Source organism: Rhinichthys klamathensis, unplaced genomic scaffold, assembly GCF_029890125.1.
Source record: "Rhinichthys klamathensis goyatoka isolate OS25496 unplaced genomic scaffold, OSU_Roscu_1.1 h1tg000036l_1, whole genome shotgun sequence".
Taxonomy (NCBI): Eukaryota; Metazoa; Chordata; class Actinopteri; order Cypriniformes; family Leuciscidae; genus Rhinichthys; species Rhinichthys klamathensis.
The window spans coordinates 4,762,414-4,823,361 of record NW_026606584.1 but is presented as its reverse complement, the minus strand read 5'-3'; the positions used below and the strand labels follow the sequence as shown (position 1 = coordinate 4,823,361).

The following is a 60,948-nucleotide window of genomic DNA, read 5'->3' as shown; positions in this document are numbered from 1 at the left end:
AAAAATACTCATCTTAAATGTATTTAAATACAAATTACATTTGATTTTCCCCAAAGGCTTCAAAATACAAAATACAAAATAGTATTTTGTATTTCAAATACGTATTTTAAATACATGTATCTGAAATACTGCCCATCCCTGGTCTGACATCAGTACTACGATACCACTTCTTTGAATTCAGTCACATTTAACCAGGAACCGCCTCTTTCAGCCTTATGTCTGACATGCATAATGAGCCGAGAACCAATATTGAACTGACAAGAATCTAAATTTTACCGATGGGTCGAAAAGTAAATTTAGTAACGTTACTTCAATTGTTTACTTTGTTTTTCCAAGCTGAATTCTGCAAACTCAAATTGGACACAGTTATAAACGCAAATACTCATAAACGCAAAAATAACATACATACACAAATTAAAACGGAACATTTGTTTTATTGGAACGATGTATACTACCACGCTGGGATGTCTGGAAGAAGGCGATGGCGTCGCCTCATGAACCCGTAAAAGAATCACTAAATTTAATGGTCCGATTCTCAAGTGTTTCAAATAATCAGTTCGCGGAAATAAATTGCCATCAGTAACAGCACATTCGCGATGCGTTCAGCAGAGCATATCCGCGTTCAACCAACCAGCTTCCCCTCTCTGGACGTCATGGGTTGAGCTTGACCTAGTCCAGCTCCACCTCTGTGGATCTAATGGGTGGAGGAATAGCGTTATGTTAGGGACGGGTGAGGTCCATGCATGGTGTGGTCGGACCTTCTAGCTCCACCCCTTAAGCCCAAATTACATCTAGAGCCGGAGCTGGAGTTCACGCTCCACCCATGGCTCTGCAGAGCAGCCTCTCTTCAGTTACGTGTGTGTGTGCCTTTTAGAATACAAATGAGGTAATTTCAGAAACATTAGACGTTAAAATTTAGGTATAGAAAATGTCATTTAAGAACAATGGCATAAATACAAGTGTCTGATATCACATTGAAAAGGTGGTAAAACCGTTTATTTTGGGGCGGGGTTGCGTAATAGCCTACATTTTCCAGTCAAAAGCCCATTAATTATTATTGTATTTATATTGTGTAAGGAGTCTAACTTTCCCTGTTGTGTCGTTTATCTGAGTGAAACGGTTTCTTCTTCTTCTTCTTAAAAAAAAAAAAAAAAGTAGGGCGGGGCTTGATTTTGTCCATCAAGAATTTATTGGATCGATGGATCACGTGAGTGACAGGTTGTCCCGCCCTCGCGCCAGTAAATATTCCATCAGAGAAGAGAAGATATTTTGATTAAATATTACGAGGGCACATGAATTGAAATAATAATAATGATGTGTGCACAGATAAATCATTTAGCTATATAGGCTAATACTGCAATGTTCTATTAAAAAGTATGAATTGCCACATTTGATTTCATGGTGACTTCAAATAACAGACACATTTATATATATATATGGGTGTTTCTGCAACTACGGGCACTTTTGACTATCCCAATTTAAAAAAAATCAACCTCTATGAATTTCAATTTTAACCATTACAGTCTGTAATACATATAAAAATGTACACAAAATAGAATGTAGTCGTTAAGATTTTAATCTGGAACATGTTTATTTTTTATGTTTTTCGGGTCATCTTCTTAAAAAGTGTCCTTACCGCAACTTTACAATAACGTTCATTTTATACATTTTTCTTTAGTAATTTCTATAAAAAAATTATATATTTAAATAGCTTTTTCAAATTTGATACAGTTTTGCAAATACTGATATAATAAAATAATATACAAAATAGGGAATTTCATGTTTTTTTCTATGCCATGTAAAAAATGTACAGTAACCTTAGATGTCAATTGTTTCCATACACACAAAAGATGACATATTTAACTTTTTATGACAGATGTTGCAATTTCAATGTGTTAATCATCTCAGCTTAAGTGTAAAAATATTTTTTGCAAATGAAAATGTGAGAAAAAAATGAAAATAGAGCAGTGCTGCGGTAATGACATCTTGTGTCGGTAAGGACACAATGTTAAACTGCCACGAAATCAAAAACAGGCTACTGTAAAAAAAAAAGAAAAAAAAAAAAGAAACATGCTACAGAAAACAAAAGGTATTGCATGTGTAAAAGATAGTAGCAGTTTTGCAGTAAATAACTATTTTAATTAACTCTTACTCTTTTAACTGCTTCAAAAATATTGTCTCCTAAAGTTGATGATTCATGTTTATATATATACTAATATATATACTAATATATGTTTCAGTACTAATAATATACTGAATATTAGTAATTTAATATACAGTAAACCTTAAATTTGTCTCTACCACAACACAAGGTCTTTACCGCAACACCTAAATTTGCTGCGGTAAAGACATGTTGCAGAAATGACATTTTTGCTAATATTTTAGCTAATTGGCAGCTAGCAAGGCCTACCACATTAGTTTTGACTCTTAGCATCTTAATATACATGAATTCAACAGTAATATACATTTATTTTTAAAATGTAGTTCAAAATACACAATTATTAAGCTGAATGGTAAGGACGCACAATAAATACTAGAGCAGAAAAGATGATGTTTACCTTATTTTTTTGGTATCTTGTGAGTGAGGTAGTGTGGTGGCCCCGTCTGTCAGCAATGTGCTCAAGTGATAATTTCTGTTTCCATAGAAACTAGACTTGTTTGGGTTCGATAAAACTTCATAATAAAAGCTTTTTTTCATTGTTGCGGTAAGGACTCAAAAGTGTGGGACAGGCACATTTAGTTAAAAAAATCATAAAAATTATTAGTAAATAATACAAAGAATTTTAAGGTGCTGTAAATGAATCTGTATATTAAACAACTCCATTTGAAATAATGTCAAATTGTAATTAAATTAGCTTATTTTATTTATCTCAACATTGAGACCACAGGTGTGGGACATTAACAAAAATGGTGTTTTGAGCTATAAATGCTTCATAATATTATATTTAATCACATTAATCAGTAATTATATTTTTTTTGTCAAGGTGTGTAATGGCACTGTGGATATATTTATGAAACATCAAATGACAAATTTGAACATAAATAAAAAATTTCACTGCTGGGACTTAAAAAGTGCCCGTAGTTGCAGAAACACTATATGTATAAAACTTTTAAACAGGTATGTATAAAATTAAGACTTTCTGCAGTGGCAGGTTTTACATGTAAATGGATAAAAAAAATTACACAATAACAAGGTGATTTATCAAACTCTCACAACAGTGCATTGATTTGCTACTAAAAAAATCATGTTTCACAATAGAAGGCATTAACTATAACAAACTGACATAAAATCTGTTGTGATTCACATTAGCTTAGAGCAAGAACACTGCATCGTCTCACTGGAAGAGTTCGTTCCTGCGGAGGCAAGTGCAACTCACATCCTAATCGCTGTCATTGGTCCAAATGGACCAGACAATTATAACGAGACACACTGTCAGGGTGTCTCATCTACAGCACCACTGTATACACAGTGGCTGTTCCACTCCATGGAACTCATACTCTTGATGTGGCAACTGCCACAAAAGAGGAGAGCAATCAGAAGATCATCAGTTTCAGGTAGGGGATGCAAGTTCAGTCACCACCGACACCAAAGAGTTCAAGCAGCTCTTTGCAGTCTGGGTCAATAAGATCAGCAGGCTTCTCCCCACAGTCATTTTCAGCCTCGGTGTCTGCACCCAAGGAAAGTAAGAACCTGAAAACAAAAACAATTTCTTTAAATCTTCCCCCAGTTTCACTTTCTTGACTGATCTGGTTTTACTAATCTCACACATTTTAGAGGTCAAAGAATATAGCAGTGTTCTGTTTGGCTTTTTTGCAGCCTTTCAAGTTCTTAACTTGAACTAAATGGTCTTTATTTTCTAAATAGTAATTATCTATGAAATGCCCCAAAAAAACCCATAAAAAATTGAGCAGTTCACTTACTTAGCTATCTCTGGAAAGCCATCACTGCAGGCCATGTGGAGGGGAGTCCATCCGTCCTCGTCTCTCTGGGTGATGTCAGCCCCAAATTTTACCAGAAGCTTCACACAATCCAGGTTTCCAGATAGGACTGCCTCATGAATGGCTGCCATGCCTGGACAATCAGCAAGAAGTTAATTTTAAAGGACAGGCTCAGACAGCACAATTATCAGTGGATTAAAGCTTGAGACACTGACGATTATGTTATCAAGCATATATATGCTGCCTAGACAAAAATGGCATTGCTAATGCAATAGGATAAGCCTTTATTGGAGATCAGGGAATGCTTTTGTGATCAGTATTGCATTTTAATTACTTTCATGCAGAGTATCTAGTTGATTCTGAACAAAGATTTACTTTCCCTTGCAGACTTAACTCAGTATACAAGTAGTTGGCGTTCCTACCTGAATGGTAAATGGTGTCCAGGCGCACTCTTCTGGTTGTAAGGAAGCGTGCAATTCTTTCCAGCTCTCCTTGACGGACATAATCCTGAAACACTATGTCATTGGGAAAGTGAACATTGCGAACAGGTTTGATGGAAGTCTGAGAATGAGAGCATGACACTGGACCAGTGGCATTTGGCTTGCAGCCCTCAAAGCGCATGGTGTGGGTGACTGGACACTGGTAGAACTTCATTCTTTAATGTTCTTGTTTCCAAGATAGGATGAGAATTCTGTACCAATTCTCAACGTGGCTAAAAGGTTCAGCAGAATAGGGTCTTAAGAAGTTTCTTCTTTAAAAGTTTTTTCCAAGGTGCTGTTCTAGATGATAGCAGCTGGTCAGTCTCCCTGTTCGTCTCTTAATGTAGTGATCCTTCCTAGACAGTCGTTAAGAAATTGGTCTGAAGTCAGGGCTCTGTGTGTACCCTATATATACCCTGCTCTAGACTATATTAAGAGGCTGTCGTCTCATAGCTCAGATGACTGAATTGGAAGACGAGTGGGTGTGATCTGAAGTCACACCCCAACAATACTCAGCCAACTTAGCAATGAGATCCGTAACCTTAGCTTGTTTTCATGCACCACATTTGAACCCAGTCTTGCCTCCTCCTCCTCCTCCTCCTCCTCCTGCCTGTTGTCACACAGCAGGGAACCCAACAGTAATTTCCAGTACACGTTGAATAGGGCATAAAGGTGGTTTATAGGTAATGCCTGCCAAATGTGAAGGTAAGGAGATTTTGATCACAATTAAATATTTAAAAATAACACTTAAAAATAAACAGCCAGCAAAAAAGATGCTCTTGCCCGGAAGACTATTTTCAGATGACTGTTTAATCACATTAATGTGTCATGATTTCTGACAGCGGTATATATACTTTGTCTACTACATGACTTTCTTTTTTGGAAGATGAGTTACTACTCGGCACCAGTTCAGAAGTTTCTGCATGTTTTGCATGAAATGCAGAAAGCAACCCAAAATGGTTAAAAACCCTGGATCTCAATCAAAATAGGAAAAATTCAATCATTTACTCAACCTCATGATATTCCAAACTGTATTTGTTTAATGGAGTTTTGAAGATTGTTAATGCAGCTTTTTTTTTTCTCAAGGACAGTTCACTATGCCCATGATTGTCAAGCTCCAAAAAAACATGAACAAAGTACTTCCAAGGATTGAATACCTTTGTGGGAGGACCAGCAGGAATTTCAATCATTTTGTGAATTTATATTTCATTCTGCCAAAGCTCTTATATTTAATATACCAAAATTGCAACTGAATGAAATTAAAGCTGCAGTAAAGGGAAAAGAATTCAGTTAATAAAATAAATAATACCTCACACAAACCATATTGTATATGGACACAACTTTTGTTGCCATTCTTTATTAAGCTTGAAAGCCATGGCCACTGAACTGTGTTGTACATGTGAACTGTAAGGTATAAAAAGGTATGAAAACTTAAGATTCTCACGTCCCATGGAAAAAACACCATACAGGTTTGGAACAGCAGGGGCTGAATAAATAGCTTTTATTTTTTAGGAAAATCTTAGACAAAGTGCAGAGCACAACCTTTAATATTCATTTAGAAGATGCCAACTGACTGAATCAGTCATGTTAAAACATAAAATACAAGAAATAAAACACAACCCAACAGGTTTATCACCATTTTGTTGTTTATTTGGCCACCAGTTTACTTTATCAGTCAATTTAAATGCAATGGAATGCTTGATCTCAAACATGTTTCAAAACCCAAATTCCTCCCAATATAATTACCAAACCACCCCTTTCTTCAAATGTCACCCCATGAAATTCACCCCTCCTAGAAAAATAAAGACAGACAACATGAGGGTTAACCAAATCACACACTCATAACCCTGACATAAGGGGAAAAGACTGATTAAGCTGGTTACAAGCACACTTTCTCCTCCCCGTCAAGCTGACCACTCAGACGTTGTCAACCGGCAATGAATGAATCTTCCACTAAAGATGGAAAGCAGGAAGGGTATGGGAGATGAGTTGTCCTTACAAGATGACAAATCTTTGCCATTTCATTAACTGATATGGAATCTCTGATGGCACTCAATGAAGTGCAAAAAAGGTTTCAAATCATCCTCCCAGATGACCAGAAAGCTGAGAGGGCCAACTCTGCCCCAGGTTTAAAAAAAAGAAAAAAGAAAAAAAAGTGCTGTTTCTGGGCCCTTCAGTATGCAAGGTTATAAAAATGAAAATCATTGAAATATAAAATTAAATAAAACAAGTTCTCCACTTTTACATTTTTTAAAATAATTCAGTAGCAGGTGTTAAAGATTTTGAAAAATATAGAAAATGACAATGTGGTTTGACAGTAAAGGAACAGGGAAGGTACCTTAGTTTGTTCTCAGCTAAGTTCTGCATGCACTGTAATGGCAGCCCATTATAATAATTGTATTTCCACCCCATGAACATCAACATACAGCCCCTCTGCCCTGAAATGTCCTTTCATTCAAATAACAGAATCAAGGCAGAATAACTAGCCTCCCCCCTCCTTCATGGGTAGAGTATTACTAGTATTAAGCTGCAAAATCATAGTCCCAGGATCATAAATGGAGTTGGGGGACAGAAAAAGTTAAACAGATTACCATTACAATTGAACCTAAAAACTAGATAGTTTAATGCCAGAAATCCCTGTAAAATAAAACACTTCAAAGAGATCATTGTTGTGGGTAGAGAGACACTTCTCTGGGCTGCAGATGGTTGGCCAGGGTGGTAATGACAGTACTGGCTGACAAAGGACCCTGTAACGCCCAGTGGCTGTACGATTAGTTAGGAAAAGCTTTAGTGTTCACAGACAGGGAGGTTTAAAGTGGAGGTGGTGGTGGTGAAGGGTTTTGTCTCGCCTTTTCCTCCTGACTCTTATAACTCATCGTGTCCCTCTTCCACATCAGAATCATCCTCCTCTGCATCATCCAGATCAAGATCCTGTGCAAAGCGCAAGATATTCATTTTAGAATCCATGTAAAAACAAGGCTGTTTTAGTACAATGGAAACTACTTTTATTATTGCCCACCAAAACAGTTTTCACAGCCAATTATGACCATCTCAAATGACCAGAAGGCCATTTGTACTAGCATGAATTCAATTTATCAAAACTAATATGCCCTGCCACAAACATGCTAGTAATCCCTGCAGGAAAAAAACAAGTGCACGATACGTTTACAGGGGCTGAGATCTGTTGTCACGAGTGTTCGGTTGCAAAGCCCTTTCCTCATAGCTGGAACGTGTGGACTAGCTATCGTTGACTGACTTAGTCCTGTCAGTTGTGGTAATAAGTGGTGGGGGGAGATCATGGGATCATGGGGTGGGGCTGGAAGGTAAACAGCTATAACAGTTGAGTTGGGAATTAGTGGCAATGATAATGTTCTACAATTAGACTTGCCCAAAGAGGAAGCAGGCAGTCTGGAATGGATTTCTATGATCCTAGATTGTGCCTAAACTGATAACATTAGTCTCAAAGACTCTGGACTGGGGACTGATCTGGACATCAGTGAAGCCAGAGTGAAAGGAAATAAGGTGGAAGTTTATAATTGAATGACGCCCAAACTTTAAAGGTTGATGAAGGGCCACTTTAATGAACTCTGAATAACCCAGGGCCTGTTTACACCTGGTATCAAGATGAGTTTTGGTCGATCGGATCACAAGTAGACTAGGGAGAAACACCCGTTTATAGCAGCGATTGTTTCAGCTCTGATAGCCGCAAGACCACTCCAAATGCTGTGAATGCATGTTAGAAATAAGGAATGGTGAGACAACAGTGCTTGGTACGTTTTTAGTCTTCAAACCAAACTGAGATCTTCAGCCGACAAGGTTTCAGTTCCATCTGGTTAGCGCACTTCCACTTTGGGGCTGTTGTTGCCTAATGGTTAGCGAGTCCGACTGGTAACCCAAAGGTTGCTGGTTCAATTCCAGTACCGGCAGGAAATTACTTTTGTGGCTGTTTAAAAATTGGTATGTCACGGTGAAGAAATTCACAAAACTTGCGATAACACCACTGGTATTACCGATCACACTCGGTCTATAGGCCTATAATTGCTATCTATATGCGGGGTATTGAAATTGCACTCAATCGAATCAGTCAAATTTGCGACCACGAGTACACCATGTATAGGGAGCAGCGGTACTGAGCGCACATTTTACAAGATGAGATATTTGTCAATGACACTGATGCTGCATGGAGCAGAGCAGACCCTTTCAGTTAATAATTTTAGCAGCCGTTGTCCAACTGAACTAAATGGTTTTTATTTCCACACAAACACAAAAAAAGCGAAGACAGAGGGGGCTGTGCCATGGTGGGCAAGTAAAGTAATCGTGTACGAGCGAACACAGACTACCACAGCAAGCCTAGTTCAAATGCATTCGACCACATAAGAGTCTACACCACGAATGCATCCGGTCAAATGAGTTTGACTACCTCTGGAAGTAGTAGAATGTGGACGAGCTCAAAAGAATTTAGACCAGGTTTACAGCTGTATTTAGCGTCGTACACTTGTGATCGGATTGACGAAAATGCTTCTTAATCATTTTAATCACTTAATCAGGTCTTTTACCCCCTGCAGAGGAGGACCAGAGCCACGAATGCCCATGAGACCGACAGCAAACAACTGCAGCTCCACAAGCAAACTCTTAAAGCTTACAACCAATATTATGCCAACTATCGGTGAAGCATTGACTATTTATATTGACAACACTGACAAATTTAGCAAATGAACAAATTCAACAAAAGTTAAACCAAATGACAGAAAACAAATTTAATTGCAGTAAAGTTAAACATACATCTGATTCTTCATCCTCATCTCCAGCTGGTGCTCCACCTTCTTTTCCTCCACTCTCCAAAAACTTTGTGAATCCATCTAGTGTTCTCTCACCATTGTAATCAATTACCTACAGAAAGAAAAAGAGACATAAGTGACAAACGTTTCAAACGAAACATGAACAGCCTATTATTTTTTATCACCCCCCACCCTTCAAAAGTAAAACAAAACCCACATATTTAAAGAGTGCTGGACATTAGCTTCCTGGCTCAAGTGTGCCACATGCAAAAAATATACTACCCACTAAGCTAAGACGATGAACTGACAAAACATGCCACACTTCTGCAGCGGCATACAGATCGAATGAACTGAGAAGTGCATTGATATACATGAACAAGTATTAGGAAAACTCCTCTGCCAGGAAAAGTGCATCTATGATATTGGCTAAAACATTAATATTGCTTGAAAGAATTAGGAGAAGTGCCCTCGGTTGCTTTCTTCCAGTTGAGGCGAATCATATCAGTCAAGATTAAATATTTATATACACATACATGTTTATGTATATGTATATATATACACATTTTTATATTTTACATGTATACATACACATGTATATACTAGGGGTTGAAAGATTTTAAGTCTACATTTATGTGATGAAAGTAGAGTCGACTAGTCGCTGATGAACAAATAAGTCTAAACCTCGAGCTGAGACTCGAACACGAGTTGCTATGTGCACAGCTATAGCATATGATAGCGCTCATATATACCAAGATTTTTAATGTTTTTAAAATATATATACACAAGATTTTTTTTAAAACATTACAAATCTTAGTGATCTTTAAAAAAAAAATCTTAGTATATATATTTTTTTAACATTAAAAATCTTAGTGTGTGCATATATATACACACATATATTTTTTTAAAACATTAAAAATCTTAGTATATATACTAAGATTTTTTAAAGATCACAAAAGATTTGAAAATTATAATATTTTGTTTTTAAAAAACATTAAAAATCTTAGTGTAATATTAAAAATCTTAGTGTTATATATATATATATATATATAATAGTGCTGGGCAACGATTAAAAAATTTAATCGCGATTAATCGCATTGTTACGCGCAAAATTGAATAATGAATTCTAGTAGTGTATTGCGCACTTTTGATTTAAATGTACTGCTACAAAAGTGCAATAACATGTGGTTTGCAAAAACTTTAAACAAATAAGGTGCTTTTATACCAGCAGTATTCCCTTTACACAGTATCAATAAAATATTTCTTGTAAATCTCAACTTAAACATTAATGTAATCAAATCAAATATTTAAACAAAGCTATTTGCCACTGCCAGGGCATTACCTTTTATCTAGCTTGTTAAAACGAGTCCAGTTTTCTTTTTTCTTTTTTTCTGAACAGGTATCTTGTATCAGGGAGCAGCAGAAACAGTCTATGTAGTCAAAGGGTCATGATCACTACTACAGATATAAGTCGACCAACGTTACTTCTCTGATAGCAGCTTAGGTTTGGTCATGGCATGCCATTTCCCACGTAAGATTACATTAAACAGAGGAGTGAGGTGAAGTGGTCGAGCACAGGTGCAGCGACAAGCGGGTGCGTTCCTGTGAAACTGTTGCAGTCATGCTCGCCTCACGCACGCGCCCGCGCGTTGCCGAAGTTGAATTGTCTAACTTTTTTGTACACGACGCGCAGCACAAATCATTGGAAGAGAGACTGATCCTCGGCTCGCTGTTTGTGAGTTTCCAGAATCTAAATAGTTATCAGGACATCAACAGGAGGGAATTCACATGGCAGAGCATCCCCGCTAAACTAAACGCAGGCCTATCAGGTAAAGTTATGTATAATTTTAATTTAAGTTAAAAAGGCTACCGCTGCGTAGCGCACAGAAGCCGGTGCCATGGTTACTATCCATAGAGCGCCTGTCATTCACTCGCGGGGCGCTGTCTCCCTTTCTGTTCACCTGAGAGAACCTGCCAAAGCCCATCCACTGCTTGTTTGGGTGGGTTATTTGCTGGCTGACCAACATCCCACCCCTCCTGTGATCATGGTTTGACTGTAGGCCTATGTGTATTCAGAGGCAGTGAGCAACGGACTTTCAAAATAATAATAATAAAAACCTCTGCGTTAACGCGCGATAAAAAAAATTGTCGGCATTAATTAATAAATGCGTTAACGCGATAACGCGTTAACTTGCCCAGCACTAATATATATATGTTTAAAAAAAAATTATATATATACACTAAGATTTGTAATGTTTTTTAAAAAATATATATACTAAGATTTTTAATGTTTTTAAAAATATATATACATACTAAAATTTGTAATGTTTATATAATTTTGTAATAAATTTGTAATATAATTTTCAAAGATCTTTTGTGATCTTTAAAAAAAATCTTAGTGTGTGTAATGTGTATATATATAATATATATATTATACACATGTATATATATATAAAAATAATGACATGACAATATTTAAATACATTTTAAAGTGCAATTTATTTCAGCATTACTCCAGTCTTCAGTCACATGATCCTTCAGAAATCATTCTAATATGCCAATTTGATGCTCAAAAGATTCTGAGCTGTTCAAAGATTCCTGAAATAAAAATTGTCCACAACCATTTCATTCATTTGAAATAGAATCTTTTGTAGCATTATAAATGTCTTTACTGTAACTTTTGATCAATTTAATGAAACCTTTGCTGAATAAAAGCATTAAAAAAAAATCTTACTGACCCCAAACAAATAAATGCTGTTCTTCTGATCTATTAAAATAAAATTGCGGCTAATAATAATAATAATAATAATGTTTATTATTAGTTATATACAAATCAATGTTATTAGCAGCAAATTAACACAGAATGATTTCTGAAAGTTCATGCGACACTGAAGACTGGAGTAATGATGCTAAATTCAGCTTTGCATCACAGGAATAAATTACATTTTAAAAACTTAAAATGGAAAACTATTATTTTAAATTGTAATATTTCACAATATTACTGTATTTTTGTTGTATTTTTAAATCAAATAAATGCAGACTTTTAAAAACATTAAAAATCGTACCGATCCCAAACCTTTGAACGGCAGTGTATATACCGGTACACACGCATACAGTATCTCACAAAAGTGAGTACACCCCTCACATTTCAGTATATCTTCTCAAGGGACAATAAAATCTATCCAAGTTTAATTTCTATAGTAGAGTATATACTGCTATACAAGCAGCACATTGACTATTTACTGTCCTCTGAAAATAACTCAACATACAGCCATAATTTGTCAAAATAAATGGCAATAAAAGTGAGTACACCCTAAGTGTACATGTCGCAGTACATGTTGGAATCCATGCTTCCCTCAATGAAGTGCAGCTCCCCAGTACCAGCAGCACTCATGCAGCCCCAGACCATGATGCTACCACCACCATGCTTGACTGTAGGCAAGAAAATTCTTGGTACTCCTTACCAGGGCGTCGCCACATGGACACCATCTGATCCAAACAGGTTTATCTTAGTCTCAACAGATCACAGAACATGGTTCCAGTAGAGATGCACCGATTACAATTTTCTAGGCAGATTCCGATTTCCGAGAGTTTGACCTGCCAATCCTGATTTCATTTTTTCTAACCACTTTACAGCACACACAAATATTTATTTTCTCTCTTTTCTTTAGTAGAACATTTTACATCGAACATTTTTGAAAAGTAGTCGCTATAAAATAGGACTATATAAATTACTCATGGTGTGGGAAGTTCACACACATCTAAAGTGCAGGGTTATGGAATAACCATTTCCTTCTTTTCACATCCAATATCCAACTAAAAAAATTTGTTCATTTAAAAAAAGAAAATTCATTTTCTTTTCTGACATATACAGTTAAAACACACCAGACATGCAAATTCTGTGCATTTTGGGCACTTTTTTGTGAAATCATTTATTTTGTCCATCAAAAGTGTGCTTTCACTTTAACTGAGCGTGAGCAGTGCAGCAAAAATAGACACTGCGCCGAAACCCGTGCTTCACCGCTGCTCCTGCTCGACGCTCACGCGCTGCTCCTGCTCCCGGTGTGAATGCACTCATTGATTAACATGCACGCCGGAAATACGCGCTGCTCAAGTTTTCGGTGTGAAACGGTCGTAATTCACGAGGTTTCCTACAGGTGTGTTCCGTGCATTTGTGATGCTAATGTTGCGCGATGTTAATCATGCGGCGCCCGAGTGCATTTGACCGGCATAAAATCGGCATATGTCAGACTGACCGGCCGGTCGCCGATCATGGCCGATCACGTGAAAATCGGCCAATTCCGGTCACCAGCCGATCAATCGGTGCATCTCTAGGTTCCAGTAATTCATGCTCTTGGAGAGATTGGTTTCAGCAAACTGTTTGCAGGCTTTCTTGTGAGCCAGCTTCAGAAGAGGCTTCCTTCTGGGACAACGGCCAAGCAAACCGACTTGTTGCAGTGTGCGGCGTATAGTCTGAGCACTGACAAGCTGACCTTCCGCTTCTGCAACCTCTAAAGCAATGCTAGCATGACTCATACGTCTTTTAAGCCAGCTTCTGCACCTGACGCACAGCACGAGGACTTGACTTCTTTGACCCTTGCGAGGCCTGTTCCAAGTGGAATCAGTCTTGGAAAACCTCTGTATGAGCCTGGCCTGTACTGTAACTCAGTTTCAGTGTGTTACCAATCTTCTTATAGCCTAGGTCAACTTTGTGAAGAGCAACAATTCTAATATCATAAGAGTTCTTTGCCATGAGGTGCCATGTTGAACATCCAGTAGTCAGTATGAGAGAATTGTACTCAAAGCACAAATTTTAACTGCTCTAATACAAGATACACAAATTTGTATGGTCCTGTCAAGCAGACAAAAACATGAAAATGATGAATAGGACATGTGGCTTTGCATGGTTAAATGACGTACAGCTATTATCACTTAGGGTGTACTCACAGCCATTGTCAAAATAGCGGTCAACAAAAGCTGGGGCGGCAGTGGCTCAGTGGTTCATGTAGGTTGTTTACAAACCGGAAGGTTGGTGGTTCAATCCCCGGTTCCACCTGACCAAGTGTCGAGGTGTCCATGAGCAAGACACCTAACCCCAGCTGCTCCCGACGAGCTGGATGGCGCCTTGCCGTCAGTGTATGAATGAGTGAATGTGAGGCAAAATGGCCACCAATCGCTTTGGTGGCCAATGCCATTGGGTCTGTGAAAGCGCTATATAAATGGAGTCCATTTACCAAAAGTCGGTTGAGTTATTTTCAGAGGATAGTAAATATATACACAGCTATACAAGCAGCACATTGACTACTCTAAAATATATCCAAGTTTCATTTCTATAGTATTGTCCCTTAAGATATACTAAAATGTTTGCTGAAATGTGAGGTGTACTCACTTTCGTGAGATACTGTAAATACACGTGCATACATATACCAAAAAATATATATGTGTATATACACTGCCGTTCAAAGGTTTGGGATCGGTAAGATTTGTAATGTTTTTAAAATAATTCTATAAGTGTTTATAAAAAAAAAAAAAAAAAAAAAAAAAAAAAAAAACTCGCATGGCCTTACCTTACGGTCATCGCCAGCAGGGAAGAACTTTAGCGTGGGGAAGCTATGCACTTTGACAGATTCAATCTCATTGGCTGTGGAGTCCATCTTGGCCACAACGGTGTTTGCGTTGTCTTTGAATTTCTCACCCAATTGATCCCAGATGGGGGCCAGCTGCTTACAGTGACCACACCATGGGGCATCTGGATAGAAAAAAAGGGAATAAAGAAAAAAAAAATCAAACCTGTTTGAATTAAGGCATAAAAGGTGAGTAAATGACAGAACTTAATATTGGGTAAACTATCATTTTAATTGGACTACAATTGCAGAGCAAGTGCAACAAATCCAAGAGCAAGACAGAAGCAATTTGTGACACTGACAATTCTCCAAAAATGTGATTACACATTGTGTCATGTATGCTTGGACATACATGGCTCGACTATACAAAACCCCACTGGCAGCAATGACTAACTATACAGATAAAAGTACTTGATGTTTGTGATAATGATATGACCCATCATGAAATAATGTTGGATAATGGCTAAAAATTGGCAGACTTGCAAAGAGTACAAGGTAAAGGGTATAGAAACATGAATGTACAGGACCTACAACAGTTTCAGGGTGCAGAGGAATAAGAGAATAGGAGTAAAGTTGTGGAAAAAAGCAGTTGTGCATCAGGCACTAGGGGTTACTGACAGCTAGATGCATGCTGAAATCCTATCCACCGTTTAAACACTGGGCATAGACGGAAATCCAAACTTTTCACATGCTCAATTTACCGCCACTCCTAATACCTGCCCTCAAATGACACAAAGAACACCATTTGTTAGAAAGTCAGTCACAGAAAAAAAGTGCCAAGTTTGGGAAGCAAGTTGCTTTAAATAACTCTGGAGCCAAAATGATCTCAGCATTTCCCATTATTGCATGTTTAAGAGATTATGTGAGCATCCTGTGAGTACCCATGCCAGGATTAGCAGTATGCTGGACAGGAATCTTGCGTTTATGATGCCAGGCTTTGAGAGCGGCAATCGAGAGATGCCGCCTTAAAATAAAACAGGCAATTTGCCATGAAAGGTGATCTCAAAACAACTGGGCAGACATGAAACTCAAGGACCAGCAACATTCAAGGCTAGAGAACTTGCATCCAAGCAAATATTTTTATATCGAGAAAAAATACTTACAAAACTCTATAAAGACATTATTGGCAGGGTTGAAGGCAACCTCTTCAAAGTTTTTGCCAACCAAGACCTTGACAGGGTTCTTATCCCAGTCTTCAGGAATGTCCTGACTCATCAGATGAGGCTACAGAAAAAACGACACTAAAATCATTCCAGAGGGACATAACACATTTTCTTAACATCATTAAACGCCAACATTAAGTCAATATTAGTGCCCAAAATTCCCATCCAATTATCAAAATCTGCAGGTTTGATATCACAATTTTCATATCAGTTCATAATATTGTATATTTTAAAATTCAATACAGAAGCCTATTTATTAAAAGTTACTACTTAATGTAGCCATTAAAACCTTAAACCCAAGCAATGGTATCCACCACCTTTAGTTTCCCCTCTGTGAAGGCTGTACAGAAGGTGATAATGTTCTCTGCTGTGATTTCTGAGGTTTCTGGTCTGTATTTGGTCATCTCTTCCTCAAGGGTGATGAGGCGGATGGCTGGGCACTCTTCCTTCTTAAGACCAAAGAACTCAAGAATTCGCTGGTTATCATCCACATCACTGTCAATAAAGATGAAGAGAATCTGCAGGGAAAGCAAATCAGGTTAAATCCAAATGTAAAAAACAAACAAACAAAAAAGAAAAAACTTAAAAAAAAGGGGCACCCACTTTGCCTTTGAAGCCCTCTGCTGCTTTCTTAAATTGGTCCATCTTGTCCTGGAAGTCTTTGGCTGTTTTAGGTACAAACATTAGGATGTGGGATTTGATTTCACCTCCAAAGATTTTTGGGGCAGTCTGCAATGGAAGAATAAGAATCTCAGAATTAGTTTCCCCCACCCACAACCTCCAATCTTTAAACACATTGGGCCTCATTTATCAATCTAACATTGAAACAAAAGCACATCCGAGCGCAGAAATAATCCTACGACAGGGTTCACATGTGATTTATGAAACATTCGTATGCTGCAAATCCCATCGTACGAATAATCATACGTTGATAAATGTGGCCGCTGAAAACAAGTGTCATTTGAATATCACACCCCTAAAAATTCACGATTTAGAAGGCTCGCCCCAAGAGTTTATGACATGGAGAAACGTTACCCGGCCAAGAAGAGGAAGTATCTCATGAAAGAGAAATTGACCTTACTCCAAAAAACACCCATTAACCTCGTAATTGCAAACAATTATATGCATATTAAATACCATTAAATAAAACATTTACAAACATTATAAACCCTAAACTAGGCTATTTTTCCCTTCACTCCACAACAAATCCTTAATTTAACAGTATTCAGAACAGAACAAGAATGAAAAATAAGCTATAAATTATATATTAAACTAAAATAAAACAAATTAGGCTATAGTGGCATTCATTATAAACAATTTAGGCTAATGGGCTCACCTCTCATTCAGCAAGAACCCAAATATGTTTCCAAATTTGCCATATAACTTTTGGTTGCTAAACTATTATTCATTATGTAAATAAGGCTTTTCATGTGTGCAAAAATATGAATGGCTGGGTGCAGGCATTTTACAGCGGACCATTTAAATTGAGCAGTGTAACTTATGTTTGGTTGACTGCAACACTAGAACTGATATTTTGTGTGTGCGGAACTGTGCACGCTTGAGGCGCCTGCATGATCAGTTGGCTTTAATAAAATAAAGATAAAGAAAACAAATACAATGCATTAGTAAGTCACAAAAACGAGCCTGCTTATACTAGTCGCAGTTTTTTTTTTTCCTTTGTTAATCTGTTAAGTGAAATATATTTCGTGTAGTCCTATTTATTTTATCCCTTTTATCCCTTCAATTTATTATGTTTTTATTCTGCAGGTACGTAATGTGACCATGTGTGAATCCTCATGTTCTGTTTACGCTGCTATTTGTGCATGTAAAACTAAACCCCTGAGGGGAAATAACATTTGCGGGATTTTTAATGGGTCACACACAGACACCTATCTATAATTTTAATTTGACAATCTAGTCGTTTAACGGTTAATGACCGTTATGATGAGCTTCAGGAAAATAATATAAAATGAAAACGCTCATTACAATTCTCCACCAGATTTATTATGCTTAATGCTGCACACAAATTCACACCAATTCAAAAACTTGCATACACGAGCTGAGATCTGCGTGATTTGAACGTAGCCACCACTCATGTCCATATTGATAAATGTCAAGCTTTCCGTGGAAATGGCCGTACGCCCAGTTTTCTGTTGTACGTTTGTTTCATAAATGAGGCCCATTCAATTTCAGTGAAAATACAAATGGCAACCTGGGTCAAACTCTAAATGTCAATATGGAGCAACAGACAGAAATGTGGATTAAAAGTCAAAAGTGTACCTGCTCCGTGAACTCAATGACCAGGGGAAGCTGGTTGGCCTTGATGAAGGGCAGCAGATTTTCTTTGCTGATCTCTCCATCAAAAGTATTCCGACCCTCATCAAACTTGGGGGGGGGGGGGGGGGGGGAGGGAGGAGAAAGAGAGAGATTGTTAAATCAAGTCTTATTTACACTGCATTTCTCTGTGTACACAGCAACACAAACCTGGTGAGCATTACTCACTGTAACTGAGTGTTGAGAAGGGAACTATGAATCAATCAGCATGGAAACGTGACTAACAGTTGTTGGTCACAGGGGAGCGGATATTCTAGTAGACACATGCAGTGGGCATTAATAGCATGCATAAAGCGAGCAGCTGCATTTGGGAACGAGGCAGTAAGGACAATAAATTTCAGAGTGTATTTGGGTGCTAAGAGACCAGAATCTCAAAGCCGCTTTAGGGACAGGGGTCAAGGAGAAGTATAGCCCATTTCTGATTTTAGATTAAGAGCACATCCATCCATCCTACTGAGAATGAATCATTGTAAGCTAGTTTCTGTAAAGTAGAGTGATTTAGCCTAGTCTTTGTGAATTCAGTTTATTTGGATTCAGGATTCTCACATTTTAAACCAATGGATTTCCATGATCGGATAAGGACTTTTAAAATCTTTCAAATTCACTAATGGATCATGCAGACCAATTTTAAAACTGCTTTAAACAAATTAATTGAAGACTCAATTTGCTAACCACTCAGAGATCATTAAGGCTTGCCTTGACTAAACTGTTTAGAGCAGCAGGGGTGCAAAATTCAGTTCCTGGAGGGCCACAGCCTTGCAGAGTTTAGCTTCAGCCTTCAACCCTAATTAAATGCAGATGATCCAGCTAATATAGTCCTTCAGGTATGCATGTTGGAGCAGGGTTGCAACTAAACCATGCAAGACTGTGGCCCTCTGAGGTAAAGTGTTCAGACTGCTCTAAACCAGAACTCTATACCTAGAGCGTCCGTTAACTGAATGAATTGAGAATATCACCTGAAAATCGAATAACATCAGCAATTTTCATTCAAGCAGCTGATTTCTGTAAATGAATGTAAAACTAAATGTATATTGCAGCACAGGGTGAAGTCAGTATACCCATTAACGACGATTTGAGACAAATAAATGTAAATTTAATATAAAACTATGTAAATGGCGCGGCAGGATTTTGAACAAGGTCCTGAGCCGTTGCTGGGCGCCGCCGGTGTGTGTACACTCAGAGAATAATGTGCTCGAATTTTAAAGCTGTGGCGCTGCACGACGCAGCGCTGCACTTCTCGTCCGGTGTCGACCCGTTCAACAACATGCATCAAGTAGTATTGGTTGTGATCTGATCGGAGAGAAATGTGCTTGAATTGCCACAAGATCTCATCTCTGTGTGGAGCTGATCTACCTCAGAAGCAGGGTGTCCCATTCAGAGTTAATGCACAATCATTTTCTGAATGAAAAAAACACTGAATACTTCAAACTAAATCATGTACGTAACTGCACATTTCCCATTTGATCATCTTGGACCTCCACACCAAACAGCATCAAGAAAAATCTTATGTCCATTTGATTCTGTTTTTCAGGTGACATCAACAGGTCACCTATGCCACGATTCAAATACAAAATCAGACAAACTACTGTGGTTTTGTCCATCCATCATGTTACGCTAGAGTTTTTGTTTGACGCAAGAAGAAATAACAGGTGGCAAAATGGGTACATTTGTAAGTGAATTCACTCATGTGGTGCTCAACTGTTGTAAGCAATGGGTGAAGTGTCTAAACGCCTAGATTTCTACCAAACTCAGTTTTTCTTTTCTAGGAAGCTGTGCAATAAAATGTATTAATGGGCTGACATAATGACTCACTGACCCTGATAAACGAGAGCATCATTACATAATGAATTTAAAGGTCAAGGGGAGATCTGCTGTCAGCTTGAACCAGAAAACCAAATTTATTGTGCGACTGAGCAAAGACCAATAATAGTAATGATAGCATTGCCAGATATGACTAGATGCAGCAGGATCAACTTTCCATGGCTGCACGGAGTACTTGAAAAATTATAGACCTTTATTTCATAATCAAAATAGCTTCACTTAAGAGCTTGATGTTTAGCTGATAATATTCATCACCCCCTTGTGAGTTTTTTCTAAAGGTTTGAAAGCATGTGATTGTTCTGATCCCTTGTATTAATTTATTTATTGTACTATTTAAAACACTACTACCCAGGGCCACAATAAACAGTTCTTGGGTCAGTTAAGGAACCTTCATCACGGGCCCCTCAGTGGAAATCATGATAATTTTTCCGGGACTCCTTTCATGATCCAGGCCTAAACTTCCAGTTATGGGAGGCACTGCTACTACCCATTCAAGAGTCTGCAAAGTTACAAAGCACAGTACACTCCAAAGAGAGTTATTCTCTATATCAGCAAGCAGTTTCTGAACTTCTTGAAAGGCCTCAAATGTAGTTGTGTCCTTTCCCAGAAAAAAACTCATCACAATATTACTCATTTAAATAACTCCCACGGAAGGCCTCCACAAAAAAAGGGGACAAGGCCTGGATGAGTAGCGTTATGGTAAGGTGAGTGACACTTTCGGTTCACCATTACAACACTGATATAGTGGACCAATCAGAGCACATTGAGATTTTCAGAAGGAGGGGCTTCATAGAGACCAATGGCCTGTTGCACAAAGCTAGCTTAACAAACTGAGTTTTAGAGAAGGTTTAGAGTTGACAAATCTAGATAAATCCAACCTGGTTTACATCAGGTTCAGCGGTCTCACAAAGCTTGGTATTTAGATGCCACCTACGTCACTCCAAATAGAACGCCGCCATATTTACGACCGATCTCGCCCGGTATGGCCGCCCAAACTGCCCATTTGAATGAGAGAGGAGACAGAGATACCTGGAGAAGACTTAAATTTTAGGCTCCGATCCTTATTTGTTACCCCCAGTTTTCCTTTATCCATTATTATCTGTCCCAGACTTGCCCCAATTGGCCTTCCATGATTATATATATATATATATATATCTTGTGCATAACCCCTCCCCATACAGTGGGGATCTCTTGAAGGCTTTTAAGAGTACCGATGCATATGCTGTGGCTGGATGGGTAAAAGACGTAGAAGTGCGGCACCTGGCCACCAAGGATTTATATTTAAATCATGGGAAATGTAATGGGTATTAAAAAAAAAATTCAAATGTATGAATTTGGTGGTTGTTTGCTCTGACTAGGTAGCGTTGTTAGCTTGTCACGGCTAGCTGTCATTAATCTGGATTAGGCCTGTCGCGATAGTCAATAAATCATTTAATCACATGATTAAAAAAAAGTGAGCTCGATCATTTTTCCGGCCGCGATAATTTCCATATGCATGCTTGTTTGTTTCCCTCGTCTCTCTATCTCTACCAAAGAGACTGGATGACAACTCTGTTAAAGACATAACCGAATTATTTTACGTGAATACTCCAAAACGGACATTTAAACAATGTTGTGTATTTGTCCATTCAGACACGAAACAGAGCTCAATTCATTACTCGCGCGCTGTAAAGGGGTCTATGGCTGCACGCGTCGGGTGTGTGTGCACAGAAAGATGAGACACGATACAATATGATCTCTTCGAATGAACTGCCTGGATAAATCACACAACGTGTAGCCTGGGTTTGCCCATATTGCCTTTGCGCAGCGCGATTATTCACGCTGCTAGGCAAGTCTGGATACCATGGACCAAATTTTCGCCTCAGCGAGGGGACCAATCACAGAACGGGGAGGGAGCAGCAAGACGATGACGACGTCTATGCGACACACCAAAGCAGTTTGTTTATACCTATGGATCAAACATGGCAGCAGACGAGAAGTTACCTTTCGATGCAGCCTTGGATATTGTTCCAAGTAGTTTAGAACACAAATAAATCTGACCCATCGTCTTCTTCCTCGTCTAATTTCTTTCGCTCTACATACGTCATCTGGTATAATTGAAACAATTGGCTATGAGCTACGTACATGCACATTTGATAGACATTCGTAGCACCCAATAAACGGCTCTGGGCATTTGTAAACCACGCCTCAAATACGAGAAAATGAACATGTGGTTCCCAGACCACGTCTCAAAGTCAATGAGACGTGGTCTGACGTTAGCCAGGCTACACAATGGCCCTCATTTATCATTCTTGCGTAGAAACGGCCGTATATGTTGGCGTAAGATTATGCTTACACTCCTCTCACCGCCTGATTTATGAACCTGTGCGTACCTTTGAAATCCAGGTTTACGCAATGCCTGCCCTTGATAAATCCCGCGGCTGAAAACGATCGTCATTAGAATAACACGCCCCTATATATTCAAGTATCCGCTTCCCCCACGCCCTCATTTTACGCCATGGACACACGGAAGACGTCAAAGAAGAGAAACTTCTCTGACGTGGAGCCGAAATGACCTATCACAATGCAATATTTTACAGCACGTCTTTTGAATTAGCATTCAATTTCGAATCACGTTACATGTATTGGGGTGTACAATAGTGATGAGATGTGGAGTACCATTCATTCACAATAATTGCATGACAATTTGTAATATTCTTCTTATTATTAGTATGATTTGTATTATTAATGACGCTTATTGTTATTTAGAAGAAGAATGTCATTATTATTATTTGTATTATTATTTAAAAGAATGCATTTTTTATTATTTTGTCAGTCTGAATTATTTTTTGGTCATTGAAAGCCTTTCGTTACCGAACCCAGTCCGTGCGCACCTGCCGGGCCTAACCCTGAAACGTCAGGGTAAAGCGCACAGGCTCGCAACAGAAGGAATACATATGCTTACAAATCAAATGCTTTGGTAAAGTCACACAAATTAAACATTGAAGTCCATTTTGCACAAAAATAAACACTGAAGTTTATAATTACTATGTTGTTGTTTTTTTTGTTTTACAGTGGGTCATAATATATCATATCTTTTAGTTTGTCAGTGCATTTTGGTGTTAGGAATTGTTTTTCTGCGCATTTCCGCACTAAACTAACGTGCGTACACCACCTCCTGAGCTGGCCTAGGATTTGAGCGTGCCGTACGCCAACGTCCATGTTGATAAATCTCAAAGTCACCGTGGTTTTGGGTGTACGCTGGAAATTTGGTGTACACACTTTTGATAAATGAGGGCCATTGTGTGCCGTGGTCCGTTAATGACACATCCGATTCGCGAACTAATGACTCCTTTGAACCGTTTCACTTTAATGAATGGTTAAAACAACTGATCTGTCCAACACTGAACTCAAAGAGACATAAATCGGAAACACTTTACAATAAGGTTCCATTTATTAAAGTCTAGTTAACATTCTATTAAAGGTGACCTATAATTCAAAATTGAATTTACCTTGGTATAGTCAAATAACAAGAGTTCAGTGCATGGACATGACAGAGTGAATCTCAAACTGGACTGTTTTCGCGTTCTCATTTAATTCACGTTTATGAAAAACACCCCTGAAAAACGGTCGGTTCTCCACACAATACCGACTGTGATGCAATAGTCGGGATCATTAATATGTACGCCTCCAAATATTTGCATAATGCCAGCCCTCAATGCCAGGCGGAACTGCGCAGTCGAAGCATGGCAGTTGCTCAGTGTGGATGTACACATGAACACAAAAGTATTTTTTAGTTCCTTCATCTGAGCCTCTGAAGAAACAATGGGTTAATTTTATTTTCTCTGGAAATTTTCAAACATTTCACCGACTGTTTCCTCAACTTGGGCCAATACAGAGCTGGCCTCGGATCGAGCTACCAAGCAACACTTTCTGATGTGTAATTGTTCAAGTTCAGACAGGTAATCTTTCTCTCAAAATCGTTCAATACTGTTTATGCATCAGTAAGTCAAGCCAGTGACTAAAATATCAGCTTCACATCGTTTCTTTTAGTAGGATGAAAATAATCGTATTTAAATTGTGAACAAATTATATACAGAAAGCGATCAAAGAACAATCTTTCCACACAGCGCGAGTTTATCTGGACACTTGCCAAACTCGTTATGAAATCAATGACGCACGTTACTGCACAACGAAGCTCTTACTGTATTTACATAATCGTGTTTGCATTGGTGAAAGCAGAGAGAGTGCAGAAACCGCTTTGCAATGATAAGATCTTCATTCTCGCGATCAACACACTGTCATCTGCTCAATGCTCATCACGGCAACATTTTATGTGATGGGAATGGGAATAGATCTAAATACTTTAAAAACATCTCACGATTCGTTAATCTCGATAGCTGTTATAGTAAAAACGTATAATAGCAGTAGTAAAAGTATTCGGGAGAGAGTTTCACATGTAATGCGTAGCTATTTCATATGCAAGCATGTCAGCCAATCACAGCAGTGGCCGCGGTTACACTGAATCCCACAGCAGACACGCCCCTTCAAACAGAGTGTTCAAATCAGAGGCTAAAAGCAGGCTAGGAAAAAATGCCATTTATTTCTAAATTATGATTATTTTTTATCTAAAAAACATACTAACATTGTAAGGGTAACCCAGGAAACATTATAAAATAATAAAAAAAAACATTCTAGGGCACCTTTAATAGTTTCTATGCAGATTTACTCCATGACAAAACCACCCCAGTCATTCTAGAATGATTCATTCTTTCCAAATAGAGCTATTCAAGTCATCTGGTGAAATTAGGGCTGCAACTAACGATTATTTTGATAATCGATTAATCGGACGATTATTTTTTCGATTAATCGGATAAATTCAATTAGATTTTGTTTATTATGACTAAATAAAACCCAGTTACACTTTATTTTAAGGTGTCCTTGTTACAGTGTAATTATATATTTAAGTACAGAGTAATTATATATTTAAGTACAGAGTAATATTAAGTAACTACATGTACTTACTATAGGAATAGGGTAGGATTAGGTTGAGGGTTAGTTGCATGTAATTATGCATGATAATTTACTGTTATTACTACAGTAAGTACATGTAACATATGTAACAAGGACACCGTAAAATAAAGTGTTACCTAAAACCCTAAATTAGGATATTTATGTGTAAAAGTGTACTTTAAAAAGTGCAAAAGCCACACATTGAGTTTTACAAATATCAATATTTGCATTGTTTTTAATGATAATTGCTGATGGCAAGTTGACAACCATGATTAATGTAAAAAAAAAAAAAACATTTATATCCAACATATTGTTTTAACACAATTTTTGTTAAAACAAATTTCCAGACATGTTGTTCAGATGTGAAGATATAAACTAAAAACATCTCAAATATATAATTCATTTAATTTTTATTTAAAATTAATTGAATTATAAGGATAATTTGTAAAAATAAATATAGAAAGACTGAAAACAAGCGTGTGAACATAGAGCCGCAGTAGATCGCGTTTGAAAAACAATTAACTTAGTAGACAAATGCTATATAAAGAGAGCGGAGTGGAGGTACGCAGCAAGCTAACAGGCTTGATTAAAAAGACAGGAAAAATGATGCATTAGTGCACAAACATTCACTGAAAACCACTGAGTACAGTGACTAAAAAACAATAATTTACTGCTGCTGTTATTAACTGCCTTTATATTTAGTGCTTCGCTTTGTAAAGACGTTTGTAGTAAGTTTTAATTTAATATTTCTGCGGTAGCACTTTTTTAATCCATCACTTATGTTGCGAGCGAACTGATTGCGCAACCTGATGCTCGAGACGCAAAATACAGACATCCCAAGTCTCCCGGAAGTTCTGGAAGTCACCCGCATATTGATAGCGGCTCGCAAATTAGTTCAAACTCCCGGGATTTGAGCACGCAAGCAAGAGCGCGCATGCGAGACAGAAGAGACTGTGCTCCAAACCGTGTAGCGCGAGCGCGCGGCAGAGCAACGGAGGGAGAGAGACCTTGCGTGTGTGCCTCATGAAGCGCGTGTAAGACAGAGAGCATCCTGATTGGCCTGTTTCAACCAATCACCAGTAAACGCTCCCCGTGACGTAAGCAGACCAACTAATCGATAATGACATTCGTTGACAACGATTTTCATAATCGATTATTATCGATTTTATCGATTAGTTGTTGCAGCCCTAGGTGAAATTGTTTTTATATTGCAATGTCATTTTTTACCAATATCATGCATCCCTAATCCTCGCTATGCGCTTTCTATACAGAGATATCGACATCGGTAAATCTCAGTATCGGCCATAACAGCAATATTAATATTGGTTATTAGCCTGGGTTTCCCCATACTGCCTTTGCGCACCGCGATTTTATTCACGCTGCTATGTAGTCTGGATACCATGGACCAGATTTTCGCCTCATCTAGGGGACCAATCACACAACGGGGAGGGAGCAGCAAGACGATGACGACGTCTATGCGACACACCGAAGCAGTTTGTTTATACCTATGGATCAAATATGGCAGCACACGCGAAGTTACCTTTCGATGCAGCCTTACGGCCGTTTCACGCCGCAAGCGTGAGCGGCACTTGAGCGGCACTTGAGCAGCGCGAGAGTATTCACACTGGAAGCGTTTGTATAGTGTCACAGCAGCGGCTCCAAAGCTACATATATAAGCGAGCAATTCTTTACAAAGACAACTATACATTTGTTTTTAGAACAATGGTCATTTATAACATTGATAGTCTTGAAAGTTTGTTATGGGGAGGTGTACAACATTCGCTTATAAATGTTAAACAACAAAACAACCCAGAAAATGGCTCCAATCTATTAGTTTGTCATACTTTCGATATGTTTACAAGACTGCAAACTCCGCGGATAAAAAACAAAACACAAATAAACCACACACTCGGGTTTGATTTGGGTTGTGCTAGCCTATGTAGCTGTCTGTGTGTTACACTAAAAGAACGTTTATATAATATATTTTTTTATATAACACACAACTTTCACCCAAACTGAATAATTAAACAAGTTTTTACCAGGTAGCCTAAATCTTCTATAAATATTTTTGAATCTTGATTCTTTTATTTGCCTACTCAAGTTCTTGTTAAAACTCACTAGACATGCTTATTCTGTGCATTTTGGGCGTTTTTTGTGTGAAATCATTTATTTTTGTCCATCAAAAGTGTGCTTTCACTTTAATTGAGCGTGAGCAGTGCAGCAAAAACAGATTCGACGCCGAAACCCCCGCTTCACTGCTGCTAACGCGCCGCTCCTGCTCGACGCTCACGCGCTGCTCCCGGTGTGAATGCACTCATTAGCATGCACGCCGGAAAAAAATACGCGCTGCTCACGCATGCGGTGTGAAACGGCCGTTAGATACACGCCATCGTGTACACAAATCTCTGGCCCATCGTCTTCTTCCTCGTCTAATTTCTGTCACTCTACATACGTCATCTGGTATGATTGAAATGATTGGCTATGAGCTTCGTACAGGCACATTTGATAGACATTCTTAGCACCCAATAAACGGCTCTGGGCATTCATAAACCACGCCTCAAATACGAGAAAATGAACATGTGGTTCCCAGACCCAAGTCTCAATGAGACTTGGGTCTGACGTTAGCCAGGCTTATCGGTATCGGCCACAATTTTCACATCGGTGCATGATGCATCACTAGTTCTGTCAACTCAGTTAATCGCAAACTCTAGTTCAAACCTCTGAAGCATGTACACCTGATAGTGTGACACGTGTGGCACTCAGCCAATCACACAGAACATGGAGAGCATCAGTACATTTCACTTCTCGCGAGAGAGACAGCACAATTCACTTCTCTTCTAAAGATTGAGAGATCATTTGTGAAAATTATTATAATTAAAAGCATTTACAATGCATGATGTGAATCAAAGAAATTGGCCTAATAATTATGGGTTCACAAAGAGCTCAAATGAATACACATCGTTTAAAAGAATTATATATAAATGCATGTATTATATTATTTATATTAATTTAAAAGCAAAGTTTAATATTACTTGCCAATTAATATAATTATATGAATATATATAATATGCATTAAGTAATTATAATTCACATAATATAAATTTCATAAATTAGCAGCAAAAGATGAGCAATTGTCTCTAAAGTTTTTTCATTATGCTATAATTTGGAGCAAGATACAGGGTGTGTGGCTTTATTGCATCTGATACATGCCACTTTGCTCACAGCTGATTGGTCCAGTTTTGGTTTGCGATTTCTAACTCAGAATAAAACCTGCTCCGGAGCAGGTTAGCCGTGTAGCGCAAGTTACCATGGCGATGAACACCGCTAAAAACCCATCCACCTTCTTAAACCCAAAAAACCAGAGCTTGCTCAAACTAATCTCGAACTTACCTGGGTAGTAACTGAAACCAGCTTTGTGCAACAGGCCACAGAACAGGGCTGCGTTTCCCAAAAGCATTGTTAGCTTACGTTGATCGTAGAGACCATTGGTGGCAATTGCTCTACGATCAACTTAGGCTTACGATGCTTTTGGTAAACGCAGCCCAGTGCGTTACTGACAAACTGGGAAAAGTTGTGCTGCAACAATATAAATGTGTGAAAAATGAATTTGAACATTCAAGCATGAACCCTCTAGTACACCCAAAATCAAGATGTTGTAAAAGGGTATAATATGGCCTCTTTGAAAACAAGCAATAAGCAAATAAAGGAGTCAAAGAGTTTAGTCAGAACGTTATAAAGTGGAGAGTGTACCTTCTTAAAAAGCACAACACCATCCTTGGCAACTTCAAACTTTGAAAAGACTGCATCATCAGAGGTGATGCCAAAGGGTACGTCATCCACAGACTCTGCGGTTTTAACGAAGGCCTTGGCATCTTCTGATTCAACATCCTGCAGAGAAAAAAAATTTAATTAAAAAAAACCTTACTCCAAATTAGCAAAATTAGCTAAAGAAAAGAATGAATTTTACCTTAAAGAACCCAATAACTGCAACCTCATTATCAGCAATAAGAGACTCTGTCTGCGTCACATCACTCAAAGTAGTGGCTGCGGGGCCAGTTCGTTTTTTCAGCCAGTTGACAATGTCATCAGCCTGTCGACCAGCTGCAGACAGAGCATGTCATAGTGAGACAAAAGATCCTGGTGGCACCAAGCAAACACTTACAAAGCAGAAATACATTTATAGTAAGACGCCTTTGCACATGGCCATGGCCATAGCCATCTATTAGGTCACTGAGGTCCAGACCTCTGTATTTTTCCGATGTGTATATAATAAAGGTGGTGAAATATTTGCCTAATATAGTATTAACTCCACTTTAGTTCCACAAGAATATTGCACACTTGCACAGCACCAAGACCTTCTCATCTGAGCTGCCTCAGTGGTCTGATTTGATTGGTCAGGTCATCACAAATATTTTGACACTGACAAGCAGTGACAAAGTAGGCGGGTTTAAATGTTCACAGAAGCTGCTGAGTGCGATTTCCAGCACAGCGCAACGCTTCAGTTACTGCTCATAAAGTGCGAGATAATATGCAAGGAGCTAAACTAAACATTTCATTTTTGACCGCTGTTTTAGGATAGAAATGTTAAACGACCAACAAAAATCAGGCAAACTAGTCTAATTTCGCCATTTTGAATTGAAAATAGACCTATTTACGTGGCTCAAGTTGTAATAATTAGTAACAGTCAATGTGACGGGTCAAGAACGTTAACGAAGCAGTTTCATCATATTAGGCATAAGATTACTAACAAATGTTAACATTGTGAATGAAATTAAAAAACTTAGTTGCTTGGCTTTCCTGGCAACTTCAGTAACTTGTCTTCATAAAACATCAGTTAACCCAGTTTACTTTCTTCACTGTCACAGACGAAAATGAAAAGTCAGCTTTAGGAGGGGGAAGAGACAAGGCAAGATAAGGAGACAAAAAAAGAAAGTGATGGAGAAGAGGAGAGAGCATGTATTGACAATCTACTGCCCAGTGCCCACTGACATGGTTTTAAAGCTATTATTATCCAATATTATTTGCCCTCAAACATCTTAATGCACATATGTAGATCAGAGAAATCAAGTTTCTGGGGGTAGCATGCCCCCAAACCCCCAACTAGCTACAATTTGGGACCTTGTTGATTGGAAAAAAAATAATCTGCCAAACGCATGAATGTTAATGTTTTTATAAAGCAACTTGTGCTGCATTTAAGGCCGGGTGTTCAATCCTGCTTCTACAGGAATAAATAAATCCTGCTCCTGGAGGGCCACTGAGAGAGTTTAGCTTCAAACCTAATTAAACACCTGAACTAGCTAATAAAGGTCTTACTTGGCATACTAGAAACTTCTAGGCAGGTGTGTTGAGGCAAGTTGGATTATAACTCTGCAGGACAGTCCTCCAGGAATGAGTTTGGCTTCTCTTGAGACTCCCCTGCTTCAGAGCGGTCATAGTTAATGATATGCTAAATCCTGCCGGCACGTTGAAGTGATTGGTTACACGGTAGTTTGTGACTTCAGAAACGCCAGTGATTTCAAAACACGTTTGAGACGTCTTTAGATCACTGCAAAAAAAAATGTACACGCAGTGGTGTTGACTTATGAAATTTGCACATGGTTTGTGGTATTTTTATTATGCTTAAAGACATTGACAAACATTAAAAACTATTTTCACCACAGGGGGACTTTAAGGCATACATCTGATCAGTTCCTGCATTCTCTGGCAAACAAAGATTAAATCTAACTCAAGTACTCCTTCCACGTATCCTAATCCATTTATGACCACAGGGCAGGACTGACATGTCAATCCGAATGACACATCACACACAGTTTCAAAGGTCTTAATATTACTCTTGTTATACCGTAATGAGTGCCACAGGTTACAGCAGGAATGACTGATGCAACACATCAGCAATTACACTGTGGTTCAGAATTTGATCATGTCTGAGATCATGCGTTACAGAAACCCAGATGGAGTCCTTCCATCAAGGCTACAGATATAGTGACAGACTAAACTTCAGATATTCTTTTGTTCCAAACAGTTTCAGATAATTCTGCAATCCCAAAAGGCAGAATTTTCCAAATAGTGTTTGCAAACCCCTAGGGGTTTGTGAGGGAACTGCAGGGGAATTGTGAGTTGATAAAAAGATAACCAAATCAAAAGTAACACTAAAATAAGTGAATAGGAGTGCACAATTATTCAAAATAAAGCTAAAAGCGAGCTATACTTTAAATCGCAGGTTTTGATTATCACAATTTAAAGTATATAGTCTGTTGTGCTGCTTGTTTCCAAGTGAAGAGCTAATGTTTTTCTCTTTATTAATGTGTCGTGTAGCTTATAAGTGTAGTGCTTACCATGTTTTCAGAGCAGCTTGGTTCAAACTAAACGCTGCTTCTTATAAACTCAATCTCTGCAAGCATGCCAGTCTAACATGCATTTGTAAATTTAATGTGTGCCAAGTTCAGTTTACATGTATACACATGGTTTCCAACATTTAATGGCCGAAGTTTACAGAATTTTACCACAAATCCATCACAATAAAAGGCTGAGGATTTGACACTTCAAAAGAAGTTTTGAAGGTTTGAAAAAAAAAAAAAAAAGAAATATTAGAATTTTAACTTAATTCTTGTAGAGAGTGAACCGTAAAAGTGAATTTTAAAATTAAAAATAAATCAATTACAATTTTTAGAATATTTTACATGCATATGTGACCATTAACCAACTGTGATCATGCAAATGTGTCATTACATTGAAATTTTAACTTAAAGGTGCCCTAGAATGTTAAATTGAATTTATGTTAGCATAGTTAAATAACAAGAGTTCAGTACATGGACATGACATACAGTGAGTCTCAAACACCATTGTTTTCTCCTTAGTTAAATCTCGTTTTTGAAAAACACCCCTGAAAAACAGGCGAATCTCCACATATACCCGACTGTGACGCAACAGTCGGGATCATTAATATGTACGCCTCCAAATATTTGCATATGCCAGCCCTCAATGCCAGGCGGAACTGCGCAGCCGAAGCATGGCAGTTGCTCAGTGTTTGGATGTACACATGAACACAAAAGTATTTTTTAGTTCCTTCATCTGAGCCTCTGAAGAAACAATGGGTTAATTTTATTTTCTCTGGAAATTTCCAAACATTTCACCGACTGTTTCCTCAACTTGGGCCAATACAGAGCTGGCCTCGGATCGAGCTACCAAGCAACACTTTCTGATGTGTAATTGTTCAAGTTCAGACAGTAGGGATGCACGATATAGGATTTTGGCCGATATTCGATATGCCGATATTTTCAAACTAATTTTGCCCGATGCCGATACCGATATATTTGAATTTTTTTTAAGTGCAAAAAAAGCTTATTAAAGCTTCTATTAATGTTCTCAGTCAAGAGCAGTGAGTGATTTCCTCTGTGTTTTGTTGTTTTATTAACATTAACGGGATAGTTCTCCCAAAAAAATTAATTGTCATCATTTACTCTCAAGTTTCTTTCTTCTGTTGAAATTATAAAAGTTATTTGGAAGAATGTGGCTAACCAAACAGTTGCTGTACTCCAGTGACTTCCATAGTATATTTAAGCACAAGAAAGAAATGAATCCAGGTTTGAAACAACATTAGATAGACAGAATTTTTATTTCTGGGTGCAGTATCTCTTTAAAGACAAGCGGCAGAATATTATTACTGTCTCTTTAAGAATTGCACGCGAGTAACGCGACGCGTCTAATATACACGCATTTGACAAGCAGATTTTCTCTGTTTGCTTTCACTTTAGACATAACCAACTTTGTTTATGTAAACCTTGTGTGTATTTGACAGTATCAGCGCAATAAGACTCGAAATATTAGTCCAGTATGCAGACTCTGTGACAGGCTTTTAGTTCCTGTGAGCGTCGGGTGTAACATGCTCAGAAAAGCGGATGTTAGAACAGCGCATCAGCACGTGAATGACGTGTTTACCTAGCAAGACTTTGACGCACATGCAAACAATGAACTTTTGTGAATTGCGGTGTCCCGTGAGTGTAACTCTACCTCTGCGTTTACATGTGATGTGATGTGAATGTACGTCGCGTTGTACAGTATGTTGAGATGAAGGCGCCAGAATTGAACTGATAGAATGCACGATACTATGATTTTTCTTCAAAAGCAGATAGAGGAGACATTTTAATCGTCCACGATCAAAAACCGTGAGACGCATGGCACACCCCTAGTTGGAAGTTTAAGTTGCTGGCGCTCATGCTTCGTTCACGGTCGTCACGTGCGCATTGGAAACACGCCACCCTATCGGCAAGACTCATCGGCAGAAATATTCATATCGGCCGATGCCGATGATGGTCATTTTAAGCTTTTATCGGCCGATACCGATGTTGTCCCGATATCATCGTGCATCCCTATCAGACAGGTAATCTTTCTCTCAAAATCGTTCAATACTGTTTATGCATCAGTAAGTCAAGCCAGTGACTAAAATATCAACTTCACATCGTTTCTATTAGTAGGATGAAAATAATCGTATTTAAATTGTGAACAAATTATATACAGAAAGCGATCAAAGAACAATCTTTCCACACAGCGCGAGTTTATCTGGACACTTGCCAAACTCGTTATGAAATCAATGACGCACGTTACTGCACAACGAAGCTCTTACTGTATTTACATCATCGTGTTTGCATTGGTGAGAGTGCAGAAAATGCTTTGCAATGATAAGATCTTCATTCTCGCGATCAACACACTGTCATCTGCTCAATGCTCATCACGGCAACATTTTATGTGATGGGAATAGATCTAAATACTTTAAAAACATCTCACGATTCGTTAATCTCGATAGCTGTTATAGTAAAAACGTATAATAGCAGTAGTAAAAGTATTCGAGAGAGTTTCACATGTAATGCGTACTAGCTATTTCATATGCAAGCATGTCAGCCAATCACAGCAGTGGCCGCGGTTACACTGAATCCCACAGCAGACATGCCCCTTCAAACAGAGTGTTCAAATCAGAGGCTAAAAGCAGGCTAGGAAAAATGCCATTTATTTCTAAATTATGATTATTTTTGATCTAAAAAACATACTAACATTATAAGGGCAACCCAGGAAACATTATAAAATAATAATAAAAAAACATTCTAGGGCACCTTTAATCTCAGGGGGTACTTCAATTAAATATTTTAAATCTAAGGGGTTCAGACTCAGCTGACACAGGAAAAAGTTTGCAAACATTAAGACTGTCAATTGAAAGTCCTAGAACTTTTTCTGAGGCTGGTCTGCAGGAGTAAGACCATGAACAGCCCACATCAACCAGAGCACAGGCAACATGAGGAACTGCACGTTGAAGGAAAGGGGGAGGGGCCTTATACACACTGGAATGCAGGGCTTCCACATACAGAATGACATGCACGTCCTCAGCAGTTAGCACTCACATTCATGGTACACAGGCATCTGACCTGTCTAAGTTGACTTATGGTTTACACTTTACAGAGTACGATAGCATAGTCAAATTACACTTTAGCAATTCCAACCAAAACAAAGAACAGTTTATATGCACACTGACTATATGCACTCATTCTATCTGGTTTTAGAGAAATATTGTTACGGATTTTGAAAGCCTATTGTTTTATTCACAGATCTGAAATCCAAATAAAAGTAGTGTACATTTTTTACAATGGTTAAAATAATAAAAAAGTCAAAAACCAAAGACATTCTGGTAGGTCATATACCAAAAGGACTATAGATATTGTACAGAAAACTAACCAGAATACTCCTTGGGGTTGTCCTTCTCTCCTCCCTTAAAGAACTTGATGGTGGGATATCCACGAACACCGAACTCTTGAGCGAGCTCCGCTTCCTCCGTGGCATCTACCTTAGCTAGTCTGATGTCAGAGCCTTCAGCTTTCAGCATACCAGCCGCTTTGGCATATTCAGGAACCAGGGCCTTGCAGTGCCCACACCATGGCGCATCTGCAATAAGCAAAAAGTGGTTAATTCAATACATCTTACATTTACTGAATGTTAGTGATTTTACATCAAGCATTCAATTACTCAAACTACATTAGCACTAGCAGTAATTTGTCTGACTGAACAGGTTAGTCGGGTACATGACTAAAAAGCAAGAAGTTTCAGTTGGGTGCCCAAATGCAGTGAAATTAGATAAACTGATAACTGAATAAATCAAACTTAATCCTCACTTTGGAATATCATGGCTTTAACAACATGCCATGTAGTGAGATAAGACCAAAGTTCATAATGCTTGAGATGAAAATCAGTATGCGTGTCAAAAACTCACAATCTTATCAAATAAAGAACTAATGTAAGACTGCACTGTTACGCTTTCCACTGTTCACACGAGAAATGGTTTTAAATTTCTAATTTATTTAGCAAGAAAAGTTATTTTTCTGATGTACACGTCAACCTAGCCCTGTACCTCTGGGAAGTCCCGCCCATATTACACGCTACCACGCCTTCCATTATGACGAAACACTCGTGGACACCAGTGATTGGTTAACTTGAGGGTCGATCACGACCATGCATCAGGATATACTTTGAGAGCGGCCAATGAATTTAGCCCGGTAAAGACACGTGAACTAACAGCCCGGATACACACAAGTTTGAGAAGTATTTTAGGATTAGAAACTCATTGATGCTTGCCCATAACATGTCAAACCTCGTCTCCTTTGCATGAAGTGGAGGTATATAAATAAGGGCCAGGAAATCGAAAGTCGAAAAACAAGTGAAAGTGCAAATCAGGGTTTATCCTTTCAACAAAAACGACATTCAGAGCTTCCGATCCAAAGCTGTTATCGCCCTGAATATGTATTTGAATGTACACGTCTGCTAACTTAAGTTAGATTGAATGCATTATTCGCAAAAGGTTTAACTTGCACTTTTATTTGTCAAAACAGAGTTTGAGTGCCTGGCCATGACGTCTTTAATTAACTAACAGTTGGGCTACATTGCGTCGGCTTTTGTGAAAGCGTTCAAAATTGCACACTTACGTTAGATTTACGTAGCACACGTCTGTGTTACTACAAGGAGATAGACTCATGAACAGAGATCAAGTATTGTGGTTGCAAGTTGAAACTAAGAATAAAACAATTTCACTGATAGCGGGTTTCGTTTAGCATTTTACTCATGCACAAACTATCATCGTAAAACAAATGAACAACAAGTCAAACAAAGCTGGCGACTACTTACAAAACTCAACAAGGATATTTGGGTAAGTTTTGAGCGCCTCCTCGAAGTTACTTTTCTTCAGTACAAGCACGTCCTCCTCCTCGGTGATATCAGCCGTTATCATAGCGGCCAGTGCGCACACAACCAACAACTTCAGCATCTCGGATCACCTCCAAACGTGCCAGCTAATAATGAAACCGTGATGGAAACCGGAGAGACTGTTAGCGCGTTGGGTATTCTTTCACCTTTAACAGTCTGAAGTGTCGCTTGAATTTTGTGTCTGCCGCTAATAACGTGGCAATGTGCGCAGGAAACAGAGAGAAAGGCGCTGCTGCGCATGCGCATTTATGAGGCCGAACGCTGTTCGTGTTGAATTGTGAGTGGACCGCGCGTCTCCTAGCACCTGGAAGTGAATCTGCCCGTCTTGAATACTAATTTCCAAATCCTACTACGGCGAATGCTTAGCACATGAATATTATTTACGCAACGTGACCAACCGCTTGGTCACGTTGCGTAAACAGACGTGATGGCCAGGTCAGCTGGCGAATTACGGTAAGTATACGTGATGGCCAGTCAACTGGCGAATTAACTCGTATCACAATTATTAATTTGACTTCTTTCCTCCAGGAAGGAACGCGAGCATACTAATTAACCCTTTCATGCATGAATTATGATAACCTCAGTCAGGATTTTTTTTCCTATGTGTTTTTATTGCTCTTAGGGCATGAAAAACAAGATTTTTTTTTTTTTTTTTTACAAATTTTCCATAGAGATTTTCAGGTGTCCACTTGAGTGGACAGCATGCATTTATGGTTTAAACTGAAGATATACTATATTAAACATAATACAATAATCAAACAGATAAAGTATGTGTATTTAACAAACTAATCAATACAATTATATCAAATCATGTGAAAACTATAAAATATATACAAAAAATATAAATTCGAAATATTGCAAATGCAATTGAACTTCATACAAGTTGCACTTCGTGTATCTTTGATATCAGAACATGAGGACGTGATTCCATCAGAAATTTCTACAGCCTGTCAAGGTACAACAGTGGAAACCACTCAGATGCTCCCTCCAGTGTGCAGAGTATGTCAATTTACCTTTATTAGCTGATAATTCTGATTATGTTCAAGATAGACACATTTCTAGCATAGGCCTCTTCTGAGAAAACCTAGCGATACGTATTTTTCAATCTCATCTGAAATTAGCAGTGTTGGGGCATGCATAACGCATTCAGATTACTTTTTTGATGTTACAAGTAAAGTAATGTGTCACAAGTAACGTGCATTACATAATCAGATTTGTTTTAATGTTACGAGTAAAGTAATGTATTACAAGTAACATGTATTAATCAGACTACTTTTTGATCTAACAAGTAAAGTAATTAATTACAAGTAATGTGCATTACGTAATCAGATTACTTTTTGTTGTTACGAGTAAAGTAATGCATTACAAGTAACATGCATTACGTAATCAGATTACTTTTTGGTGTTACGAGTAAAGAAAAGCATTACAATATAGTACATTACGAAATCAGATTACTTTTTGATCTAACAAGTAAAGTAATGCATTACAAGTAACATGCATTACGTAATCAGATTAATAAATGAATAATAAATCCACACACACAGAATACAAATCAGGATAATCAAACATAAATATCTCAATAAACATTGTTATAATACCCTTTAAACATAATCTACAATTACATAAATGAGGATATCACTTCTTGGAAAGAGATAAGGAGCTTCACCTATCTCACTGACTAGTTTACATTAAAAAGGGGTTAACAGAACGAGCAATGGCGACACCCTCAGGCCAGACGAGGCTACTACACAATAGCGTCCGCACATGGTCTCCTGAGCACGATATCAAATCTTAACTCAATGTTATAAATGTCACTACGTAACTTAGACATCAGAAAACTCACAAAATTTAACTTATAATTTCCTGCAGTGTTTTACAGCATGAACATTGCTCTTACACTAGAAATATCACTCATCACGCTGGGCACGTTAATACACGGTGAATCTACGATATAGAAACATAAACACAACAAAATAACAATCACTTACTTTTCTTCATTCACTCAACACATGGAATATTGAAAGCTGGATTTCTCAGGATGAACTAAAGAGGCTAATCAACCCATGTATGTGGGCTAAACTATAACTGTTAAACTTGAACTTGTTCCCGTTCCCACTATAGCCAACACACACTACGCACTTCCTTCACCGTAACCACAGAAGAAGAGTCTTAAAGCGGCAGGCATCCAAAAAACGTCTGAGCCTTTTATACAGCCGCCCCCTAATGTGCGAGCACATTTGTTTCCATTAAAAGGCTTATCAGTCAGGCTGAGGGGGGGCTCACAGAGGCATCGTCCTCCCCAGACGGGAGAGCTGGCAACATCACCAACCGAGCTACCGGTCGGGTGTACACATGTCCTCTGATGTCCACATCAGCGGATCTAATGCACCCATCGTCGCTGCGGTGAATCTTGGTTACATGTCCAATGGGCCACAGGGCTCGAGGTAGCTGCGGGTCCACCAGCATGACAACAGCCTTATCCAGTAGTTCAGGAGAAGAGGAGTGCCATTTCTGTCTGGTCTGCAGCCCAGGGAGATATTCTCTGATGAATCTGGACCAGAATTGGTCAGCGAGAACTTGTGAATGCCGCCAACGTCTGCGGCTCAGGAGCTCCGTCTCAGGATAGACCACTTGGGGGAGGGATCCATCCGGCCGCCCCATAAGCAGACTATTGGGTGTCACAGGGTCGATATCCGCAATGTCGGCAGATACATAACCCAATGGTTTAGAGTTGAGAATTGCCTCAACTTCCAGGAGAACTGTGAGAAGGACATCTTCATGAACAGGTTGGGCTCCCACACAGGTGTAAAGTGCAGACTTGACAGAGCGGACCTCTCTCTCCCACACACCACCAAAATGTGGAGCTGCTGGGGGGTTAAACTGGAACTTAATCCTCTGACGTGCGAGTCGTTTCTGCAAGGTTGGCTCCATACTGGCAAAAGCCTCTCTAAGTTCCCGTTCTCCTCCTTTAAAGTTGGTCCGCTGGTCTGACAACAACTCTGCAGGTGTCCCCCTTCTGGCGATGAACTGTCTTAGGGCCATCAAGTAAGCATCCGCATCCATATTTCTGAGGAGATCCAAGTGTACCGCCCTGGTTGTTAAACACTTAAATATTATCCCCCAGCGTTTCTCCTGGCATCTGCCCATCTTCACAAGCATGGGCCCAAAACAATCCACACCAGTGGAGTAGAAGGCTGGTTTGTGTAATCGGAGACGAGCTGCGGGAAGGTCTGCCATTCGGGGAATGGAAGGCTGAGCTCTCCAGCGCTGACATTCGGCACAAGAACGCTGATGTCTGCGAATCGCCTCCCTTCCATGGATTATCCAGAATGACCGCCGCATCTCTGCAAAGACTCGCTCTGGACCAGGGTGATGCAGGTTGCTATCGTACCTTTGGATAAGCAAGCGTGTAACTGGGTGTGAGGCATCCAGGACAACAGGGTGCAATGTCAAGTCGTCTTGACCTTGCAAACGTCGGAGCCGACCTCCTACTCTTATGAGGTCTGTGGATTTATCTAACTCCGGAGCCAAGGTAAGTAATCGACTCCCAGGTGAGACGGGTTTCCCTGCTGCAAGGAGTTTGTAGTCCTCTGGAAATGACTGTTGTTGGGCTCGCTGGAGAACGATCATCTCTGCCCGTTGGTGCTCTTCAGCGTTAGGCGGTGAACTGGAAGGGGTTTTTCCTAGGATTTCTTGAGCAGTGGCATCTATGAGCTCCTGCCAGGTGTGATACACCTTGTCATCCCGGCTGATCGACATTGGTGAGGTAACTGTTACTCCACAGAAGGTGGCCTTCCGGAGTTCACCTTTGTCCTCAAGCGGCTCAGTGCTGGGTCGTTCTGGCCAGGTGGCTGGGTCCTGGAGAAGGAAGGGAGGTCCTTGAGACCATCGGTTGGGATCTATTAGGGCCGCCAGGGTCTTCCCTCTCGTCAGATCATCAGCAGGATTGTTCGCCGAGTCCACGTAGCGCCAAGTGCACTTCTCTGTTAACTCCTGTATCTCCGCTATTCTGGCGCCCACAAAGACCTTGTAGCGGCAAGACTGGGAGTGTAGGCAGGTTAGTACTGTAGTGGAGTCTGACCACAACACAGTTCGAGCCACTGTCAAGGTAAGTTCCCTGTCAAGGACACGAGCCAGCTGCGCTGCAACCAGAGCTCCACAAAGCTCCAGGCGTGGTATGGAATGCAGACGTCTTGGAGCTACTCGTGAACGAGCAAGGATGAAAGACAGGTGGATCTGGCCTTCCTTGTCCTCAGTTCTCATGTAGGCTACAGCTCCATAAGCTTGCTCAGAGGCATCTGCGAAGATGTGCACCTCACGGATGGCACCCTCAAGGTTTGCGTCTGCAGGAACATATGCACGTGGAAAGGTAAGGAGAGGTAAGGACTCAAGTTCAGCCTCCCAGCTGGACCAGGCTTGCAGGAGTTCGGAGGGTAAGTTAGAATCCTCCCAACCTCGCTTCTTATCCCACAGCTGCCTAATGATGAGCTTTGCTCGGGTGGAGTAAGGTAACATGTAACCCAAGGGGTCATATTGAGTAGCTAGAACTCTGTATATGTTCCTCAGGGTTGGTACCTCGTAGGTCACAGGCCTATGTTTGTAGCTCAAGGAGTCGGTTGCCCAATTCCAGCTGAGACCGAGTGTTGACTCCAGAGGGTTGGACTTATCCTGTGCCAGCCACAGGTCCAGGCTTTCCGATCTGGCCTCTTGAGGCAAGTGGCTCAGGACGCTTGGATCATTGCAAGCCCATTGACGCAGCTCAAAGCCTGCAGAAGACAGAAGATCCCTGAGCCGATCGACCAGCAGCTTGGCTTCACCCGGCGTACACATGCTCTGCAGGCAATTATCGACGTAAAAACAGTTCTCAACCGAGAATCTCAGGTCACCGTCCGACTTGCAGTTGTCAACAATGTGGCGCTGCAGGGTGTATGTCGCACAGCACGGGCTGCAAGTTGTGCCGAAAGGCAAAACTTGCCACTCAAATGTTCTTGGGGGCTCTTCCACCCTCAGGTCCCGCCACAGGAACCTTAGAAGAGGGCGATCTTCAGGGATAAGGCGGACTTGATGAAACATCCCCTTAATGTCTCCACTAACCGCTATGGGATGTTCACGAAATCTCACTAAGACTCCAAGCAAGGGGGCACCAAGGGTAGGGCCAGGTAGCAGGTACTGGTTCAGGGTCTGCCCAAGGTACTGGTGAGAGCAGTTGAAAACAAGGCGGTTCTTTCCGTTGTGGCTGACGAGATGATGTGAGATATACCATCCTTCTTTGGTAGAGGTCTCCTCAGTAACTTCCCTCACAGCACCTGCTTCAATGAGCTTCTGCATTTCCATCTTGTATGCTTCTGCTCGCTTTGGGTCCTTTAAGAGTCGCCTCTCAGTACTACGTAACATGGGCATAACAGACTCCTTTGGTGAGTGCAAAGGTGGCATGTTTGCATGGCGCAGCAATGGTGTGGCGTACCTGAGAATTCCATCTACATTAATACGGACTGTCTTGGCTTCAAGCAATGCTACAGCCTGCTGATCCTGCTTTGACCGAGTCACCTCTCGTTCGTGTCGGTAAGGTACAGTGTCTACTTGCCAGAGCCTCTCAACATGCTTGTAAAGCTCATCCATTGGTGGTGTAGATGAAGTAAACAGACACTGTGCAGGTTGGATTTGCCGCCCCATGAATGGGGTAGGGCCTTGAAGAGTCCACCCAAGCCTGGTGCGGACTGCGGCTGGGCCACCTGGTGGACCAAGTCTGACTGGCTCGACAGGTATTATCAGCTGAGGGTTGTCGGAGCCTACAAGAAGTGTTGGCTGAGCATCTCTTAAGGCAGGTAGGGGAATGCCACTTAGGTGTTTATACTTCCTCTGCAGGCGGTCAATAGGGTAAGTATGCTGTGCTAGGCTAAGGCGGCCAGCTGTGAAGGCACCATCGATCTTATAGCTAGTGTGAGGGTTTGCAGATGGTGAGACGCGGAAAGACACTGTGTGACCATGGAGGATCTGGATGTCCTGACGGACTGTACGCAGAGGAAGAGCTTCAGGAGTGCCCTTCATGCCTAGAAACTTAGCTGCTGCTGGCAACAAAATGGTCCTCTCTGATCCATCATCGAGAATCGCAAAGGTGTCAAGTGTCCGGTCCTCATAATGTACGAGCACAGGGACAACCTTTAACATGACTCGATTCCCGGCGCCAGGTCTGTCCAGGTAAAGCGAGTCAACCGCAGAGCTGATTAAGCAGCTCTCTCCTTTAACAGCTACCTCTTTATTGCCCCTCTCTGCTCTTGTATTTATCTCGTGAAGGGCCAGTAGGTGTTTTCCCTGACAGATGTTGCAGGGTTTCTTCAATGTGCACTGAGCTGCTTGATGAGTTCGTGCACAGCGCCAGCACCGCTTGTTAACCCGTATCCACTCTCTAAGCTGATCTTTGGAAAGTTTGGCGACAGCACTGCATTGACTGAGATAATGCTCATTACTATCACAGTAGGCACAGTAGGCTCTACTCTTGGCTGTTCTGTTGACTGAACTCTCTTTGTGGTACAAAGGGGCTGTCTCTGCAGACTCACCAGCTCCATGTAGGACGGTCACTGTTTGTCTTCCAGGACGAACATCAGTCTTCACGTTCTGCCTTTCTTTTACGCTGCGTCCAGTAGCCTGACTGTCGAAACCCTGACACCATGATTCATAGCGGAGCCACTGTGCCAAATCATGTAGAGTGTGGGTCGCCCCTAACTGCTTGAACTGATGTCGACGGAAATCAGCTCGCTGTTCTGGAGGGAGCTTACTCAGCAGACGAGCAACATGTGATCCACAGTTGAGTTCGATTTCCCCTTCAGGACCCAGAGTCTGCAACAAGCCCACTAAAGATTGTATCTGGAGAGAGAACTTCTGGAATGCCATAGTATCACCACGCTTAACTTTGGGGGTTTCTAGAACACTTGCTATCTTCTTTAAGGCAAGTTGATGAGGATGACCAAATTTATCATGGAGGGCTGACATAGTGTCACTATAGGGGGTTGGTGAGTTCAGATAGGCATCAGCTATAAGCCTAGCTTCCTCCAGCTTTAAATGATCCACAAGTATTTGATACTTGAAGAGTTCTGTAGCATTAGATGGGAGTAGGTTCTCTAGAGCTATGCGAAGCCGTGCAAACTCACTGGGATCCGGGTGAATGAACTTTGGGATTGTGGGTTGGGGCCCTCGATACACTTGTTCATTCCCTGGTGGCTGAATAAACTGTTTAGGTGGCGGCATGCCATGTACCGCTCCAGTGGCTGCTAAGGGATGGTAGGCTCGGGCAGGCGCTGATTGCATTAAAGGTGCTGGTCCAGGGTGTGTGAGCAGCTGAGAGGGTCGTCTAGAGAGGTATGGTGATATCCCTTTGCCGGAAGCAGGAACGGGATGCTGAGGAGGCAGTGGAGGCTTACAAGGCATACATACTCTAGCTTCAGGGGCAAAGTCGAGTTGGCTACTGTCTAGCCCTTGTTCTTCGACCCTGAGATTGCACATGCCTCTCGACAGGTTCTCATCAGGTTCAGGCCAGGGTGGAGGATCAGGCCATTCCTCCTCCTCCATTTCCTTTGAATGTGCTGCAACATCGAAACTCCTTGAGGCTACAGCAGCGGCTTGTGGAGATCTGGGGTTACTGTAATTTGAGGCTGAACTATTAACTTGGGCCAGGTCTGCTCTGAGTGAGCGGGCTACCTCCAGTAATTCTTTCATCTCGCGCCGTGCTTCATTGAGTTCCTTTATGCCAGTCTGGAAGGCCTGTTGTGTTTGGAGCAGCTTAGTATTCTCCTCTCGGATAGCTCTGATTTCCTCCGGGAAACAAGGATCCAGACATGGGCTCTGATGGGATGAGGGTGTTCGCGCAGGCTGAATAAACCCATCCAAATCTCTCCTCTGGCTGTGGTCTGGGGCTAGCTGAGGAATCTCAGGGTAAGCAGCATTCCCATGGAAGCCACTAGAGTGAGGGTAGGCTGTCTGGAAGGGAGTCATCTGGTCTGGACCCTCCCGAGTGAGGAACACCCTCCTATCCACGGCAGAGGATGGCGGGCCCCATTGTAACTGATCTCGTTGACTATATCCCATATAGTCCACTTCAAAGTCCTGAAGTCTGGCAGGTCGACGTATTTGACGTTTAGGTCTCACATCAGGATACATCTCTTCATCTGACTCCATCCTGAATACTGCTATCCGGCTCGAAGGACCAATGTTAGTGAGGTAATCAAGTAGGGCTAGTTCATCAAAGTTTTCAGCCAGTAAACAGGATGGTGTATCGGTCAGGACACAGGAATAAAGACGAGGAGATGAATTTTCTTTTCCTTTAACTGTATTGAGCTTCAGCAGTACTCATCAGAACATTCCAATATCCAGTATTGTCATTATAGTCTGATAAAAAACAAATAAATCAAAATTAGGTACTGTCATTTAAACAGTTAGGCTACAGTACTTAAATCACTATGCAACGTGAATAATAAATCCACACACACAGAATACAAATCAGGATAATCAAACATAAATATCTCAATAAACATTGTTATAATACCCTTTAAACATAATCTACAATTACATAAATGAGGATATCACTTTTTGGAAAGAGATAAGGAGCTTCACCTATCTCACTGACTAGTTTACATTACAAACTGTATTAAAAAGGGGTTAACAGAACGAGCAATGGCGACACCCTCAGGCCAGACGAGGCTACTACACAATAGCGTCCGCACATGGTCTCCTGAGCACGATATCAAATCTTAACTCAATGTTATAAATGTCACTACGTAACTTAGACATCAGAAAACTCACAAAATTTAACTTATAATTTCCTGCAGTGTTTTACAGCATGAACATTGCTCTTACACTAGAAATATCACTCATCACGCTGGGCACGTTAATACACGGTGAATCTACGATATAGAAACATAAACACAACAAAATAACAATCACTTACTTTTCTTCATTCACTCAACACATGGAATATTGAAAGCTGGATTTCTCAGGATGAACTAAAGAGGCTAATCAACCCATGTATGTGGGCTAAACTATAACTGTTAAACTTGAACTTGTTCCCGTTCCCACTATAGCCAACACACACTACGCACTTCCTTCACCGTAACCACAGAAGAAGAGTCTTAAAGCGGCAGGCATCCAAAAAACGTCTGAGCCTTTTATACAGTATAAGTATGAATTGTAGCTGAAATATAGCCATTGATGCATGAGGTCCACTACAGTGGACAGGTGATTAATCAGATTTTTCTCCCAATCTAAAATCAAAACTTGGAAAATTTTACTGTCATATGACTCATTAGATATTGCTTGATGCTGCAATATTTTTTTTACCTACAAGAGTCTCCTAGGATAGAAGGAATGGGTGGATATTCCGGAGCAACTTGGCATGTCTGACTGACCATTGGCCATCTTGGTTTGGAGGGGGAAAAACTCGAAACACAACGGCTTGCAACTTGGTTGCAATGTATAGGATGATGCACCAGGGTCCACTGAAGAGATTGATGTGCAACTTTGCCATCAAAACCCTTGCAAATTCAAGAAAATGCTTTTTTAATAGCTGTCCACTGTAGTGACCACTATGCATGAAAGGGTTATTCATAAGCCAAGCATTAATTTATATGGATGCTTTCTTTGAATGTGTGTGGCTGTATTACATAAACATCCTAACTCAGAATCCTATCCTTTCTGATTAGTAACCACGACCATTTCACTCAGGAAATTGAACTTTTTCAAATCTTAAAATAATTAATATTTTTGTAATACAGTCCCTGATTAGTAAGAGTTTTCGGTTCATGGGTGTTTGTAGGACAAAATAAAGTGCACCTATAAGTAAAATCCCCCTTTAAAGATTTTTTTATAATATGAAAAATGTAAAAAAGAAGAGAATAAGACACAGTCAATAAGACCAACACAGTCTAAAGATGTGCATGCTGCGGACTGCCAAACACGATAAAACAATGAGTTGACACAGGAAATGGTGCACTATCACTTTCACCACAATCTTTCTGTGGTTATACACTAAGAATCATTTGTAAATATGTGTCCCCTAAACTAAAAATAAGATGTTTTAAATAGTTTGCATAAGTAGTAGGCTAATAAAAGTCCAGAAGCATTTACCTCATTATTACGTTTTTATCAAATCTTGATAAAATGAGCATGGTTTGTTAATGAATAATATTGTAGGCCTAATCTTTTCCCCTGTGCAATCTGAGATAAAAAAGCATACAGAATATACTTTTCATAAATTTAGCTGTAAACGATTTCAGCACTTAAGGTTTTAGCTAGAAAACTATTTCAAGCTATAAACCTGCCAAATGGCAGTTTCTCCCCATGGTATCAATGTCAAAATTGAGGCCAGTGAAACTGCTAAGTGGCTAACTTTGGAAACCCACTAACCATGGCTTATGAGCAAAACAGTTAATGTCAAGCCCTGCTTATAATCTTGTAGATGATCATCAATACATAATCGCACATGACTGCGTGCTTACAGTATTGCGAGTTTGACTTTTAGGTTGAGCTGTACACCATTATATGGATATATAATGGCTGAAAATGGCAGTTTCTCCCCATGGTATCAATGTCAAAATTGAGGCCAGTGAAACTGCTAAGTGGCTAACTTTGGAAACCCACTAACCATGGCTTATGAGCAAAACAGTTAATGTCAAGCCCTGCTTATAATCTTGTAGATGATCATCAATACATAATCGCACATGACTGCGTGCTTACAGTATTGCGAGTTTGACTTTTAGGTTGAGCTGTACACCACAAAGTGCTGAAATCAACATAAAGAAAGAAAAAAAGAAAGAAAGAAGCATTTTAACAGAAACGCAGTGTCTGACTCTTTGTAACTTGCATTTAATTTCCTCAAAACCCACAAAGAAGCTAAAAGAAGAACACGAGGGGCCTGATGTATAAGCACAAAAAAGGCATTGAAATGTGCACACAAAATTTTCCATGCACATATCGGGAGTTATTTAAAAAAAACGTTAAAAAACTTTTAAAAACTTAAAAGCGCAAATATGTGCACATGATCCGCACACTCTAGACCAGGGGTTTCCAACCTTTTTGTGATTGAGGGCTCCCTCAAGGGATAACATAGAGGGCTACTTGTTTGATATACTCCAAAAATATAGGCTACAATTTATTATACAGTTGTAATTGAAATTATTCAACATGCATTGCAAATATGTTTTGATTTATTGGAACAATTTACAGACTTTCAGCTGTTTGCAATGAACAAATCAAACAAAAGTAATTGAAATAGCTCAACACAACAAATGTTTCAAGTGGTTTCCCCAAATTCAACTGAAAATGCAACTTTTAATGACTTCTGCAGTCTCAAAATTATTCAACCCCACTGAATAGAATCCCTCACAACAGCACAAATTTGCAAAACAGGGGTTGTCTCAAGCACAGCTGATGCAAATAATCAAGGGCTTCATTAGTTGCACCAGGTGTGCTTGAGCTAGAACACATTAAATATCTGGACTGGCTAGGTCTGTTGAGTGTCATGTTGGACTGCATGTTAGAATTATCAAAAGATATTAAGGCCACATTTACACATAACCGGCGTTATCAGAAATCTCCACTTTGGCCAGAGTTTTTAGAAATAATCGTTTTCTGTGATAAAAACAGGGTTTTCGTGTAAATGAGAGGCCAAACCGCAGGGAAATATCTGCATCTTCCCTTCGTGTAAACGGGGCATAAGTCAAAAGAATGGTCAAAAAAGTTAAGAGAAGATATCATCGCCCTTCACAAACAAAGAACAGGATACAAAAAGATAGTGAAGGCAGTAGACACTGTTGGAAGCAGTTTGCCTGTTCAAAGTTAAAGGAACTGTGGGTACACACTACCTGGACGGGGCAGAAAAAGGGAGCTATCAACCAGATTTCTGAGAAGGAAGGTTAAAAAAAAGCATCACTACTGACCCAAAAGCACAAGAAAAGTGCTCAAAACTATAAATAAGCCACAGAAGTGTTGGGATTCTGTTCTGTGGAGTGATGAAGCAAAACTGCAACCTTTGGCCCTATGGATCAGCAGTAGCCTATGTCTAGAGGAAGAAGAGTGAAAAGAACACTCTGCTTACAGTTAAAGGTGCTGTATGTAACTTTTTTACTCTGCTAAAGCATAAAAATACCATAATATGTTTGCAGATATTTAGGAAACATGCTAAGTTCACATACTCGTTTCTCTGAAAAACACTTCTACAGCCAGTTATTTTACTTATTATTTTACACCTTCCGTGTTGTCTGCCGGTTTTTGTTTTGGTCTGTGTGATCTCGCCCACTGCCAGTTCACCCAATAGTATTTCGACACCCCGGGATGCCAGTTGGCAGGAAACACAGCGTATTGCAGCCTTGGAAATGAGCAAACAAACTGGGTCAGAGATTGCAGATTCCACACAGCCTAAAAAGGCTCGATATCCATCTAAAAATCTCTTTGAACGAGAGCATATTAAAACGCGGATAAATCCACTCATCAACTTAAAGTGTGTAAGTCTCCTGGGCTTTCATAGAGCTCGGGATCGTTTCGTCACGTCGCAAAGCATTGTGGGAATCACGGTACGGAAGTGGATGTACTGTATAGTAGGCAGTGGGTAATTCAACGTTGGTCATTTGATAATATTAGGTTTAATTTAGGTTATTTTAAGGAAAATGGTTCAGTATTGATCTAATGTGAACTGCTGTAATCGGTCTCACGATCGACAGGGCAAACACCTCATAAATCATGTTAGTTTTCACCAGTTTCGCGTCTTGTTTTGGTGAACGGTGGGTTGTGTCTAAGGTGAATGTTCGCTAATATTATACCGGATTACAGAACTACCGGACGAAAATAGGGGATTATTGTACCCATGATAGGTGTGTAATTACTCCTGAGGTGTAACAAACCTGCATAGACAAGCTTCATAGCTCACAGAATCTGACTGTGTGTGTGTGTGTCACACCAGTTGACGATGCTGACTCGCGATCTTCAGAGTGAACGCGCCGGTGAGAAATACACATTTCATACGGATTACATAGTTTTCTTTCGTTTTGAATTGTTCTGTAAAAAATAGAGATCTCAGGTCTGTGAGGCAAGGAGGCTATGCTGAGCTTCGGTTCATTTATGAGACGAGCTGCAGTTCAGGCGGGCGCCTCCGTGTCGTGATTGTCTAGCTAGCTACTATGTTTACTTATTATCAATCCAGGTAATTTGTGTATGCAACATTGATCAAAATTAAGACACAAATTAATAATACAAGACGAAATTCACTTTAAATAAAGGCTTTGTGCTTTCTTTTTGATGTCTCTGAAAGCAGTCTTTTAGTGGCGCTTTCAGGGAACTGTCACGTACGTCCGTAACATTGTTTTTTCCTAATAAATGCGAACACGAAGAATAAAATAAAATGAATATTTTATGTTCTGTGGAGAGCCAACCCTTCTTCGTCCGGTGGGCATTACTTTAGGTTTGTAAAGGTCCATAACTCTTGGTGCCGGTGCTGGAGACCAGCCGGCTAAGCTATTAACTTACTCCAAACTAGGGATGTGCACGAATATTCGAATTTTCGATCTGTAATTATTATTCGAAAAATAAAATACTATTCGAATTTTATCGAATTTATGAAGCCGTAGCCTAAATGCTTTGCTGGCCGTAAATGCAGTGAATCCCTGATAAATCCCAAGCACTAACTCGCAGTTATAACTAAATCCTCTGGGTGGCGCTGTGGTGCGTGTTTAACAAGTTGTTTGTATTTGATCACATAATGTCGTCGTCGGCTGCCTCGTGAAGTTTGGAATTAGACTACTAGTTGAAAATTATGTTACTAAATGATCTTACAGAAGGGAATTACTTTTGATCAAATGAATTAATTAATCTGAGTTATAATATCATCAACACAATGAGAAATCACATGAAATCCAAACAGCAGGCGACTGAGGAAAACAGCTGTCCATCACTACGACAGCAGGTAAGTGCAGCTGTAGCGCGCGTGATCCGAGAGATGATAACTTATCTAACGTTAATAGCAAAATTATTTTTTTAGACATATACTTCCCTTAAGTTTCATTGAGAGAGAAAGGTTTAAGAACAGAAAACGCAAAGTGCTGTTAGAAACTTATAACACCGTGACCGTTTGTGTCTCTGAATCGTCTGTCAGTGCAGCGCGTTTTCTCACTCGAGCATAAATTGCTGGCGGCGCCCCTGCATGTGGACATTATTGTTTTTCTCAACATAAATGTGAAACAATATACACGATAATCATGCTGACTCGAGTGTGTGTGTACGTTCTGTTCGATATCTGGCGCAGTCTGCTACTCTGCTTTATTAGGCGTTTTTTTTACGCTCGCGCTGCTTGAGCTTAAATCCTTTTGTTATTTATATTTTGTTTACACATAGGCCAACTGTTTAATGTTTTCAACTAAAAGAAAACTTTAACATATATTGTAAGCTTGTTGTGTATTGCCTAATCGTAAGCTTGTTAAGAAATGGTGACAAAAACTTTTTGAAAAATGTACTTAAAAAATAACGTCTTTTTCGTTAAATGTCATTTAAATAGGCTAAACGAATATTCGATTTCTATGAGCCCGAATATTCGAATGCATTATTTTTCAAAAATGCCCATCCCTACTCCAAACCGGCCTTTGCGTTACCGCTAAAATGGCCGCCGTTACCCATAATGGACTGTTCCATAACGTCTACGCCCGAGCTCTATTGTCAATTGCGCTCGTTCAGTCCAAGGGGGTAATCCATCCTCCGGAAACTGAAGCTTCCTCTGGGGGCCGCCATTGTAGCTGGCTATCACCTACTGTTAGCATCCCATTGACTCCCATTCATTTTGGCGTCAATTTCACAGCGAATAACTTTACATCTGAGGCGTCCAAAGACTCAATTTGTCCATTATTTATTTCTCAAGAAACGGGACAATGGATAAAAGGCTCCATTATTACTTTGTATCTTACGTTATGGTCCCGTAGAAGCCGTTTTTGTAAAAATAGGCTAACGATTGCGTCATAACCACGGGACGCTCTGTCGCACAGTAGAGAAATTACCCTATAGACAGAAGTAGAAGCTCGTAGGCAATCGTTTACTGTCTATGAGGCAATCGGGTGGACATGGAGGCATAAAGTCAAGGGAGAAGCCCATAGATAGAGAGTTTATAAAAGCAACGGGACAAAATATTTCAACAACAGATTTGTTTCAGATTTCAATTCAGATTTGTCTCAGCACAGCTACTAGAAGGTCAGAACGGTTGCTCACGTGACCTCTACGTCGTCAAGCTCAGTTTGAGCCTGCGCAGTGCGCTTGGCTATCAGGAAGTGAGTGCTTTTATGGGCTTCAACTTTCTCCGTTGAAATCTAAGGGGTCGCTGTGTCCATTTCTTTTACTGTCTATGGTTCAGTCGCGTGTCCTCAAACTGGCAACCCGTGTGAGCGTCTAGTCTGAGGAGGAGGGGGCGGGGGAAACAACGATCTCTGATATTTTGAATTTGGATTGCAGTACCTATTTCGACCACTAGCTGTCATTTTTACAGACAGCACCTTATGGTGGTAGCAAGCTCAGTAATGCTCTGCGGCTGCTTTGCATCCTCTGGCACTGGAAACCTGCAGCGTGTGGAAAGCAAGATGGATTCATTGAAGTATCAGGAAATCCTTGGAGAAAATATGCCATCAGTGAGAAAGCCGAAGCTTGGGTGTCATTAGACCTTCCAACAGGACAATGATCCCAAGCATATACCTCAAATTCCACCAAGGCTTGGTTGCAGAAGAAGTGCAGGAACAGTGGCCATCACAGTCACCTGACTTGAACCCAATAGAACATTTCTGGTGGGATTTGAAGGCGGCGGTTGCAGCACGCAAACCTAAGAATATTACTGAACTGGAGGCTCATTGCTCATGCTCATTATTAGTCTCTCTGTTTATCCCGAGGGACCCTCTATGGTGCACTGTTAAAAATTGCTGTAAATTTACGTCAAATTTTCAACAGTATTGTTATGTTCAAAAGCAGTACATTGCCGTTTTTTTTTTTTTGTGAGATGACGTAGACAACGTATAACGGCATTGTAACGTATTTATTGCTCGAAGGAAACAAAACGGTACCTAACAGTATTTTTGGCTGGCCTGAGGAAGACTGCAGTGAGAACGCATGTATTTTTTTATCCGTCTTCATACTGATAATAGGTGAGTTCCCTTTTGTTTTGCTCGTTGTAATAGAAAAATACAATACATCTGCAATTGTAACTAACTCGTATTGTGGTCGATATTGGAACTAAGTTTTTTTTTTATTCGCTCGTTTCAGTGATAAAAGCACCAACTGCGTCATTGTGAGTGAAGTTGGATTCCTGACACGGATAATTCACGATTACAGGGTGAGTTTCATTCAACATAGTTTAGTTATTCTGTAAAGTTTCTGCAAATCCTTCAAACACTGTTGCATTTAAATTACATCGATGTCTCTGTATAGCGCGCAAAATGACCGGTGTTGTTACCATGCATGCAGCTTGCTTTTTATAATTTGCGAATCCTTCCAACGTTAAAAAAAAATTAATTTCGGGGTCATTGTGCTTTCAAATGTGGGTAAACTTGTTGTAATCTGTATATATCTCTTTTCTGAGGGTGATTATTTTTTTTTTTTTTTGTACTAGTAGTGTATTGTTATGCCTACTTTATTTTTGCATCGATCCAAGTTGTTTGATATAGGCAAAGTTTAGTGATAGAATAATCATAAAGAATAATTCAAATTCAAAGTTTTGTTATTGCTGCTGCACAGAGCCGGATTATCCATAAGGGCACTTGGGCCAGTGCCCAGGGGCACCAACCATTCACAACCACTAGGGGGGCACCACATGAGTCAAGCTTTAAAAATATTTTTCGTAAATTGTTATATTATTAACTTGAAATTCTTGACAGACCATAAATAAATCGTTTATGAACACTAATTTAACAATAATAATAACAATAATGATTTAATAATAAATTATAAATAAATAAAGATTACATGACCACTATCACTCCCCCCTCCCCAATCTGTCAGAGTTGCGTTGGTCCACAACAAATACGTGCAAATGTGTCATTTTTTTAACGGCTACAAAAAAATGAATTAAAATCAAAACTGGAAAGACGTCAATTGAGTGGTTTTGCAAAAAGAAAGTTAAAGAAAGACAAGGACGCTAGACGTAGCTACAATTCACAATGTTCCAGGTATCGAAAGATTTTTTGTGAGAACATCACGGGAATTGCAATCACTAGCAGCGCTGAGTCTGACGAAGCCGGAGCTAACTGTGGAGACGGTAACAAAGAAATGGACTTTGGGGATGTAGTTGACACCTTTGCTTGCGCAAAATCAAGGAAGGAGCAGTTCTGCTAAACTTAATACATGAAAACGTTTTACCAGATTTAGTGCTACACTTATTGTCTCTTATTTGTTCCTCACTAAATAATGTTTTTTTTTTCACTAAATGTTCGATTTTATACAATTATTGTGCACTTATGATTTTTCTAGACTAAATTTTACTGCTGAGTTACCCACTAATCTAGTTTATATAATAGAATTTTTGTCATAGGTTATGATCATATTTTTTTTTTTTCTTTTTTTTTTATAATGAAGTTGTCTGTATTAAGTAGATTGTGTTTAACAGAAAATAGTGATTATCAGTTCAACACACAGAGTTATAGAAATTCTACTTGATTTTTTTTTTTTTTAACTGCGCTGGTATCGGTTCGGTATAATTCAATACTCAGAATTTTTGGTATCGGATTGGATCGGTTCAGAAGAAATGGTATCGGGACATCCCTAATATTTTCTGGTAGGCTATATCTAAGTTACCCAGGAGCTCTGTTGACATAGGCTTTGCTAACGTTAGTTACAGCTTGATGAATTGAGTTGAACACAGCAGGAGAGAACGCAACATTAGCCAGCTAGCTAAAGCTCTGGTGGGAAATTATTAGCTAACGCTACGGAGGCCATAATATTTTTGACTCATGGCTGAAGTTAAGTTTCTCCAACTCTCCCCAGGTTGGCAAAAAAATGCATCTCAAAATGCATCAGATTGATGCTTTAAAATATGGAATATTTAAAAAAATTCTTCCGGGGGGGGGGGGGGGGGGGGGGGGCAGGGGGACCCCCCTAGATGGGTAATATCCTTCTCACCTTTTTCACCCCTGACCCCTTTTCATGCCTGTAGAGGTAAGAAACCTGATAGATTTATTATTATTTTTGGGCAAACGTGAATTGACGCTGTCAATTAATTGATGTACATTTTTAATTGACACATTTGAATATAGGGGGCCTTTTGAGGTATAGTGCCCAGGGGCACCACACTGTCTTAATACGGCCCTGCTGCTGCAGTGTTACTTTGCCCAGCACATAATTTTTATGGATATTGTTTTTATTATTTTTATTTCCTTAGATTGTTTTTATGCCCAAGGACTGTCCAGTTTGACTTGTCAGCATGTTTCCATGTCAGTTCTGTGGACATCAATGTTGTACTACAGTGGCCTATGTGAAGCACATGAGGATTCATAGCAATTTCCCTAACTTGCTTCTTCATTGTTGCATCCAAGCCTGCAAAAGAACATTCACAAAATTAGCAGCTTTGAAATCACATCTTTGCCGGAAAAGACCGAAGCGCCGGCGCCCTCAGATCACTTGGACGTGGCTGTGGTTACAAGAGGTAAAAACGATATAAATACTGTTCGTTTTCTCACACAAACCGCTCGTTTCGTGTCTTAGGCCGTCAATGAGTACTTACATTTACGAGTCATTAAATCATGTTTAATTTGGACTTCTCTGTGCATGCTCTTTGAGGTGGTGACCATAGACCTGCATTATATGATTGACAGACAAGAACGGTTTGACCTAAAAATATCAAAATTGAAACTACTGCGGAAACAAAGACACCTACATCTTGGATGCCCTTGAGGTAAGCTAAAACATATCAAAAATTAATTTCAAAGTGAACTATCTTTTTAAAGGGGTCATATAATGGTACATGCACTTTTACAAGTTGATTGTACTGAAATGTGTGTTGGCAGTGCCTGTACACAAACATCATATAATAATAAAAATCCATCCAGTGGTTTTGTTTTAATCTCCTTATATGTTTTCCCCTGCCTCAAATCAAGCCGTTCGTTTTTGTGACGTCAATAAAACGGACGCCCCTCCCACGACTGTTGATTGACGGGAGCGTTTCAACACAGACCCGCCCTCGCACATGAGGTAGCTGTCAATCATAGTCTGCGCGGCGCGGCGCGGACCGGCGCGGTCATTGTTGATATGCTCAGACTGATCTCATGAAATGGCGTATGTATGACACGCGAATTCGTATTTCTATTTTTGGCGTGCTATCAACACGCATAATCGCTTTTCAGCGTGTTTATCAACGCCGTTGACTTAACTACATTACTGTATATATAAATATATGACCTACCCCAGCCCCGTCCCTAAACCTACCCGTCACTGGGGTTAATACCATTTATGAGTCTTCCCCTACCATCCTAGGAAAAAAAAATATCGCTCCACAGACGTAGATATACTTTTTGCTTCGTTTCGCTCGGACATTTAACGGCGTACACATACACGCGGAATCACTCGGACGTTTAACGGCGTACACATACACGCAAAAGATTTCGGCGTGGACATACACGCGGATAGCTCTAAATGCGTATAGATAACACGCCACTTGACTTGAAAGTGGCGTGTATGTTTACGCAAAGTCATGATGTCATGTTGATATGCTGGAGCACTGTCTATGAGCAGAATGGCGTCTAGGCGATTGTGGTGTTCTGTTCTTGGGTGTAATAACGAACACAGTCATTTTTAATGTTCCTGAATCCGAACCGCTGAAGGACGCAGTGGCTGAGTTTTGTTTTCGAAGGGAATATTCCACACGAGCAATGTCAATGCTTTCATGTTTGCGCGAATCATTTCACACACCAGACTGCTTTATAAACGAGGGTCAGTATAAAGCTGGATTTGCTAAGAAGCTTTGCTAAAAAGGATCGGTACCAGATATTCGTGTTCCTGCTGAACCTCCAGAAGAACGGAAGTGAGTGAAACGTTTTATTAAACTTTATATTAATATATTAATCTTTGCAAATCGCTAGCTGCACGCTTCACAATGAATGCGTCTAAGGTTTACACTCAGTCAGGGTACATTACGGCATGTTTTCTATGTATGACGTTCTCAATATAATTCATAATTCCACGTTTATACTGAACAACGCGTTATGGTTATTTTGTTATTGTGTTACAAACGGTGTATGCACAGAACAGAGGGGCGGGGTGAGCGCAGCTCATGATCATTTAAAGGCATATGCACTGAAACGGCGTGCTGAAAACAGAGCTGTTTTTGACCAGGTAAAATAAGTGTTTTCTTACAATACTAATGAGAATTTTTAATTAAAGTATATTACAAACTTTTAATTTAGACCCTAAAGAATCATATTAGCTTGTACAAAAATGGCATTATATGACCCCTTTAAGAAAGCTCACTTTTCCTGACAAAGTAAAATTAAGTGTTCTTAATACAAGAATAGTCAAGAATATAGCAAATTTATATGTTCTTTGTGAGTAAACTAATTCTGAACACATTTGTTTTTCAGGCGATTCATCGGGATAAATCCAGAAAAAGGCACCAAGGCTGGAGGAGTCATATCAAAGCGGACAGGGAAGGTTGCCCAGAAGAAAAAAACAGTGAACCCTCGTGTCTCCAGTCTGCTAAAAAAATTGATGGATTTTGAGTGGGACTTTATATAAGTATCTCACTCACACACACGCACACACACACACGCACACTCACACTCACACACACACACACACACACACACACACACACGCACACTCACACTCACACACACACACACACACGCACACGCACACTCACACACACTCGCGCGCGTTCTCTTGCATCCTTTATTTTGGATGTATTATTCACTATGTTTGTGTCCATAGTTAAATTTTTTGGACAGTATACTTAGTCATTTATTAAAGACTTAGTAATTCAGAATCTTATTTGGGGAACATCTTGTTTATTTTTGTTTGTTGTGACTTCTAACCCTTAAAGAGCTGACATTTTTGTTATGTCCTTTATGTTGTTTTTTTCTCAAAACAATTTCACAAGTTTAATAAACAAGAGACATGTTTTTAAACAATACTTAAAGCTGCTTTTCTTCTGTTACATTTTAAATTATCTATTTTACTTTTACATTTATTCACTGTATTAAAACAGGTATTTTATAAGACCACTACAGGGAAATTTATTATATCACAAGGTTTAGAAAATAATATATAAAAACACAGGGGCAAAAGTTGTCCTTTTTGCTAGCTGTCCAGCATTACTCAATAGATTACACAATACCATGTAGTATATTTGTGTTGTAGTTTACACAAATTTTACTAGGAAGAAGAGCAAGTAAGCATCCACTAACTGCCACTGCTTTTCTCAGAATATTACTGTAAAATGTAGAAACAGCTTTATGCTGTAATTGCAAAAACAATAGCCAACTGTAAATTTCACCAACAGTAAGACACCGTTAATTTAACAGTAACTTGCTGGCAACCGTGCTGCCAGTTAATTACTGTTTTTTAATAAACGGTAGACAACTGTAAATTTCAACAACAGTAAAACACTGTTAATTTAACAGTAACTTGCTGGCAACTGTGCTGCCAGTTCTTTACTGTTTTTTAACGGGAAAATTTTTTACTGTGTGGACCTGCGCCTGGACCCATCCCAACTCATCCTGAAGTGCCAGCCTCAGCCCTGTGAAGGCCTCATCGACACGACGACAGCCATCGACACTGATCCTCAACAACTCGTCTCCATACCGGCGTGATTACTTCGACTTCCAACCAGATGGAAATGGATAAATACTCTAAATGCTCCGATCCAATCTGACTTGTAATGCTGCCCGAATCATACACTGTTCCTTCGTTGGCCAGAGGAGAACTGGCCCTCTGACTGAGTCTGGTTTTTCCCAAGGTTTTTTTTCTCCATTCTGTCACCTGATGGAGTTTTGGTTCCTTGCCACTGTTGCCTTGGCTTTTGGCTTGCTTAGTTGGGGACATTTAATATTCAACAATATTATTGATCTGCCTTACTTAAGGTGGACGTTGATGCAATTTTCTTCTAGAAACAAACTTTGTTGTATTATTTTCATGTTATCACTGTGAAGCTGCTTTGATACAATCTGTATTGTAAAAAGCGCTATATAAATAAAGGTGACTTGACTTGACTTGACTTGACATGAGGAATAGGCTAAGATTACTCAGAAATGCTGCCAGAAGCTAGTGTCTGGTTATACATCTCATTTGCAGCAGGTCATAACAGCAAAAGGGTGTTCTACTAAGTACTAAATATGCTTGTCATGAAGGGTTTAAATAATTTTGAGACTGCAGAAGTCATTAAAAGTTGAATTTGGGGAAGCCACTTGAAGCATTTGTTGTGTTCAGCTATTTCAATTACTTTTGTTTGATTTGTTAATTGAAAAATGCTCACAGTCTGTACATTTTGCCAATAAACCTTATTTGCAGTGGGGGTTGAATAATTTCAATTACAACTCTAAATATAACATGATTGTGTGTTTTTTTTTTTTTTACTTTACTTTAAATCACCATAATTTGTCAAAGAAATAATACAATATCTCAAAATCCTGACTCAATAAAAATGATCGATTTTTTTAAAAGCAATTTTTTAAAATTCAATAATCAATCTCAGTCAGTCGTCATTTTGTCAATAAAATACAATTATTAACTTTTTCATATAAATAATGCAATTTTTTAATAATTAAAAATAAACTTATCCAAAATAAAATATTGGAGATTGACAACAAACACAGCAAAACACAGCTATGCAGCATAGTTCAAGCATAATAATAAATAATTTCTGAACATTGACTCTCAGTCTTTATTCACCTTTTTCTCATGGTTTCTCAACAGAATTCATAAAAGAATAGAATAGTTCTAATAGGCATATAAAATATATTTCTATGTGAGAAAGTCCCTGGCAGCAAGAAATGCCATTGGAAGTAGGCCTACTGCTGCGATGTGCCGCATTTTGCGCCAGCCCTTACTGCGTTACTTAAGTTACTTAAAAGGATTCTGTTTCATAAGCCGTTTTGAACAAATTTTTTAACTGAATTATTAATTGTCGTTAAGACAATGATTTGCCGCCACCTACTGGAGAAAGGAGAAATTAGTTTATCTTGCCTAAAGCTGATATAGAATTATACATAATCCCTGTTTTTTGTATTTTTATTTTTTTTAGCTCATTCTTTGAAACGGGCCATCTGACAAAGGACGCCTCTGCACTGACTGTTGCTCATTTACAGAGTAAATATCAACACACGATAAGGAGAGATCTTGTTGTTTGACATATATCTATGGTTGTTTGAGAGGTGTTAGTTACAGGAACTGCAACTCTGTTTGGTTAACAAAGAATCTTTACACTGTAAAAAGGTTGCCGCCTTACACTTTTAAATACAGTCAACTTAGATGTAAACTTAAATTACATTAAACTGTCTTAAAAATTTGTTGAATTTTGTGTACCTTATAAAAAAAGTTAAAAAATTTTGATGAGTTAAAGTAATGTAAAAACATATTGTCATGACTTACTGATCATATCATTTTTACATATAGGCAGAGGGTTATGGAATGCCAAAGCTGACTTAATTAAAAATAAATAAATACATAAATAAATATACGAATAAATGTAAAAAAGCAAAAAATACATAAATAAATATACAAAGAAATGTAAAAAAGTACAAATAAATGAGTATTTATACTTTTATTTCCTTATTTATGTATAATTGTATTTTTTCACACATTTATTTATTTTTTTATTTATACATTTATTCATTTATTTATTTCCACTTTTATTTATTTCCACATTCATTTATGTATATATGTTTTTATGTCTACATTTATTTATTTTCACATTTATTTATTTATACATTTATTTATTTCCACATTTATTTATTTCCACATTTATTTATTTCCACATTTCTTTGTCCGTATGCTAATGAGGGGGGCGTGTTTTACCTCAGACATCAGCAATCGAGCTCAGAGTGGCAGTGCTGAAGCTTTGAGGCCACAGTTACACCTTGTGGTGTGTGACCAAACGAAACGCAAGAGGTGTGCGGACAATATCACATTTTAAGTCTATGTATATCACCCTAACTGTATGTAGGGTACGCTATATAGGGTTAACACACATAGCACACATGAACAGAAACTGCACTTCAACGGGTCTGATAGCAGACACTTGGACATGGAAGCGCATGAAAGTATCCAACATTAATAACAATGTAAACGCGGTGGATAGGGCTGATAAGAGCTTGCGTTTATTGTCGATGAGACTCGCACACCAGCGCAGAACGCGGAGAGAAGCGTTCTACGCAAGCATATTGCTCAATGAGTTTGAAACGCGACTCAATACACGGTTTACATTCGCGTTTCATAATTTCGTATGCATAACAGGTGACAATTCAAATGCTTAAAATACAACCCATATTTCATAGATGCTGCTCTTAGATACTGATTAATCACAAGTCATCAATTTGGAATTATTCTGAAATCAAACAAAATGGGCTCATGTAAACGCAGCTAGTGA

At 39.4% G+C, this 60,948-nt stretch overlaps 2 protein-coding genes across 2 annotated transcripts; both read right to left on the bottom strand.

The window, feature by feature from the left end:
* Nucleotides 1-3,149: 3,149 nt before the first annotated feature.
* ppp1r27b (protein phosphatase 1, regulatory subunit 27b) lies at nt 3,150-4,968 on the bottom strand. The gene is made up of 3 exons (XM_056246097.1): nt 4,362-4,968; nt 3,922-4,072; nt 3,150-3,691 (listed from the first exon to the last, which is right to left on the bottom strand). Exons 1-3 carry the CDS (start codon nt 4,591-4,593, stop codon nt 3,571-3,573), a joined length of 504 nt encoding a protein of 167 aa, XP_056102072.1. The 5' UTR covers nt 4,594-4,968; the 3' UTR covers nt 3,150-3,570.
* Nucleotides 4,969-6,046: 1,078 nt separating this feature from the next.
* Nucleotides 6,047-36,595, bottom strand: p4hb (prolyl 4-hydroxylase, beta polypeptide). The gene is made up of 11 exons (XM_056246156.1): nt 36,291-36,595; nt 34,851-35,057; nt 29,095-29,228; nt 28,878-29,015; nt 18,261-18,365; nt 16,584-16,709; nt 16,298-16,498; nt 15,921-16,041; nt 14,761-14,942; nt 9,201-9,308; nt 6,047-7,349 (listed from the first exon to the last, which is right to left on the bottom strand). Exons 1-11 carry the CDS (start codon nt 36,427-36,429, stop codon nt 7,284-7,286), a joined length of 1,527 nt encoding a protein of 508 aa, XP_056102131.1. The 5' UTR covers nt 36,430-36,595; the 3' UTR covers nt 6,047-7,283.
* Nucleotides 36,596-60,948: the final 24,353 nt, after the last annotated feature.

Coding starts and splice junctions, on each gene's coding strand:
- ppp1r27b (XM_056246097.1), bottom strand. CDS start 4,593: ATGAAGTTCTACCAGTGTCCAGTCACCCACACCATGCGCTTTGAGGGC. Junction 4,073..4,361: donor GGACACCATTTACCATTCAG/GTAGGAACGCCA, acceptor CTGATTGTCCAG/GCATGGCAGCCATTCATGAG. Junction 3,692..3,921: donor GGCTTTCCAGAGATAGCTAA/GTAAGTGAACTG, acceptor TTTTGTTTTCAG/GTTCTTACTTTCCTTGGGTG.
- p4hb (XM_056246156.1), bottom strand. CDS start 36,429: ATGCTGAAGTTGTTGGTTGTGTGCGCACTGGCCGCTATGATAACGGCT. Junction 16,710..18,260: donor TCATTGAGTTCACGGAGCAG/GTACACTTTTGA, acceptor CTTCCATTGCAG/ACTGCCCCAAAAATCTTTGG. Junction 14,943..15,920: donor TAATGTCTTTATAGAGTTTT/GTAAGTATTTTT, acceptor TTTTCTATCCAG/ATGCCCCATGGTGTGGTCAC.